Raw genomic sequence first — 72,089 nt, forward strand, 5'->3', positions numbered from 1 at the left:
GCCGGTCCCTCCGCCCTCTCAGGAAATCCCAAAAAACGGAGGTTGTTTCGGCGCGAGCGCCCTTCGGCGTCGTCCGCCCTGTCCTCCAGCCGGGCAGTATGGTCTTGGAGGGCCGTTACCGTCTCCCGCAGCTGCCTGACTTCCGACTGCAGCGTGGTCAGGTCTCCCTCTGTAGTGGTAACCCTGTCCGCCACCTTCCGGAGGTCCAGGCGGAGGTGATTGATGTCTAAGGCCATCCCGTCCATTTTGGTTTCTAGCGCCACCCTGGAGTCCCGGATCGCTGCCAGTATATCCGCTTTATCCTGCGCGGCCGCCTCCAGGTGGGCTCCCCGGTCCGGCTCCGCCCGAGGGCGATCCGTCGTCGCCTGCCCCGGGACCGTGTATTGGTCAATTTTTTTCGTCTGGGCGCCGCGCAAGGCCCGGTCCTTCCCCATCGTCCGCAGGGCCGTCCTCCGGAACACTATCGTGCCCCCTCCGTACAACCAATCCAGGGACCGGAATCCCTGAAGCAGGTCACCGTCGCAGCGGGGGGCTCCACCAACCTCCAGGCACTCCGGGCCAGCCCAGTGGGGGGTATCTCTGCGAGGGCAACTCCGTCACCCAATACTCGAGGGAAGGAGACCTCTCACCTCATCTCTCAGGGGCACCACCTCCAGGCGCACAGCACACCGCCATTCAGCCGTCTTCAAGCCACTCGCGGGCGTGGGGAGCGGCCGCACCACTCCTCCCGGTGTCTCCAGGAAGGCCCTGCCCCCCACCGCCGTCTCAAGGAGCAAAACACTGACTTCCCCGGAATGGGGGGCTCCCCAGCGGGCAATCCGGCTTTACTATGCCAAAGTCCGCCCTCGCGGGTCACGGCCCGTTGACCCCCAACTTTGCCGGAAGGAGTCCAGAGCAGGCCGGCCAACCTCGGCCCTCTCCAAGCCCCGGGGCCGCGTAGAAGGTGCCCCCGGGCACACCGGCACTCCGCGGCTGGCGGACGTCCACTGCACCGCCCCCCCCCCCCGGTCAGAGTCCTCTCCGATGCGGCAGGAGTCCCGGTGCTCCAGCGGCGGTCTCCGCAGCAGGGTCGGCCCCGAACAGGCTGTCCGTTAGGCAGTCGCGGTCCGCGCCGCCATTGTACGCGTGGGGAAGCTGCCACCACTCCGGGGGAGAAAAAAGTGGGATTCCTCGTCCGCCGTCAATCAGAACCGCACTCGGCCCGGTGTCTTGGGACCAGGGGGGGTTCCGACCCCCGCGTGTAGGAGAATGGGCACAATTCCGCCAGGATACAGGTAGGATGTTTTCATACGGGGCAGGAGCTGCAGCGATCAGCGACTAGCCCGCCATGCGACCAAGCCACGCCCCCCGACATCAAGATATTCTTGACACAATATTAATGTATCACAATATTTGTATTTGATATTTTGTCCAAATACCAGCATTAAGTCAACAGTTTGCCACTTGGCCAGAAGGAAGGAAAACTACTTAATCACCTGTGCTCACTTTCAGCCTAAAACCTTCTTGCAGGTGCAAGAGTATTTGCTTCTCCTCTATCCAAGTTTTCAACTTGTCTTAAACCAGCTTACAAAAAATGTTTTGTAAAATATCCAGGAACCTAATGGGATGGTAAAACCCTGAGATGGAAAATGAACCTTTTTGGGGAAAAAATCGGAATAACCTTGGTGCCCCACCATGTATCCACTGTTAAGGCTACGTATGCTATAGTGTTAACCAATTTATTTATGTAAGGGCCCCATATAATCACCCCAGAATGGAATACGTCTCTAGGCGTTCTATCTAATCCAGGGGCTTTCCCTGTTTTTTGGGCATTTATAGCCTAAAGTAAATTTCTCAATGAAATTTGTAATGACAAACTTTGATCATACTCATTGGGTTAGAAGAATACCTATTAGATGTAATAAAAATGGGAAGAATTCAACCATGTTTGCGCATAGAGATTGTTAAAACGCATGACTCATTTATGCATATGCTGTATGTGGGCCTCTGGTTACCTTAAATAACACCTTTCTCCATGGACAACAATATTCCAAAAACCCTTTCACATCTTTTTGTTTTAATGCATCTAAAAGGTTGTCCCAATATTTGTTTTCCCAATTTAGTTTTGCAATGCGTTGGTTCTTTTTGTAAACATTCCTTGCTACAAAAGTTTTGACTTTCTTCTTGCTCTTAACAGCAGAAATGAAGATTTTTTTTGCCATTTTGGAGTCTCTATTATACCAGTCCTTCTTGTTTGAGATTGCATGAGGCACCCTAGCTTCCCTTTTAAAAATCTGTTTTAATTGTTTTACCAATCTTTCAGGTGCTTCTATTACTGCAGAGTTAGATGATACAATGCAAGCAGATAAGGAAAATAAGAGTTGCACAGGAATCCTGAATTACCTTTTCTGAGGACATTATATTGATCCACTTAAAGTTTTTCTGGTTATTGGAAAATAGTATCTGATCTTCTTGGTTGCTTACCTCTACTGCCAAGTTAGCCATCATTCCAGAACCAGGACACCAGGGTATAAAAAAAGAACCGGAGACACCACCACTTCAGTGCACTTCTAGAACTGTGGATACTCTGCCAGCAAGGACTGCTGTGCTGCTTCAAGGACTGCCACTTTGCTGGACTGCGGCTCTGGAAGAACCGTTGTCCCGTTGTGCTGACCTGCTGCCTGCTGTCCTCTCACCTGGGGAAGAAAAACTGGACCTGCAACTCCATCTTGGATCCCAGAGTGACTCAAAGGGCTAGTCTGCTGGCCTCCTGATCTGAGCCTCAGGGACAGAACAGGCTTCTTCGAAGCTCCTGAACCCGTCTTCCATGAGTTCCTGGCCCCCAAATGGTGCCTCTCAGGTCCTGGACCCTTGGTGAGGTTCTTGAGCTCTCAAAATCAATTTTTTTGGCTCTTCGTGACCGTGAACTGGCCCATATGCACTGGAGCTGTGCCACTAGCACCGAAGTTCAGCATGAGCTGCCAGCAACCCGTCTCCTTTCCCAGCCAGCATCAGTGTCGTAGAGGACCGCCACAGCAAAACTCTAGACTACCTGTCCGTGAAACCAGGCCTGCTCTTCATGCCACACCAAGCAGCCGCCCGCGATGCTCTCCTTGCACCTGGTAATCTCCTTCCATTTGAACAGGACTCTTGACCCATAAACTTAGAAGCTACAACTTCAGCAAGACTAATCCGGGTCTGCATCCGACCCATGCTCCAATGTGGTTGGCGTGAACTTTTCAGTTTGACCCGGTTCAGTGTGATCGGATATCCCCGTTTGGCGCATTATGTTTTCTGGCGCTATTTTACAATTCTTTCTTTACAAGTTCATAACTCTGGTTCTTTTGGAGTTTTCACTGTTTTACTGGTCAAAGTGTTGCACAAACACTTTACACATTGCCTCTAAGTTAAGCCTGACTGCGCTATGCCAAGCTAGCAGGGGATTCAGCACAGGTTAATTTGTGGTTTGCTTTTGCCTTACCATGACTAGGATTCTGGTTGCTGCTTCACAAGAGCTCACATCCCAGTTAATCAGTTATACAATTTATTTTTTTCATTTTTTTTTATTTCAAGTTGCCAGAGCAAAGACATGTACAGCAATAACATGTCAACAGTGTAACATTGCAGCATAACCGCACAGATGCAACAGACAATTCCTGTGGACAGTAACCCAATTTCTAACAATAATCAAGGTAATAATTTTGGCCAGATAATCAAGCTCTTGACAGTCTTCCAGTTTTGGGAGGAAGGGCCTCAGTACTCAATGTTTTATGCTCAACCATGTGTATGGGTTTGATGGCTCAGGTTTCCTAAAGAAGTACATATCAAATTAGTCTGTAAATTTATCACAGTCTGGATTCCCTAATTTCGATCGATTTAAACCCTGCTATATTCCATCTACTAAGTGAAATAATAGAGGATTCAGTATGAACTTTCCTCTCATCATGATTGCTCTGTGACCTAGAAGAATCGTTAGGGAACAATTTCCTAATGTTTTGGTTAGGTGGTCTTCTATGTAAGCGGTCTGCAGCTTTGGAGTTCAGTACTATTCCATTAAAATCTGATCTAGAGATTATAGCAGCCAGATCATTCTCGGTGCTTTAGTTGTTTGAGAATAATTGTGTGCCCACAAAAACATTTGTAGGAGGGTAGAATCATAGGGTCAACCAACTGACTTAAAGATTAAACTCTCATGATTTGCCTGATAGTATCCATAAATAATTTTACCAGTTAATTTAGTTTTAGTAAGAATCTTATTATCTTATCTAATTGTAATGCAAATTTAAACTTTATTTTCATTGAAAAACACACACACACATATTTGCAGATTTCACAAAAATTTTGTTTCTAGCTCAAATAGATGAAAATACTGTCATAGAATGTGTTGAATAATTCACATTTTTGGTGCATATTTTAGATACCTTTCCAGTATAACTATGTCCTCTATGTCACATTACCTTAGTAGTCCTGACAATTGGAATACACTATGATTCATGCAGCCCAGCATGTGTTTCTCTTTGTGATCTGTTTTTTAGGTCGAGCTCCGGCAGTGCGCATGTGTTGGATGCAAGACCTGCTGTATTTGATAAAGGACTTTGTTCCCGCCTGCTGCCTTCCCATTTGTTTAGTGCAGTGTTGCTCTTCTTTGCTGCTTCCTAAATTGTTTCTGCAGCAATATGTAATTTCAGTTTTTTCCCACAGGAGCACTACTCCAGTACAGTTTCGTTCCATTTTCATTGTTTATGTGTCATATATGAGAACTCTTTTTATAATTGCTGTAGTGTGGCATGCCAAGCTGTATCTTCAACTATGGTGGCTGTGCCTTTATTTTGTATTGTGAAAATCAGAGGACCTCATGTGGCACACTAGTCTCACACCATCAGGAAATGTGTGGCGTGAGTCTGAAGTATCTTGACGTAGAGTGGGTCGCCAGGACACAGCAGCATCAGCTATGATACTGAAAACTGCCTTATCTCTCATTCCACTTTCTACTTTATTTTCCAATTTCATATTAAAAAAGCGTTATTGTGCTATAATTTTTCTCGCCTTCTGAGTGGTTGTTCTTCTCTGCACTAGAACGTGCACAAGGAGACATTTCATCAGGTCATCATTGCATGTTTGTGAAGCGGGCTCCAGAGGGGAGGGTCAGTGGTGTAAAGCATAGCCCCCTTCCCTCTGATGCAGCACGTTGGTATGGTGCAACGACGTCGGTGTCGCAGCCTCTCCTAAGGTTGTAGCTAAACTAGACATGTGCTACATCTGTTGCTGATATCGCTTCCGGGGCCGGGCTGCGCCCCTTCAAGCGGAGCACTTGCTTTCAAGTCAATCTCAGATTGCCTTGGTTGACTGCTGATTTGTCATTTTGTTTCTCATTGACGGACCTATATACTTTGTTTTTTATTTGGGGATGGATGTTTGACCCTCTAGAGTAGGACTGCGTGGAAAGCCTACTGTGCATAACTGGATTTTAAAAGGAGCAGCGCTTTTGAGGTAATGTTGTCATTGACTTTGTCCACTGTTCCTGAGAGGATTGTTTGTTTGAACAGTGGGGGCCACGAGGAGAGGAGAACCACGCTCCTGCATTTCCCTTTTTGCTGCTGTCCTGCGATCATCTTGTTGTTGCTGTCCCCACTCGCGTTTCCCGCTTCGCGGGAACCGCTCGCAGCTGGGGGGACCGCGGACCAGAGGAAGGCTCACTACATCGCCCACAATCCATCTGGGCCATGAAGCCGCCTCCCCGTCCCGCCCTCTACAGGTGGGATAAATTCAAACCCTGCACCGCGCATTGCGGGAGACTTTGTCCACTGTTCCTGAGAGGATTGTTTGTTTGAACAGTGGGGGCCACGAGGAGAGGAGAACCACGCTCCTGCATTTCCCTTTTTGCTGCTGTCCTGCGATCATCTTGTTGCTGTTCCCACTCGCGTTTCCCGCTTCGCGGGAACTGCTCGCAGCTGGGGGGACCGCGGACCAGAGGAAGGCTCACTACATCGCCCACAATCCATCTGGGCCTGAAGCCGCCTCCCCGTCCCGCCCTCTACAGGTGGGATAAATTCAAACCCTGCACCGCGCATTGCGGGAGACTTTGTCCACTGTTCCTGAGAGGATTGTTTGTTTGAACAGTGGGGGCCACGAGGAGAGGAGAACCACGCTCCTGCATTTACCTTTATGGTGCTGTCCTGCGATCATCTTGTTGTTGCTGTTCCCACTCGTGTTTCCCGCTTCGCGGGAACCGCTCGCAGCTGGGGGGACCGCGGACAAGAGGAAGGCTCACTACATCGCCCACAATCCATCTGGGCCTGAAGCCGCCACCCCGTCCCGCCCTCTACAGGTGGGATAAATTCAAACCCTGCACCGCGCATTTCGGGAGACTTTGTCCACTGTTCCTGAGAGGATTGTTTGTTTGAACAGTGGGGGCCACGGGTAGAGGAGAACCACGCTCCTGAATTTCCCTTTTTGCTGCTGTCCTGCGATCATCTTGTTGTTGCTGTTCCCACTCGCGTTTCCCGCTTCGCGGGAACCGCTCGCAGCTGGGGGGACCGTGGACCAGAGGAAGGCTCACTACATCGCCCACAATCCGTCTGGGCCTGAAGCCGCCTCCCCGTCCCGCCCTCTACAGGTGGGATAAATTCAAACCCTGCACCGCGCATTGTGGGAGACTTTGTCCACTGTTCCTGAGAGGATTGTTTGTTTGAACAGTGGGGGCCACGAGGAGAGGAGAACCACGCTCCTGCATTTCCCTTTTTGCTGCTGTCCTGCGATCATCTTGTTGTTGCTGTTCCCACTCGCGTTTCCCGCTTCGCGGGAACCGCTCGCAACTGGGGGGACCACGGACCAGAGGAAGGCTCACTACATCGCCCACAATCCATCTGGGCCTGAAGCCGCCTCCCAGTCCCGCCCTCTACAGGTGGGATAAATTCAAACCCTGCACCGCGCATCGCGGGACGCACGCGGGACGAGCCGGGCGAAGCCCGGGCAAAGGGCGGGCCGACTGTGGCCGTCCAGGGCTGGACAAGGCTGGGCTGGGCCTCCCCTCTGAAAAGTGTTCTAGGAGGTGCACGGGTAGCAAGTATTGTATTTTATGTGACTGTCAACTGGAAGAATTCCTTTACTAGGCACAGCTAGAGGTTCAATTAATTATCTTTGCTGAGGCGTTTATGCCAATGTGTACACGATCTGGTAGGGGCTCGAGGGGGGTAGTTGGGGCTGGTGCTGGTTGTGTTTCCGGGACTATGGACCAATTTATTACCCGGGTTGTCATGGTAATTGAAAAAGAAATTGCCATGACAGAACGGCGTCTTTCTCGGGAACCCCTGATTGGCAAACGCTCATCGTTGGGCTCTCTGGCACTAGCCCCCTCCCCAGTGCGCCCAACTGTCCCTCTAGTTAATGTCTCACCTGCTCATGCACCTGATCCTTTAGTTAACGACTTATTAGACCCTAACCATCCACGGGTTGTCGCGATCAGGGCTAGCCTGGACCGGCTAGAGAGCTTGTCTGCTGCGGCTCCGATGGGAGGTGAGAGCGTCCCGCTAGAGCCACGGCTGATTGAGACTTCTGCACTCTTGCTTCCTGTTGCTACCTTACCTCGCCAGGTGGATTCTTCCGCCCCTTCTGTGCCCTTACCACTGGCAGCAAAAGGCCTAGCTGCTAGTAAAAGGAAACGTCCGGCTAGTCCGCGTAAGTGCAGTTATCTAAAACCCTTTAAGAAACCTAGGAGAGTTGGAAGTAGGGTGGGTTGGTCTCATAAGGGTGCAGGGGTGGGTCCCGGTCATCCCCAGGGGCAAAAAGGGGGAGTAGCCACTGGTATTATTGTAGAGAAGACATGTGTGGACTTGACGTCTGACCCCCCTGTATCTACTGAAGGCCCCACTACCGAAATTCCATTAATCACCCAGCTTGAAAAAATCGTGAAATCATTGTTGATCCCGGTACTAGAGAGAGTGAAGGGGCTAACAGAACGACTGGACAGATTTGAGCAAGTCACCCTTGATAATTTCTTCTCCCTAAAATCTCTCATTAAACTTCATTCTAGGATTAGGGAGGATGGCTTAACTGGTAATCCTGCTCCGCGTGAACTACCTACTGCCCCAATAAGTCTATCTAATACCTGTGGGGCAGCCAAAGGGGAGGTTGAGGAAAATTGCCCTGTTGTACAAACTGCGGCCTCCTCTGGGGCTATCCCAAAGGTTGGGGCGGCCACAGTGGGGGTCTCAGCGAAATCTAACGCAGCACTGGGTAACATTGCCCATCCAGTGATGACTGCGGGGTTTGTGGGCCCAAGTACAAGCGGTACCGCTATGATAAATAAATTTAGCGATAATAACTGTACTGGTACTAGTAATACTAAATCTGGCAAAATAACTTCAATTCACACTTCTCAACCAAGAAATGCCCCAAGCATCGTGCCTGTCCCCATTCCAAATTTACCCCCTGACTGCCTACCATTTGTGGCAGTACTTACTGGGGTCCCTGTGCTGAAACCAGGCAAACAGGAGTCTTATGCCGAACTCAAGAATAACATCTTATTTTGGCTGAAAGAAAATAGACCTCTCCCTAGTTCACTGGGTGGTCGGGTTATCCATGTGAGGAGGGTTAGCTGGTTAGGCACCCGGCCCAAAGACATAATGGGGGACTGCATTATAGTCAATTTTGAAGACCCCAGGGTAGCCACCTATGTTTGCAGCTTTCATAATAGTGAGGGAAGTATGGGCTCCAATATAGGAATTGGTACACGTGACCTTAGTTTTTTTAATCACCATGCAGCCCCTGTACGGTCTGCTAGAGCGGCTAGTTGGGAGGGATGGAATGGCAGGCATACCTCTTATTATCCCCACCACTCCAGCCTGCTTCATCAAAATTCATGCCCATACCTCACTTGGCCCTGGCAGAATTGTTGACAAAAGAGTGACCGACCTCTCACGAAGTCACCTGCCGTATATGTTGAAAAAGAGAGTGTTGTTATAGATTGTAAAGGGGTAGTTTTGGACCCACCCTGTCATAACCCATTTCTTTTTGAGGGTAGTGCTCCGTCCCTTATCGTGGAGTTAACAGGTTATTCAAATCCCGATGAGTTTGCCTCTGATGCCCCAAACCAGGTGGAACTGGCGAACGATGTACCAACCATCTCTGCATTTCAGGATAGTCTACCTGTGCAGAGGCTACCCCCTGCACAGGCTGCAGTTGATGTCGAGGTTTTGAAGATTGTCAGCTGGAACATAGCGGGCATTTCTCGTAATTTGGACATACCGGAATGGAACTCTTTTATTGAGTCATTCGGGGTATGTTTATTCCAGGAAACCTGGTGTCTGGAACCCCGTTACAAGGTTGGCTATACTACCTACTTTGTACCTGCAATTCCTTCGTCCGCCGGGAGAGGTCGACCTTCAGGCTGTCTATTAATCTGGGTAAGCATCTTATTAGGGCATCACATAAGGTGCATAGAAATTAAGTCCCCAGACTTGCAGAGACTAGTGGTTAGAGGGTCTTCCGGGGGGCGGACTTTAGAGATCTTTAATATTTATGTTAGATCCCCGAAAGGGGGCACGCCCTCATTGACCCTACTGGGCTTAGAAGATGCACTCAGATCTTGTAGGACTGATTCGTATGTCATGTTAGCAGGGGACTTCAATTGCACTTTTGAACCCCTAGCTGAGGATGACATACTAGGCACCCAAGAAGAAGATGTTAGGAGAGGGATTCCATCCCTGTCAATTCCACCCATCAAGAGCTGGATCCAAACTGCTTTCCATTTAAATGCCCTAACCCTGGAATATGGTTTGAGGGCAGTAAATGGACGGTCAAAGTCGGACTCTTGTGGGGCCCATACCTTCAACAGGGTAGGACATTCATCTCGAATTGACTACATCCTGTTGAATTTCAAGCTCTGGAGTCATCTGTTGGATATGGCAGTCCTCCCCTCATCTGACAGCGATCACAATCCGCTGTCTTTGACACTGTCCCCTATGTGGACAGTTGTGGAGAAACTGCAAGCCCATCATGTGTGGAAGTCAACAAGTGACGTTTGCCCCTCGAATTGCGGGAGGCGCCTTAAATGGAAAAATGTGGCTCTTGACGAAGGTAAGATCGTGGAAATAAGATCAATCATGACCAATGCCTTGTTCAGACTAGATTCCTTTATGCCAAATGACCATGAGATCTCCACTCTTTTTAACCATACTACCAATGCACTAGGTGATCTCTTCACTATGCGAAACCCAGGTCATAGGGCCAACAAGACAGGGCACCCCAAGGGTAACCCTGGCTGGTATTCTGCTCCCTGCAGAAGTGCGAAAAGGGATTTAATTATCGCAGTTAAACTCAAGGATACCGTATTGATTAGTATAGCCAGGAAGTTGTACAAGGGTGCTATTAGCAAGGTGAAGAAAGAATGGGAGAACCAGTTCTGGAGTGACCTAAAATTGGCAAGTGCTGGGAGGGATTCGAAGGGTTTTTGGGATTTAATAAGAACCAGGGACAAACCCATGGATTCCCTTATAACATGTAATATCCCTGAGGCATCATGGTTTGACCATTTTCCAACCTTTATACTGTGACAACGGGGGTTGGAATAGATCCAGTCGAAACATTTTTGGTTGATTCTTCAGGGTTGAGTGAGGATCTCCTGTTTACAGGGAAGGAAGTAGAGGATGCGATTTACTGCCTTATCCCAAATAAAGCTGCGGGGCCGGATGGGCTACCCGGGGATTTGATTCGTATGAATTCATTAGAATGGGGAAAGCTCATAGCAGCATTGCTCAACGCAAGCTTCTATGATGCCCCTCTCCCAGATTCCTGGATGGGCGCTGAGGTCGTCCCGATTTTTAAAAAAGGGAGTCGGGACGATCCAGCTAACTATCGCCCTATAAGCTTATTGGATTCATCGCAAAAGGTGGCAGGAAAGGTGGTCTTAGGGAGGATACTCCAGTGGGCAGAGGAGAATAGGATACTTTCTGATTTTCAGGCGGGCTTTCGGTCAGGTACTGGGGCCATTGAGCAGTCATTTCGTCTGCTGTTGTTATATTGGAAGGTGGTTGTGCTGGGCAAAGGTAGTCTGTACCTTGCTTTCATAGATTTACGGACTGCCTTTGACCTAGTGCCCCGCAGCCGCCTATGGAGGGTGTTGGCAGATCTGGGTATGCCACCGTACCTATTATCTTTGATAATTAAGTTTCATGCAGATAATTTTGCCCAGGTTCGGTGGGGTAACCAGGGTCAAAAGACTGCCCGAATAACTGTAAATAGAGGTGTCCACCAGGGCTGTATTTTAGCCCCCACTCTGTTCTCATTATACGTCAATGGAGTGGTGGAGCATCTCTTACAAAATCCTTCTGATGCTCCATCCCTGGCGGGCAGGAGAATACCTACTCTATTATTTGCAGACGACACTCTCTTGATCTCCAAGACCCCAGTAGGGTTGCAGAGCCTTCTTGATAGGTTCCAAATGTTTTGCAATCTGAGGGGATTAGAAATTAACACGGGAAAGACCAAATATTTGGTCCTGAATCCGCCACCTGTACTGAACTCAGTGCCCCTAGAAAGGGTCAAGGAGTTTGACTATCTAGGAATTCGCCTCTCTGACACCATGAGGTGGAATTGTCACCTCCATAAAATGCTGTTAAACCACAAAAGGGTGGTGGGGGCTCTGCTAAAAGAACAACGGTCCTCCACCCTCAAACCAATTGCCCCAGTACTTGACATCTATAAGGCAAGAGGGGTGAGTGCGGCGCTTTATGGAGCAGAGCTTTGGGGGCGCAGAATGTGGATCAGTTGACCCGTTCAGAAAATAAATTTTTGAAAGATATAATGGGCCTTCCCTATAGTACCCCCACCCTTCCCCTATTCCTTGACATGGGCTGTTGCCCTATTAAAGACCAGGCAAGGTTGCGCCCTCTACTTCTTTGGGGTCGCTTATGGAGAGTTCCGGAGCTTGTTATTTATGCGGAGGGGCTGAATGAGGTTTTATCAATGCCTGGCTGGTACAAAATAGGATGGTTGAGGGATGTTAAACGACTGCTGGGCGAGTTGGGTCTTGGAGAGGCCTGGCAGTCCAGGACCGCACCGCCCAAGTCTGTCCTAAAAAAACTGTACTGGAAATGGTTAATAGATTCCAGAAATACTAATCCTAATCTATGTAGATGTGCTGCTGATTTCTTATTAGTAAAGGAGGTAGCACTACTCGAGCCCTATCTCGATATTATTTCAAAATCTAGAGATAGGGCCTTATATTTTAAATTCAGGATAGGTACACTGCCCGTGTGTGAGCTGACCGCTGGATGGAAGGTACCAGTTCAGACTATTCCTTTTTGCCCTTTCTGCGAGACCAGGATTGAGTCGGTCCCTCACCTTTTATTCGAATGCCCTACATATAAAGCCCCTCGCCTTAGGTGGTTGAAACCCCTCTGTAAAGAGCTAGGCACAAGACAATGTAGTGAGGCCTATCGTATTTTAAAATCTGACACTCGCCCTCTATTTGTCTGTGGTTTGGCAAAGTTTTTAAACTGGGCATGGTTGATCAGAACAAAAAGGCTTTTGTGTGTTGTTTAATCATGGTTTTAAAATTGGATTTTTATGTAATTTATTCTTGCCATTCGTATCTTGATCCTGTATAACTGTTTTCTTATGAATTGGCGTTTTAGTTTTTTAAAGAATGATGTAATGTATTGCTTTTAAAGATATGTTTTATATCGAAATAAAGCCAATTTGACTGACTGACTGACTGATTGTGTAAGTTTTTATTGTATTTTTCCTTTTTAATTACTACAGAGCGGCTCTTGGTACCAATGAAGAGAGTTGTTTCGATTATTTATAACGGGGTGATGAAAAAGTAGCTCTACGACGCCTCCTTTCACCTTCCTCTAGCCTCTCCTCCACTTATTACATTGTTCTAGAGCGATGTGTGTTTCTGCTTGTTCAAAACGCTAGATTTCTAGATCGATGCGTGACTAGGCGCTCCATTGTAGATTACTTATTTGCATTCTGGAACTTGATATACTCCTTTTATGACGTCATAGGAAAACTCTGAAGTCCAGAATTTAAAGACCTGTATCTGGACTGCTGAGCTCCTCTTACACAGACTTGTGAAATTTAGGAGCTTTGCTGGATTGAGTGTTTTATATTGGCTCAAATTAAGCACTGCTTGTCTGTGTCTGCTTCTATTCGTCCTCTCAGCGTGACATTTGTTATGTATTTTCTCCAAGCCCTCCGTGCCCAGACTGAGGAGTGTGTTCTTCCTCCTTTCTGTATGTCTCACCACCCACTTACATTTTTTTTCCGACATATCACTGACTATTGTACAGATTGCACCTTATGTCTAAACCAAGGGGGATTTAAAGATGACCTGGACACATTCATAATCATAATTCTCTATCTCTACAAAGTTTAGACATAATGCAATTGTGTGTGGACAGTGCTTGCCTTTCAATTTTCCAGTGGGTCCTGTGCACCCAGACCCATCCAGCACTCCCCTCCTAGGGCACAGTGCAAATGTTTCATTTACTTACTGGTAAATGCATTACTCAGACTGCTTCCTTTGCTTGAATTAATTACTAATTGAGAGATGTTGAGCCTCAGAGTCACACTCCCTCAACCAAAAAGTAATACATAAGACCCCCTCACACTCATTAATCAGGATGTCACTATTCAGCATAGATGACAAAACCTTGTATCCAAAGATAATATGGATCTCTGTCTCCTATAGCAATCTGTAGTGTTTCGCAAATGTGGAAGGGGCCACCCAAGTTACTTTACAACTGATATCCACCGAGGATGCCCCTTGTGCTTCGGGCCATAAAGTGAACATCACTCTCGTAGAATGGCCTTCCCCCAATCTGCAGGGGGCTTACCAGACTCCCCATAGGCTAGATTAATAGTGGACCTAAAAGATCTGCTTACCGTCTGAACTGATGGCTTGCAACCCTGTTTTGCCAGCCCAACATTTACAAATAGGCTATTTGTAACCCCAGATCGTATTGGTGTAATCCTTTTAAGATAAAGGAGAAGTGTATACTTAACATCCAAGAATTGCAAAGCTATTTCCTCCTATGTCTTGTGCTTCTTCCGCCCACAAAATGGACATCCCTCTCGTAGAATGGCCTTCCACCCCTTCTGCAGGGGGTTCACCAGACTCTCTATAGGCTAGACTAATTGCAGACTACAGCATCTGATTAGTGTCTGAACTGACGGTTTACAACCCTGTTTTGCTACCCCTAAATTAGCAAATAGGTTATTTGTGCCCCTAAACAACTAACATTCAAACCATATAAATCCAATACACTCAAACACACAGATTTACTAACCACATAATACCACTGCACATTATGCCACATAATCCCAAATCCATTTCACACAACTAAATTTCACGCCACACTATGCCACAACTAACAATTCCAGTCCGACCCATATAATTCCACTACACACCACGTACATCCACTCCCCTCCATAACACATAGGTAAGAAACATTTACGTTTACAACACCAATGAATCTAACTTTTTTGTAACAGCCAAACAGACGTGGATCTTAGCTCCTACCTATTTGTTCTTTTTATCACCAAAACGACAAAGCTATCCTCACAGTTCCATGCCACCCAATTCAACTCCACACATTTCCAATCCACACCACTTTTATTCAACACCAAGCCGCATAATACCACTCAACAACACAATTAAACAACACACCACATCCATCCAATCCACACCACACAATTCCACATCATTCCTCAAAATTCAACAGCACACCACATAATTAAACTCCACTACATACCACTCAACAATACAAAATACCATTCCATATAATTACACTCCATAACATACACTCCCATTCCACATAATTCCAGTACACTCAATACCACATAATTACAATCCACATAATTCCACAACACACCATGCCACAAAATTCCACTACACAAATCCACTCCACACCGCACTATCTCACGCCACACAATTGAACAACTAACTAATCCAATCCAACCCACATAATTCTACTACAAACCACATACATACACTCCCTAACACATAGGGGAGAGGAGTTGGCCTAACGGCTAGGGCGCTCGACCTCAGACCTGGGGAACTGGGTGCGAGTCTCGGTAATGACGCTGAACTTCCTGTGATTCTGGGCAAATCACTTAATCTCCCCGTGCCTAACAAAAAATGAATGTGTGTCCTGATGTAATGTAACTGGGGCTATGTAAAGCGCTCTGATACCTGATTGGATTCGGGTCAAGTTCGCGCTATTTAAAACTCTGCAAAAAAAAAATAATAAGTAAAAAACATTGCTAATTACAATTTCAATAGCTCTAACTCAAACAAATGAGAGACCTATTGCATTTCTAATGCTTATTTTAATGTGCCATTGGCAAAGGGTATATTGAGCATGGCGGGCCTCGTAAGTGGTGACTTCCACTGAGTGTGGTGTCCCTGAACCTTAACACACCTTTAAGTGTGAGTCTTTTAAGTGAATGTTTTTATTTATGAAGCACAGGTGACCTACACCTCACTACACTAGACCTATGGCTCAGAATACAAGCGCCAATGACGATAATGTCTTTGTTCACAGAAGATTGTGAAGCAAATCAATTTGTCACCACTCCTGAGAGGAGATACCAAGAAATTAGCACTCAGTTCTTCGCCGGCCAGCTAAGGAAGGGGATTCAGGATTCAGTTTAGATTGGTCAAACGTTCAGGCAGAAATTCAACCACCTTACAAAGACATTCTTGCAATGAGGCTAATAAAGGTCAAACTTGCCCATTGTATCTTTCTTAGTAACTTAAAAACTGCAGGAATGTAATTTCTGTCTATTACCTATCTAGTGAATTTAGCAAAAAATGGGTTTGAAGTAAATGCAGTGTTTTTTTAAAGTGCATATTGTAAACATTGAATTTAGCTCGTTTGCTGCTTGTTTGCTAAGGTCTAAACCCATAAGTCTGTCTCAAAGTGAAAAAGTGGCTTTGCTTTACCTTTGACACCCACGCTCGGGAATGTATTGCTGCCTGCCTGTATTAAGCCCATGTTGCAGGTTTTCCTCCAAATATTAGTGGAGTAACCTTTCCACGCTCCTTCACATCTGGAATGTTACCTTAAATTGGCCTTATCTATCTGTAGGCACATTACAGCTGACAAAAAATGCGGCAATTTTATTGGAAAAACTGTTTCTTTGTTCATAGAAGGATCAATGCAACTAGTGATTGTTTAGCAGGCTATCTCTGCACAGAGGTAAAAAAGAAATCCGGAACATTTCCAGGTAAAAATAATCTAGGTAAACCATGCAAATAGATGTGTTTCCTGTTTTATTCTGTTACTGTAGTAGAGACACACGGTAATAGCGTTATCATCATTCAGTTTATCTCTTTTAATGTCATGGTTTATTCTTCTATGATTTCTGTAGTATTGAATTTGTTATTTTGCCCCGGCCCTCTTGAATGTGCTTAATCCACACCTTATACTGGCAGGATGAATGAATCCGCACCAAAAATGTATTTAGGTACCACATGTGGGGGACCCTTCTGTGGTTAGTTCCCCATGCTAAGTACAACTTTGCTGGCTTTTACTGTTTAATCACGTGTTGCAACTAGGCCTGGCCTAAAATTCCGCTCCGCTCGCGGAAATTGCGATAATTTGACATTTTCGCGTTCTGTGGAGAGCGCGAAAATGTCAAAATTTCCGCAATCTGCATCTTACCGGCAATTTTTTTCTTGCTCACACTGTAAAAAAATACATTCTTGCGTGCTCGCGATCGCCTTCCCTGAATCCTCGCGTTCGCCGACAAGTTTTCCCAATCCGGTCGCCATCTCCACGAGATGTTGGATTGTTGGTAGCCATTTGCACTGTCTCGCAACAGTTCGCACCCGCATTAACATCATTTGTCACGCGATCACGTCATTCATCGCGTGATCACGTCTGTCTTCTCGCGATCATGCACCGCAAGACTATGAGATGATCGAGATGTCGTGCCCGTGAGCAACCGCATGGGTAAGTTGGCGAGCCGCGATCACGCAGAAAATACCGCGAACGGGCGGGAAAAATACTTCTGCGTCTTCGCGATATTTCAGCGTGTTTGCGGAGATTTTTAACATTTTCGCGATAGTTTGCGAAAGTGAATTTCGCAAATTCCGCCCACCCCTAGTTGCAACCTAAATTTGCCTTGATTCTTCAATTATAATGTGAAAATGTATTTTACAACAATGTATACCTTCTGGAGAAGTGGAAAAAATGCTGTGCCCTGGCCAAAAACGTTTTTAAGTCATAGGAAAATAATAATGGAAACTAGTCAGAAACTGAAACGTAACATGAAAGCAGTCTAAGAGTAATTTTAGGTTATGATAAAGTCTCCTCAAATGTATGCGTTAAACTTAAATGCGCGTTCTATTATCCTTAACTTTCTGTTTCTTAAAAACTGAAATATTACACAAACTTGCACCAGCAATAAGAAAAAGGAAACAGTTATCAAGGTCACCTTTAGCGAGTCTCTTAGCTGAAAATACCTGCAGGGAGCAAAGTCTAAATAACATTGCTCATATTTTGCAAACATAACAGAATTACATGTCTCTTGGGTGCATGCCCTCACATCTGTTTCTCCGAAATTGTAAAGGTTTTCGGTGTGTTTTTTATGTTGGAATTAGTGAAACGTTCCGTAGTTCATTTGATATTGCAATAGGGGATTCGAAAGGAAAGCATTTTACATTCGAGGCAGAAGTAACATTAAAGCATAGACCACAACATTAGGGCCCTGCCTTAGTTTCATTAGCGCTGCGTTTCTCGCCAACATGCATCCAAACAAAAAGTACTTAAGAAGACAGAACTGAAGGAATTCTAAAACGCAAGAGGACAAACGTGAAGACCAAAGGAAAAGGAATAGAAAAGGAAAACTGATAGTTTTAACAAAGTCTTTGATTTTAACCCTTTCGATGCGCATGACGCAGCGGTTCCGTCATGCGCATCGGTCGCGCTGTGCGTATGACGGAACCGCTCCGTCACGGCCCCGCCTGCGCAACGAACCTTCAGCACGGCGCGGTAATCCGCGCCGCGCTGAAGGGGTTAAGGAGATATCAATATACCCCAAGCTTTTGGCACTTTGATTATTTGGGCAAAGTGTTTATGAAAACTTTTCGAGCTGATTTCAGCTGCATCTTGGAACTGGTTATTGGTATTTAGTGTGGTTATTTGCTTCCAGTTGTGACATGTATTTACCCTGTAGAACTGTGTTTGTTTCGCTCTGGATGTGGTTAGAATCTAGGGGGCATATGTACAAGGGGGTATTGCTACTAGGACGTCACTTTTAGGCGTTCTGAGGGCGATATGCCCATCCCCACACAAAGCGGCGTTAAACCACTTTTTGTGGCTTATCGCTGCCTTGTAAGTACTGCCCATTTTCAAGCACAACTTAGGGCTTGATTATGAGTCTGGGAGTCCACTGTCCGCTTAACTTGCATGGGAGGTGGCGGTGGCAGTCTCCCGAACACATTATTACAATTAGGGCAGTCGGACCACCATTGCCCCACAGCAGCCGCCAGCGAACCACTATTCCCTGGCAGTGGTGTGGCTATGTAGAGGCCATAGTATGCTTGGTGGGACTGCCACCGTCCAGCCAGGCATATTACATGATTCCTCTCTGCCACAGTTTTCATGGTGGTTCAACCACCATGAAAACCATGGTGGAGAGGGAAAAAAAGGGGGCCCTAGAAGGTGCCTCATGCCATGTGGATACACTCAGGTGGGCACAACATGTGCCCTGTGTGCATGGACGCCAGATCCTGCACAGCATGGACTCTAAAGTCCATGCCATGCATGAACTGTTTTTGGCATTCCCATTGCGGTGCCCATTTTTTGAGGCACCGCATTGGGAATGTGAAAAAAAGCCTGTCAGATACAAGAAACACTCTGAATCTGGCGGGCAGCCAGACCAAAGGTTTGGCGGTGCGGTGGCAAGGCAGATCCAGCACCGCACCGCCAAACTCGTAACCAGGCCATGCAATGGGTGTTGCTGTGGCAGTTCCACCGCAACACCTATTACTTTTTGGTGCTGCCCCAGATTTACAAGGCTGTGGCAGGGCCAAAAACTAAGGCCTGGGAATAACTAGTCTCAAAATGACGATACGAGGAGAAACTATTAATTTCTCCTTGTTTTTGCTCTTTCTATGACCCGGCATTTTCTTGTACATATGCCCCCATTTTTGCTTTAATCAGATTTTATAAAAACCATTTGTAACTAAATTCCTTGTGAAATTTCCATCCGAGATTACAGCAGGGGTTAAAAAAAACACAGACATTGGGTAGGAGGGCAGAGGGGTAAAGAGAAACTGATGATTTTGGTATAAAGGCAAACATGCCAAACCATTTTTCCAGAGGTCTGAAGCTCCCTTTAATGCGTATTAGATCCCTTAAATGGATATTAGAACATTGGAATGTGGAGCACTCCATTGTAGACAATGGAGTGCTCCGTGCTTCTACGGGCCGGTAAAGGCCCGCAGAGCAACATTCCAATGTTTTACAAAAGCCTCTCGAAGCTCAAGGGGATTTAAATCCCCTTGAGCTTCGAGAAGCCTTTGTTTAATTTGTTAGAACATTCTGCTCTCTAGTGGCAGAATGTTCTAATAGCCTTATGGCCCTTCGCAGCAGGGCTATACCGCTATTAAAGTCCTGCTGCTTTTGTTAAAGTCCCTCGCCTTCGGCTCGGGCCTTTAACGCTGCAGCGGGCCTTTAATAGCCGGTATAGCCCGCTACGGCGGGCTATAAGGCTATATTATTTTCTGTTGTTTTATATGGTCGGAAAAGGGATGCCTGTTGACCAAAACAAGGTTCTACCTTTTAGGCAGAGTTTGCTGGCCTGCAATTTGCAAAGAAATGTTCTACCTTTCTGGGGTGAGAAGCTTGGATACACTATTGGTGCCAAGACAGAGTGAGAGACACAGGAGGTGAACATTGATGGGCCACTGAGAAGTTTGTAGATGATAGTCTGCTGAGGATCACAGATGGTTTATTTCATTTTACTTTATTTAAATTTATTTTGATGGTTGTATTTTGCGTGACTAAGACCCAAAAAGGGGTAGCAAGTTCTTTACATAAGTACACTTGAAATACATAAAAACAGCCATATTCATAAACACTTCAGGGACATCAAATTACATCAGGGAGAGTTTGAGGAACAAAAGATTTATTCACTATAGAGTGGCAGTTCACGTTTTAATTTTCTGGCCAACAGGCAGACCAGAAATTTGTGATAATGCCCATACATTGGTCTCACCCTTTCCTAGAAGATAATCGCCTGCTGTCAGTTCTGATTGGGTTCCTTCCTACTTGTGTGTAGGGAGGTAGTCCCAGCATAGATCCAGCTGTGCCACATCCCTCATTCAAGAAGATCTAGTCCAACTCCTCGGCAAGTAATGATTGTATTTTTCAGTATTGGACTAGTTGTATAATAAGCCTATAGAGCCAACAACAACCTGAGATCCTGATGATTGCCTCCAAGTAGCATCACAGAATCCTGGAGATCTCTCTCAAGAAGGATCTTGAAGGGAATAAACACTCATCCCCATTCAAGCGACTGCTGCTGTTTTTTCACTCCTTCAGTGGTCCCAGAGTGTCTTGCAGCCCACCTCCGTCCCTGTTGAGAACGAGGGGAGATGGCAACCCAATGCCCAATAGGGTAACATTAATCATAGGAACACTTTGTCGCCTGATGCAGGGTCCTAGCACTTCAACTGAACCTTCACCACATATGAGGACCATGGCTGAATTCCAAAGACCTTCTGTTGTCCCAATGCATCAGCGCACAGGAAAAACATTTCCATTAACAACACTGGCATCCCCCATCAGCCCATAGTCATCGCTGGCCTCAAGAACCGATGGTTTTAGAGGTGAGGTTTCTCCGTATTGCTAGTCAGAGGGGAAAACAAAGGATGGAGGAAGGGAAATTTGCCATTTTGACAAATTTCTACATTTTCAGCCTGAAAGAAACAGGCTAATGAAACATAATTTTAGAGAAAAGTTAAAATGACAAGATAACTTTTTAGCAAAAATATATTGTTTCTGTGGAAAGTTAAAGTTTATTTTAAAGTGGAGCCTGGTAAAGAGGTTAGAAGGGAAAATAGGGTGGATATACAGGATGGGGGCTTTTCTCCCGTTATAGGGTGGATATACAGGATGGGGACATTTCTCCCGTTATCCTGGGGAGGAACGCCCACTTTGCATCTCATTAGAGATGCAAAGATGGGCGTTAAGGGAAATGGAGATAAGACAAGGTTTCACGCGATAGCGTGATCTTGCAGATAAGGCGATAAAATTATCGACGCTTTTCGTCCGAAAACGGACGCAAAAGCGGCCATCATGTTTTAACGCCTGCTTGTTGATATGCCCCTTAAAGACTGGCTTATATTTTATAGATGAAGTCTGGATAACCTACAATATGTGCTTTTTATGACTAAAACATGGCGTTGTAGAATGTGCACACACGTGCTTGTTATCTTTTGAAAAGCACTTTTCACTGCTGTGGCATCCGTATATACACCACACATTCCATCAGATCTGGAGACTGTGGTTTGTGACTTTTTAAAATTTCGAAAAGGCTATGTGAGAAAAACGCAAAAGAAAAATTAGAACTAGGGGGCATATCAGCAACAACCGGCGATAATTATCGCTAAGCGCACTTAGCGCTAGGATAATTATCGCCGGCTAGCGTGGATTTTTATCGCTGAGATAGCGTGCTATTAGCAACGCTTATCTCAAAAGCGATAAAAATCCTAGCGCTAACTGCCTAACGTGAGATTATCGCTGGAGAACCAGCGATAATCTCACGAAATGTAGTGTTGGCTTGTTGATAGGGCTTCACAAACTTAGCCATGATATCCACCATCCATAGGATATCATGGCTAAGTCAGTCCTGAAGCAGGCATAAGGAAAGTAGCGATAAAAGGCGTTATCGCTACTTTTTTTGCCGGTATGCTTCATAGCGTGGGGCTTGATCATAGGAGAAATGTCGCTTAGCGACATTTCTCCTGTCATGTTAGGTCAGGAAAGCCCACTTTGCATCTCATTAGAGATGCAAAGCTGGGCGTTAAGATTTCGTGCGCTACTGCAAGGTTTCACGCGTTAGCGTGACCTTGCTAATTAGGCGATAAAATTATCACCGCTTTTCAGCCGAAAACCGCTGCAAAAGCGGCGATAATTTTCTAACGCCGCCTTGCTGATATGCCCCTAGATTTGCAAATTGAACCGGGCGAGTGGGAAGTTGAGAGAGAGGTCGGGGAGAAAAGTGAAGGGAGGGATATAGCAGGGAGTGTAAAACAATCATTGGTAAAGTCAATAGGTCGGGCTTTTTGTTATTGAAAGTGCTTGGCTATTGATGGGCGGGTTTGGGTGTATATTTGTATGGGATTGCATGGATGGGAGAGTCGGTGTATGCGGGCGTTGTGTTAACAGATTATTGTAGATGAGTGAATAGATCAGAGACTGGCTGGACGGATGAATGGATGAGTACATGGATAACTGCATCCAAAACTCACCTCAGAAAGCACTGGGATGTCGTGAGTCACAGGCCTTGCTTCCTGCTGAGGGATTATTGCACCAGACTGATTGTATTTCTCCAAAGCAACAAACGTGTACTTGGAAATGGACTGTTGGTTATCACAGGAGATTTTGTTAACGTTACTGTCACTTCTTTGAATTAATGAAGGGAAAAACACGTCACATAACAGAGGAGGCAGGTTTATAATTCAGCCTTTGCACCATACAAAGGCTGACTGCTGGATAATATTTCATGGGGGAACACATGCCCCTAAATACTGTGTGAAAGAAGTTTAATAGGGCAGAGACCAGTGCTGATACTGGGCTCAAGTGCAGGAGGGAATAATGTGGCGACCAGGGCCGGCTTTAGGGCGGTGCGACTGGTGCGGCGGCACAGGGCGCTGACATGTGGAGGGGGCGCTGACCTCAGGGGAGGTTTGGTGTCTAGCAATAACTTATTATTGGAGAGATGAGAGGCACTTTTGCCCTGTGGTAGTGAGAGAATCCAAGGAGGCAGTCAGAGGGTGTGAGGGCGCCCAAAAATGATTGTTGCACTGGGCGCCACCAGCACTAAAGCTGGACCTGGTGGCGATCATCAGTTCAGGAATGAGACAAACTCGATTACATGCATATTTTAGATACTGCAGGGTGGAGACCTTTATCCAGAGTGAGACATTCATGAAGTGCATTTGTGTTAGTGAGGTGCTGGGAAACAGACTCAATTGAAAGGTACGAGGCCAGACATGCGTAAGTGATGCTTTATTGTAGTGTAGGGTAGGGCCATGTAGGTGATAATCCAGTGATGAGTATGGTGCCTCGCTGTTTATTTATTTTACTTGTATGTTAATTTAGAGTTTAAAATGAACATATGATCTTTATTAATTAAAATCAATTGTTAAAATCATTAAAACATTTTTACTTGATATACAAACGCAGAGACGTTTTGGCAGAGAGTGGATGAGTGCAGCACACTTTGAGGGCCTTGACCCGCAGTGGGTGAGACTCCAGTGACGTGTACAATGGTATTAATTTGCTAAGTGTGACAGTGATACTCCAGTGAAGTGTATAAGGGTGACATTTCTTTTTTTAACACCACTGGGATTCTATGTCCTTTGATCCAGAGCAAATGGCGAAATCAAATTACAGCAAACTAGGAATTTAAATAAAACCTTTGCTTAAGAAAGTGCCTTTACTTGTTTTGGTTTAAATTCCTTCAGCAGTTCAGCAGTAGATGCTCAGAAGTCAAGGCACACATTTGGACAAGGGAGCATTATCTCCCATCGTGCATGGCAGAATCATGATCTAGTTGAGGAATCACAAGATGGATTTGCTCTGTTTGGCTGCCCATTACAGAATTTGTGAAATCTGTAACAAAAAGGAAAAAGGTATTCGGTGCACTACTACTGCGTTTTGGCACTGACCACCCATGGGGGATGGCTGCACATGGCAGAGTGTGAGCAGGGCATGGCCGCAATATGAACCCTCTGGACCACCCACTGTGCTGCATGACCAAAGGATGTGTGCTGCCGGGGTTGGCCACCTGCAGTGAGTTGGGAGCAGAATCTGCTAGGAGCCCAGTCCGTGCAACCAACCCCGCTGCCCATAACCAAAGGCTGTTTGCTGTGTGTGATAGCTTCCTGTGGAAAACTGGATACAGTGCCTGGGCCAAACCCACTGCTGATGGCTGAAGGTTGTGCACAGCAGGGATTGGAAGTCTATGGATAATTGGGCATAGGGTCTGGAAGCCGGGTCCTGTGGCCAACCCTGCTGCACAAACTCAAAATCTGTGTTCAGCCAGGGTTGGCCACCTATGGAGAGTTGGGCAGAGGGCCTAGTTGAAGGCAAAGCCACCAAGTTAATTACTCACTGTGCATAGCTGAAAGCTGTCTCCAATTGGGGTTGGCAACCTACAGAGGGTTGGGCACAGGGCAAGGAGGCCAGGTTTTGCAGCAAACCTGCTGCACACAGACCAAAGCCATTCGCAAAAGAGGTTATCTGCCCAGAAAGGGTTGGGTACAGGGCTAGCTTCTGGCCAGGACCTGTGGCCAACCTTTACTGCACATGGCTAAAAGTCTAGAGCAGCATGTGTTGTCCACCCATAGATGGTTGGGCAGAGGGCCTGTCCAGAGGCCAGGCCTTTCAACCAACCCCCAGCTTAACACAGCAGGATGCCTGGAGAGTGTTGAGTACAGGCCCTGACTAGAGGCCAGTCTCTATAGCCAATCACCACCATGCACAGACAAAGGCTGAGTGCTGCCAGTGCTGACTGTTCTTAGAGATTTGAGCACCAGGCCTAACCGTACCATTTGGGTAACCCCTGCTGCACACGGTCAAATGACAGGGGCTGCCTCTGATGGCTACTCTGAAATCCATGCTAAAGGCACCGAATCCACCATAGCATTCACGAGTCCTGAAAAAAAATATGAAAATAAAATATTTGGAGCATTAATGCTATGCTTGGCCAACAGTCACAAGTGGTGGATTGGACACACATGCAGGGGTGAAAGCGGGCCTGGTCACAGTCGAGGCCATATGGCCAACCGCACACAGTGCATGGCTGAAGGCTGTGCAGAGTGGAGTTTACCATTTGTAGATGGTGGGTACCCTGTGACCAACACTGCTGCACACCCATGAAGAGCTGAGCACAGTAGTGGGCTGCAGGCAAGACCCTGCAGTCAACCCCACTGCAGGCAGGAAAAGGCTGTGCACAGCAAGGTTTGGCTGCCGCTGGAGCATTAGGCGCAGGTCCTGGCTGGAGGCCACGCCATGATGCAAAACCCTACTACATATGGCTGAAGGCTGTACATTGCTCATGTTAGCTACCCACAAAGAGGTTGGCACAGTGTCTGAACAGAGGCAAGGGCTTGTAGTTTGGGTTGGCAGCTTGTGGTGAGTTGGGCACAGAGTAGAGCTGGAGGCTAGGCCATGATGTAAACCCTAACTGCATATGGCTGAAGGCTAAACGCTGAGGTCAACCAACTCTGCAGATGGCCGAAACCCATATGCTGTGGGTGTTCGCTGCTGGTACAAAAATTGGGTGCAGACGTTGTCCAGAGGCCAGGGCCTGCAGCAGACCCCTCTACTGTGCATCGCCAATTGCCATGAATAAATGGGTTTACTGACCAGTGGAATGTGGGGAGCAGGCCGTGACTGATGTACAGGTCCTGTGACCAACTCATTATTAACAGCCAAATGACTAGAGGAAACGCTTTCACCCCCAACATGGCACCGAGAGCCAAGAAGGAAGCTGTCCCTGTTAAAACCGAAGCAAAGTCCAAGACTTTGAAAGCTAAAAAGGCTGTTCTTAAGGAGGTACACAGTCACGAGAAGAAGAAAATTAGGACAGCCCCCACTTTCAGGAGGCCGAGGACCTTTAGGATAAGGATGCAACTGAAGTAACCCAGGAAGAGTGCTCCTCGTAGGAACAAACTTGACCATAATGCAATTATTAAGTTCCCTCTTAAAACGGAGTCTGCCATGAGGAATATTGAAGATAACAACACGCTGGTCTTCATTGTTGATATCAAGGCTAACAAGCACCAGATCAAACATGCTGTAAAGAAGCTTTATGATATTGATGTTGCCAAAGTCAACACACTGATAAGGCCAGATGGTGAGAAGAAGGCATATGTGCGTCTAGCTCCAGACTATGATGCACTGCATGTAGCCAACAAAATTGGCATCATCTAAGCCTGCTCTGTAGACGCCGGTACAGTTCAGGACTAGAGACCTTGCACGCAACCCTGCCTGTAGCCTTATGCAGTGGGTTGGCCTCCAACGGAGTATTGGGCACATGGTCTACTTTGCCTAGCCAAAGGTGTGTGATGTGAGTGCTGGCAACCCTTGGAGTGTTGACTGCAGATCCAGGCTGGCATCGAGGTGTTGTGCCCAACACTTTGCTGTGCACAGGTAATAGCTGGTTGCAGCTGGGGATGATCACCTGCCTGGTAGGATCGAGTGTAAGGCGCTCTTGAATATTGTATATCATAAAAAAAGGGTAAAGTGAATTTATTAACAGAGTTGGATATAATACCTCAGCAAACACCTGCTATCATTTATGAATGCTGCTTCTTTCAAATATTTCAACCTGCTTTTTTTCTAATGAATTATGTATGATACACAGTGTGTACCTATAGATACGCCAGAGGTCCAAAAAGCTCTGTTTGACGAATCTGCACACAATTCCCCAAAACAAAGTTTATCTTTGCTTAGGTTTTGCATGACAAGTTCCATGCAGATCCTGTTTGCAAAGCGGACAAAAGAAAAATTAGGACAAAAAAGAGGAATCCCAACAAACTCGACACGCAGCTAGAATTTTACTTGCTTAGTGCAAATTTGATCTTTAGTTTTCGAGAATTCAGTGTTGGGTTGGCTTCAAATGGTTAAACGTTAGAGATAGCTTAACAGGTGAAAATCTGTTTTTGATTTGTTTACAACTTTTTTGCTGTTTGACATGTTTACATGACATTTACTAGATGCTTAGCATGTTTACCTTATAGCATTTTCACATTTGTGCAGACCCATCAAAGGTGAGAAGACAGTTAACACTGGGTGAAACAAGTATTCGTTTTCTTATAACTGTGGCATCACTAATAAATCCACATAAAATATGGCAGACATTTATCATGCTTACTCTCTCGAAGTAATGGCATAATCTGTGTGCAGGCAAATTTAAATTGAGCAAACATTTGCTTATTCGCTAGAAACTTCATTGCTGTTTGTTTAATCTATTTGAAATTTGGCAGGTCATTAACAGTTATATCCAGTGCAGAAATCCATACCACATGCAGATTCAACTGGGGGCCATAGTTAAAGAAGGTCCAAAAATAATTAATTTGAAAATACCTTTGACACAGATTTTCACTGCCCTTACCAGGAACCTTTCATGTTTATTTTACTCCTGAAAGTTTGCGTTCTCTGCCATTAGATTATTAAGAGAATTTCTGAAGCTATTTTTAAACACGTTAAGGTGATTCTGAGCAGAGGAAATCATAATGAAAAATGTTCAGTCATTTTTGTTTGAGGTATGCTACATTCGTCCTGTATAAAAAAATTCTACTGTGTATGGCCCTTGGCCATGCAACGGGGTGTGGGGGAATCATAGCTTGACCTTTAACAGGGCACTACACACAACTGTCCGTGTGTGACCAATCACTTGTATTGCTTTTGACCAGGAGCAGGGGCCTAGACTAGATGGCCCATTGTAGGTCCAGTGTTAAGCTGAACCATCTGTGGGGGGCCAACCCCAATAGTGCACAGCACACCTACATTAATGCGTAATGGACTTTGGATGCAGAGCCTGTCCTTTGGCGAAGCCAAAGAGAAACAGTTCATGAGCGACCAACTCCTGCTATAGAACCGTATTTACCTATTGTCACGACCTGCACCTTACCTATGTGGCTACATGGCTTGGCCTCTGCAGTAGCTTGTTTTTTGGACAGAATCTGCAGCACCTCCAAGGTCTGCGAAACCAGCAAGAAAATATGCATTGTTTGAAATACTTTTAAGGCCCAAGGGCCCTACAGACATGCTGGAGCCACAGATGCCCTCTTTTCATTCTTTTTAATGACATGGATACCAGTTGCCGCTGGCATGTCTTGCGGGTGAGGGGTGCAGGGGGTTGCGCGGGGGGTTCGTGCAGAGAGGGGGGAGTTGCACGGGCCAATCATAATGCTCCAGTGGAGTGTTGTGATTGGTTGAAACGCCGCCCAGCCAGGGGCTTACGGAGAGGCCATGTTCTTCATGGAGGCTGCATTGACTGGTTTGGGCAGCCCCAGAGGCCGAGCAAACAGTCATTGCACCCTCAGGAGTGGGCACATAACTCCTCACCTGTCCTAGAGCAGTAACACCCACCCGCCCGCCCGCCCCCAACCAACCCCTTCTGCTTTCTGTCAGTGCGAGAAGCAGAAACATAAAATGGTAGTTATTATCATTTTATGTTTCTGTTTCTAGCACTGCCAGAAAGCAGTGGGGTGACACTCCTCCGCCCTAGTGAGGAGCCTCCCCTGATGGATACACGGTACTCCAGTGTGTAATGGCGACCACAACAGAAATTCATCTGTCTCAGCCAGCCAATCGGAGCCGTTGGGTTCACTGACTCGAGTCTTATTCAGTAAACGCTCATTGGTGGAAGATGGAGAAATGCTCCCTCACCAAATAGGATTTATTTATTTTTCAAAACATACTGTTCGGAAACACACATTTGTGAACTGCCCACAAATGAATAGGCAAGATATACAAACGTCTTTCCCAGATGAACTATTTGAATTCTGCCTTTCTCCTTTTTGTAAAGCACACTACTCAAAAATGATTGAATGGATTTGTATCAAATCAAGCAACGATTCATGCAAAGTGTTGTGCAATTATGCTCAATGTCTTTTGTTGGAGCAGACAGCAATTTTTCCTGTGGCAGCTAATGTTGAAAAATTTACTTTTCTGGGCTCTCTAGTATTCTCTGACGGATAGCTCCGTATTAACTTGACATGTCAAGAGCTAGACAATTATTCTACGTGAATAGAGAGCTTCGTCCAGATCCATCGAATAGAGAACAAGCATTGGCATAGCCAATTGGTCTAGCCATTGGGACCTTATAAGTGTTTGGCCATGCAGCACATTATCACCCACTGGGCAGATTTCTGTAATGGAACTAGTACTTATGTAAAGTGCTTTGATACCTTCATTCGCGCTACATAATGCAAAAAATATAAAGGAATGAAAGGAGAAGTGCTTGCAGATTTCTGAGGTGGGGGAGCGAAAAGATGCACTCTGTAGAGGTCCTCTTTGCCTACCTGCTGCAGATGTTTGGTTTTTATCCACAACAGCTAGGGTAAAATGCTGATTGCTAATATTCTTCTGTTTTGTTTAACCAGAAGCATGATCATCCGGTCAACAAATGGTTAAGCATCACAATGTAGCTATTTACTGAAACCCCACGAGGATCGTTCCCTTTCTCCCCAAGACATGAGTGGTCTTTAAGGAGCTTTAACTACTGTAGTAGCTGCTTGTTGCCTTCCAGGGTAGGCTTGTTGGCCAAAGCCCACTCATTAGACGGTGCTAACGAGTCCACTGAAAAGTAAGATGTCACTGTAATTGATTTAGTTTCTGTTCCTTTGTGTTTTAGAGAAAATGAAAACGCACTCTTGTGGAGGTGGGGTGGAGGGGACGCGCCTTCTAATGAAAGCGGCAAGGTCTGGAAATGAAACCTAACCCAAAACAGATGGCAGCCTGCGCGCTGCTGGCTTATATTATACAATGCCAGTACCAAATCAGTACCAAATCATAAAGCGAGCACAGTATAGAAAATCAGAAGCCGAATTGCAAGGAGGCGAAAGTGAGTTATCCCAGTGTGCAAGTGAAGGCGGGGCTGGAGTATGCTGCATTTTGGTGCCGAGTAACAGATGTTTATTGCCAACCAAAGGAATGTTAATTAGTCCGTCGGCCTCTAGTAGGATGAAAGGCTAAGCAGACGCGCTGGGATTCGAACCTGCAGTTGTGAGGTCAAACATAAGATTAATAGGGTGCTTGCCTTAAAGTTAAGATTGCATTTGATAATGCCAGTACCAAATCATAAAGCGAGCACAGTAGAGAAAATCAGGAGCCGAATTGAAAGGAGGCGAATGTGAGTTATCCCAGTGTGCAAGTGAAGGCGGGACTGGATTATGCTGCATCTTGGTGCAGAGTAACAGATGTTTATTGCCAACCAAATGATTGTTAATTAGTCCGTTGGCCTCTAGTAGGATGAAAGGCTGAGCAGACGCACTGGGGTTCGAACTTGCTGTTGTGAGGTCAAACATAAGATTAATAGGGTGCTTGCCTTAAAGTTAAGATTGCATTATATATTGCCAGTACCAAATCAGAAAGTAAGCACAGTAGAGAAAATCAGGAGCCGAATTGAAAGGAGGCGAAAGTGAGTTATCCCAGTGTGCAAGTGAAGGCGGGACTGGATTATGCTGCATCTTGGTGCAGAGTAACAGATGTTTATTGCCAACCAAATGATTGTTAATTAGTCCGTTGGCCTCTAGTAGGATGAAAGGCTGAGCAGAGGCACTGGGGTTCGAACTTGCGGTTGTGAGGTCAAACATAAGATTAATAGGGTGCTTGCCTTAAAGTTAAGATTGCATTATATATTGCCAGTACCAAATCAGAAAGTAAGCACAGTAGAGAAAATCAGGAGCCGAATTGAAAGGAGGCGAAAGTGAGCCATCCCCAGTGTGCAAGTGAAGGCAGGGCTGGAGTATGCTGCATCTTGGTGCAGAGTAACAGATGTTTATTGCCAACCAAATGAATGTTAATTAGTCCGTCGGCCTCTAGTAGGATGAATGGCTGAGCAGACGCGCTGGGGTACAAACTTGCGGTTGTGAGGTCAAACATAAGATTAATATGGTGCTTGCCTTAAAGTCAAGATTGCATTATATAATGCCAGTACCAAATCAAAAAGCGAGCACAGAAGAGAAAAGTAGGAGCCGTGTGTGTAAGCAGAGGCCTCGCTACCTGTGCTGCCACTGTCAAAACACGATTCTACTGCCTTCCTCCTTCTACAAGTCTACAGCAATGGGCCTAGCATGACAGCGAATGCACAAGTTTCTCATTGCAAACACAGCATTGGCAGATCTGTGCGTTTGCATGTGGCATGTGAAGGGAGGGTTGGTTAAAAAGAATGGCGCGAGAGAGAAGCAGGGGCGAGTGAGCACGGCAGCGGGGCGAACTCGCGAAATTAAAAACAGATGGTGGCACGATCCCGAACAGATGGCATCCCTGCTTGTAACCGCAAGCCATAGGCCATGGGTGGATACATTTACTGGAACGGTGCCCAGACCGCCCAATTGCGTGCTGTCTTTTTAGAAAGACACACGCAAAGACCAATTGAAATAATGCAGAAAAAACCCACATGCATGAGTGTGTGAAAAGTCCAGAGTGATTCCAAGAAGTCGTTTTCCTAGGGCAGCGCATGCGCGCTGCTCTAGGCTCGACCTAAAAACATTACTGTTCAGTAGCATCTGAATTAAGCCTGGGCAAAGCACTACGCTACGCTCGTGTAGTTTGCGAAGTTTGCGCTACTTCGCACTACGCAAATTGCACGTAGCACAGTGCAAACACGCGTAGCGTAGCATAGTGCAGCGGTCATTTTTTGGTTGCTCGCGGTCTTCAACGTCAAGTTGGCGACCGCGAGCAAGCAAAATGACATCCCGGCAAGACTTTTTCCTCGTTCGCGATTGATCGCGAGCGTGGAAAATAAACCTCCTGGCAAGCTTCTCAACGTGGGGAGGTCAGGTTTCTCATTGCGATTGGTCGCGTATGCTCGAGACCGCTGGTGATGAGAAACTAACAGTCCGCGTTGAGAAAGCTGCCGCTCGAGTAGAAATCTACTCGAGAGACAGAAAACTACCGCTTGCATTGTGCAAGATGCAGTTTGCACTGATTGCACAGTGCGGACAAGCATCCGGCACTGTGCAATCAGTGTGAACAGCATCTTGCACAGTGCACTACGCAGTTTGCAAAGCAACGCGTAGCTCGCATAGTGCGAAGTGCACTTCGCGTAGCTACGCGTAACGCTACTTCGCAAACTACGCCCAGGGTTAATCTGAATCAGATAGACAGTCAAACAGACAAACAGCCCTATGGTAGATAGATAGATAGATAGATAGATAGGTAGATAGATAGATAGATAGATAGATAGATAGATAGATAGATAGATAGATAGATAGATAGATAGATAGATAGATAGATAGATAGATAGATAGATAGATAGATAGATAGATCCTGCATTTATATATAAGTATATATATATATAATATATAAATATATATATAGCAGACATTTTGATTCTGCCAATTACAATAGAGTTTAGCAAATTATTAATACAATTGCTAGCTTGCATTTAAAGAACAACTTAGTGCACAATTAATTATCCAAGGGTTGGTGGCCACAATATCCAAGAGAAACATTAACGGAAAATGTAAGGGTCATTTAATCCCACATCTCTCTTTGGACTTCAGGTAAAAAGGCCCACTGGGAAAAGATTACAGTGCTTGCCGATACAGTCTCACAACCAGCAGAGGCATTTATGGAAAGGCCTTAATTGGAATCCCATATTTTCCTTGAGTCTGCAGATTTTTATTAAGCCTTTGTGTCTGAATGCTGCAGCAGCTCATAAATAACGTGTATTTAACAGCACCGTCACAACAACAATGTGTTTTCAGAGAGGATGCCATTTTGGGTCATGCTTGTTTGTCTTCATTATGCACTGAAACCTTTTTAAAATACAATAGAGTCACTAAGAGTGTAAGTCGGCAAAACACACATAGACAAATAACTTCCCATAAGGTTTGCGCAAGGGAATTTCTGAACTATTCATGAACTACCTTAACTAAATGAATTATAATTTCAAGGGCACCATAGAGATGAACATGGATTGTTTTATAGGAGTCAAAGAAGACAGATGGAACTTTTCAAGAGCGAAAGGAAATATCTGTGTAATTGAAATGTTTATCATTGCCAATGTATTATTTGAGTTTGAGATCATTCTTTAAATCACTCGGAAGCATTTCATTGGTCAACAAGTGTTGCATCTTGTGATAGACAAAATGCAAATTGTTGTTTATTTTTTGCTGGTTTACTGTATTATTCTTTTAGTTCATTGTACACTCTTTTCTTTTTTACATTTCAAAATATCAATTTAACAAATACTGTGCAAGAAATAGAATGCATATAGCTGTATGAAATAAGGGATGACGTATGCATTCCTAGCAAAGGTCATCGGAAATCAGTTGTTACTCTCCCAAAATAATCCGTAAAGCACATTCAAATTAATTGTGTACATGTTGGAGAAATAAACCTTACTACAAAAAGTGTAACATTAGGACCTTAGCTTAAATATGCTAAGCGAATAATCTTTTTTTAAGCTAGTTGGCAGGTGCCTGCACAGAGTGTATGTGGGTGGGGGGTGCAAGAAGGAACCATCCCTAAATCACACAGACAGATGGTCCTGTCTTCACAAATGTGTGTGTGTGTGGGGGGGGGTAACCAAAAAAACTCTGTAAGAAATTAGAGCATTAGTTGAGAGGGTCATAAACCACCTCCCATAATAATCACAATCCTTGCAAGGTAAACAACTAAATTGGCTTCATAAAACTGTGCTTAACCCTCTGGTAGCTTAGCAAAAAGCCATAAGGTTTACTAAGAGGCAATTTGTCAAGTATTTATAGAGCAAATAAACAGTAATAAAGTGAAAACACAACACAAGAAAAATTCCAATTCAAATTTTGGATTTAGACTAAATGGTAAAAAATAAAATGACACCACAACAAAAAATATTCAATAACTAGAACTTAAGATATGAATTTTAAACTTTGAATTAAAAATGGCACTGTAAAGCACAAACCACGGTTATCTGGTTGTGCTAGACCAGGACAAATTCAAACTTTAAGACCAACCCCAATGGTTATAGGTGCCAGGTTCATCCAAGAGAGAAGTTTGCCTTGTGACTTAGAAACCTTTATGAAGAAAAAGTAGTTGTTGATGAATTGTCAGGGGGAGAAGCTGAAAACTGTATCTGAAATGAGGCTAAAAGACAGCAGTTTGCTGAAGAGTAGAATGTGGTAGCTGTTGAAAAAAGGAATTCTACTAGCAGTCAAAGTCCCAATCTGTGGCTTGGAAGACCTTGACATGGATGTGTTGCTGCTCGATGCTGGTGCCAATAAAGCCCTCTCCGTTCGGACTCAGAAACCTTTCTAGAGGTTAGATCTTCTTCAAAAGTGTCTGCACGTGCATATGTGAGTAGGGCTGAGGGGCTACGGGGTACTACCTTAAAATCACATAGGCAGATGGAAATATGTTCACAATTGTGAGGGGAAAACAGGAAACCAAAATGAAATGGAACTCCATATGTAATATTTGGGGAATTTGCCCTAGGGGAGGAAGAAAGCACACTAGATAGAAGGGATTGATTTTTTTTTGTCTTTTACCAAATAATTCAGTGAGACCCAGCCCATTCTGACATCAGACCATGGAGTCCCCACCCCTAAAGTGTGCACATTCTGAGTGATTAACCCCCTATCTACCCTCCACAGAGGCATAAAGCACACTCAATAGCAGGGATTGATTGACTAAAACAAAAAATATGGAGTTGGGCGGGCCCATCCTGGCATTGTTCCAAAACTCCCAACCTTAAAATGCATATAGTTTGAGAGATTTCTTCAATTCTGCACTTCCTGGGGAGGATAGGGCTTGATAGTACATTATATACAAGGCATATATTTTTATTTTTAAAATGTAAGGTGTAGGCAATGGCCCATTCTGGCATCAAGCCACACCACTAATTCCTAAAGCACTAACTGTCTTGAGGAATTCACTTCCGGTCTACACTACCTGGGGGAAAAATGCAACCTAGGCACAAGAGATACATTTTTTATTGGAAAAATATGGGATGGGGTGCCAGATTTAGAGCAAAAGTTTCTTAGCTAGCATTACAACATTTATAATTGTAAGTTTAGGAAATGCAACAATATATTCAGCAAACTTGCTTTAAAAAAAGAAAAAATCCCCAGCTTCCATTACTGAACCCTCTCACTCTACAGTATACAGGTGATGCAGGTTGAGCGACCAGAGGCACTTCAGCATTATGGCCAGATCAGGAATGATAATCTACAGTTACAGCAATTTATTGTGAAGATTACGGGAAAAGACTCTACCTTTACAACGCAGGTTTCTGATCTTTAGTAGTAAGTGGTGGACGCAGAAGAGGTTGTGACAGTCTCATCTAAATCAATCCAAGATCACGAGGGTCATCTTTTCCACCTGCATGCCAAGATCGAAGATTTGAATAACTCCAGCAGCGTAATAACTTAAGAGTGATTGGAATACCTGAGGGTAAAGAAGGAGACGATCCCCGATAGTTTATTTTAAATTGTTTATCAAGGCCTTTCCGGATCTGTAAGATTGGGATATGGACTGTCAAACTCAACTGGCTCATTGCCTTCCACCTCAACGGGATATTACTAAATCTGATAAAGCAGGCACTTGGCTGCTACTTATATATATCGACAATTATTTACTTTGGCAGGTGATTTTTTTGAAGAACGACCCGTAGCTCCCATAACTGTTGGTCCGGTATCATTCTACATTTTTATAAATCTACAATGGATAGACGCTGCTGGCTCCGACAGATGATTGATCCACTGAAGGAAGTGGGTGCACAGGTTTTTCTACAGGAACTCGCCTGACAGAAGTTCCTTAGAGATGGCCAAGGTCAGTATTACTATACAGAAGCCAATACCACAAAAATAATTAAGAAGTGTCATGGTTAGAACTGATGATATATCTTTAGTGTCTGGTTGGTTGTTTTTCTTTATTATTTCATGTTTTTCTCTCTACTATTGGCACTTTTAGTATTTATATTTGTTTCCCTCTTTATTATTTGCTAAGATATATACATTTGTGATGTATTTAGAATATTGCTTGTCTAATGGGAGGTATTGGGGCATGGGGCAGGGATGAATTTGTGGAGAAATTGGCAGCTGTCTTAGTGTTTTGACAGCTTGGGGGTTGGATGATTTTTCCGCATGGTATGGGCAGGTTTGTGTGTCATTTAATTTTGTTTTTTATTTTAATCTCAGGGGTGGTTGGGTGGGTGGTTGAACAGGAGGATGGGGGTCGAGTAGGTGGGTTGGGAAGGGTTGATAATTAAAGTCAGCAGCTGTGATCACATATGTTCTAGATTGGCACATGTGCATCATGTTGGTATTACATGAATTGCTGGCTCATCGGTTACAAAGATTCTATGCCTCATTTAATGCTGATGTGTTGGAATGTAGCAGGCTTTAATCGCACTTTTAAGCAGTGGCTGGTTAGGGTAGAGATTCTTGGGTTATAAGCCACAGATAGTATGTTTACCTGAGACTCATTTGGAGTATAAGGCTCAGGCCCTTTATTAACAGCTTGGCTTGGATCTTGTCATTTATACCAGCCAGTTGACTGAGATACAGGGGGTCGCAATTCTTTGTACTAGACATCTGGAATACTTGATTCAGAGGCAGGCTTCGGATCCTAAGGATAGGTGGGTGATTGCTCAAATTGATGTCGAGTCTCGTAAAATTAGTATTGTCACAATCTATGGGCCAAATATTGATTATCCTGCCCTATTTGATTGGTTATACTTGGAACTGTTGGAGTGGTCTAGGGATATACTTTTCATTTGGGATTTCAACTGTATTATGAGTTATGAAGAGGACACCACTAATTTGGTGGCTTATCCTTGAATGATGAAAACTAGAGCTGCCCTTCGTGATTAGGCACAAGTTCATGGATTAGTCGATCTCTGGCATACTCTTTATCCCAAGAGTCCTGGTTTTACCTTTTTTCTGTACCACATAGTCATTACTCGCGGATTGACATTGATTTGTATACCCTAGTGGTTGACTCAGTCTGCAGGTATAGAAGTGTGACCCAAGATCACCGCAGATCATAACCCGGTCTTATTGGAGTTACAGCTCTCTGTCCTTAGTAAGGAAAGGCAGAGTTTTACATTTCTTAGATCTCTGTTCTCTAAACTGGGGTATTTTGATCAGAGGAATGATTCTCTGCGGGAATTTATCTTAGCTAATACTAACTCAACCGCACAACACATAGTCTGGGATTCAATGAAGGTTTACATATGTGACATTAAACTTCAGTGTATCTGGCAAGGTAATACATTGCAGAAAGAGGACGACATTTGATGCCGTACCAGGCTGCGTGAGGTTGAATACCAGCATTCCCCAGTGATTAAGAACAGCAATCAGGATGAGTGTTCTATCTATTCCACCTTACTGGAGCTTCGTTTCAAGCTGGATCGATGAGTGTGAGAAAAAAACACAACTGAGTATTTAAACCAGAGGGTGCTTCAATATGAGTATGGGATGAATATTGGTAGTGTTATGGCCCAACAAAGAATGTAACTAAAAGCATTAAGGGCAATGACGGTATTCACCATGGTACTCCTGCGATAGTTGACCAGTTTACTGAGTTTTATAAGGACATTTATGGCTATGCACTGCCTATGGTACAATCTAGAATTAATGTTTATATTCAGAGTGTGTGTCTCCCCTGTCTTAGCCCATCACAGACTGTGGGATTAGAGTGGGATATAACAACTCAGGAGATTGAATGGGCTATTAGGATGTTACCATCAGGAAAGGCAGCCAGGCAGGATGGTAATCCGCTGGAATTCTACAAGATGTTTTGTTATGTTTACTTCCTCTTTTCTTGAACTTGGTATCAAGTATTGAGAATGGTTCCCAAATTACGGCCTCTTGGAATCTTACTAACATTATCGTCCTTCTCAAAAAAGAGAAACCACCAGAGGAGAGAGGATTATACTGGATGATCTTGCTAATCAACTCTGATACTAAAATCTTTGCCAACATTTTGGAAGCCGGTCTGGCCACTCTGATCCAGTATTTAGTCTTGTCACAACAGCACGGTTTCATTCCAGGCAGGGATACTACCAGTCATACTAATTTGCCATTTTTGATGCGGCTAGGAACATCGTCAGCAGGCTGGATAAGATTTTGTTGGACGCTGAGAAGGTGTTTGACAGAGTTTCATGGTCATTTCTTTGGTCTGCCCTGTCTGCATATGGTATTGGTAGTTGATTTGCAACTCTTGTTAGGTCTCTTTATCAAATGACAATTGTTCGGCTGGTTCTGTATGGATATACTTCTCCCTCATCAAATAAGAACTGTGGCACCCGTCAGTGCTGCCCATTGACCCTTTTATTATTTGCACTTTATGTTGACCCCTATTAACAGCATCTCAGCATAAATCACTTGATTCCTCCTGCTATTTTTAATAGTATTGAACTGAAAATAAGCGCATATGCTGATGATGTTGCAACTTACTCTACTGATCCCCTGTCGGCCATGGAACAAATTACAATTGAGGCTGAAAGGTTCGAGACTGTTACTGGCTACAAACGTAACATGTCTAGAATGCAAATTGTTTTGAATTTTCAACCGGTCTCCTCAGTTCCAGGGATTGTTACTTCTGCTACTTACCCAGGGTTTAAGCTTTGTGCTATTGCAGATTTGATTGTTTCATTAAACTATGAACCCCTCTCAGAGTCAGTTATCGCAAAAATGCAATCCTGGAACAGCCTTCCAATCAGTATCATTGGACAATGTGATATTTTCAAAATTAACATGTTACCCACATTTCTTTATCTTTTCTGGACACTCCCTTTACGGGTTTCAGATTACTTCTTTAAAGTGCCTTGAGGGGGCAATTGGCATTTTTATCTGGGAGTATCTGGGGGTGTAATATGGCCAGAAGGGCTATTAGCCTTTTTAAACTCTGACTAGCCAAGGTGGTCTGTCTCTCCCAGAGTTGAAGCTGTGTTTTTGGGCCACTTTTGCCTTTTGCTTTAGAAATACTGGACTGCCTTGCTCAGGGGTATCAAATGGTCCTGGGGTTGGATTTTAAGTTTTCTTTGAGTATATTTACTGATCCAAACTATTTCAAGCGGATACGGTTTAAGATCATTCAGGGTGCTCTCTGAATTTGGTGAGAAATATGCACCCGGTATTCTCTACAGACTATTCACAAATTAACACAGATGACAAGGAATCATATTTTTCCATCTATTTTCCACAATTTGGTGTTAAAAAGCTGGGTCAACCAGGTTATCCAGACTGTGGGTCAGATTTTTTACTCTTAATGGGGTTTGTGCTTTTTCTACTCTGCAAACACTATATGGTCTTCCCCAGAAGTCCTTATTTCAATATTTACAAATTCGAGATATATTTCTACATATTCCAACTTTTATGACTGGAGATAAGGATGATGATATCCTGACTTACTTTTTCACTCTAAATCGCAAGCCTTTAATTAAATTTCTATTTGGAATCTTGTCCTGAGGTAGGTTGGATGATAGATCTACCCTGACTGCTAAATTGGGCCTTATTATGAGTGTGGCAGTCTTGGAGGCGCCACCAATCGAGCACCCCACTCCAAGACAGCCAAACCAATAATGAGACCGCCCACCGGATTCCGTCTGGAATCGAGGTTGAGTGGTCCTGCAGCAGCTGGTCCCAAGGGGGTGCCGTGCTAAGGGTCATATGTGAGCCTTAGCAAGGCATGGCAAAGGGAATGCCATTACACGTACCTGCAGGGCATGGATTGTTAAGTCCATGCCCAGCAGGAACTGGGGGTGCATGAAAACAAGGGGTCACACTATGTTCCCTCTACATGCATCCCCTGATGCACAGGCAACAGAGTTTCATCACCGCACACTTTTCATGGCAGTCACACCACCATGAAACTAGTAATATGCTTGGCGGTGCTGCAGCGTAGCTCGCGTAGTGCGAAGTGCACTTCGCGTAGCTACGTGTAGCGCTACTTCACAAACTACGCCCAGGGTTAGTAATGAGGCCCTTAGACCTGAAAGATTTGAAAAAAGCATATAAATTGTGTGGGTGCACAAGGAGACAAAGAGGTATGGGCAAGGAAGCAATCTAATGCCGAATTATGGAAAAAGCTCCTTCACAGTGATGCTCAAACAACCTGGATGTAAAAGGATTACATGATTTTTCCTCATATAAAATAAATACTACATTATAAAGATTCGCATCTTTATTTCTCCCTAAGCTATGCAACAGAAACCTACCGTGAGTGATTCTGCGCGCACTGACATTGTAATGCACGGAAAGATTTGTCTGACATTCACATAATCAGAAAGTACAATCGAGACCAAAAGTTAATACATCTTTTCCGCATTGGCTGCCATGAAAGGTGCGAGCTCCCATTAGCAATGATCAAAGTTATACGCGTTAAATCACTTGCATGCTCTGCTAATTAGTGCTAATTGGCGTGTCGCTTTATAGACAAGTAATTCGGAAATGTTTCTACTGAATATCGAAGGCACCAGTAAAATGGCGGCTCTGTTTGGACCTGAAAGGCTTTTTGGTCACCTCATTTATATTGCTTTTAAACAATAATAAAGACGGAGCAATTTACTACAAATTCCCCTCTTATAAAAAGGCTTCTGCTCAGCTATTTTTATTTTATTATTCTTTCTATTCCTACTCGCTTTTATGCTTATCATTTCCGAGGTGACTCATTTCTAGCCGCACAAGGAAACCATTAGGGAATCGAGAGAGGTTTTTTTTTTTCATCCTACTTCAACACTTGTTTAGATAATGCTACAAAGGTTATTAACAACACGCGCGTGGGCTGAGCCAAAGCTCCACAGCGCACACCGTGCACAAAGAAAATTAATTACATTTCATAAAGAAATATTTATTTTACATGCTGAATATTTCCTGCACTTCTTACAGCCGATCTCTGGTTGAGGATTAACCATTTAGCAGGTTTCCATGTCACTTAGTTTTGCAAACGTTGCTTTTCAAACCATTGGCATTATGTTTAGCAAGGGGGTGGGGGGTGGGGTTTAGAAAGCATCACTTGTGCCAGCCAATGTTTTATGAGCCCTGCAGTTAACACAGCGAGATGCACCCTTTAAAATTGTGGAATAGCGCATGGGAATGTGTGCATTGCTTTACTTTGAACTAGGAAAAAATAACAAAAGCCTGCTGCGAGTGTTTCAAGTGCATTTTAACAATGGGATGCCAGTGTTCTGTAAGTATTTCTTAGAAACGTTGGCAGAGGAACCTCTGAACAAAGTACTCTTTCATAAAAACAAGCACAGGCAAAGCCAATCGGTCTGGCTAGTATTAAGCAAACATTGCCAAAGCCCGAGGTTTGTATTGTGAATGAAAATGCAAGCAAGACCTCTCCCCTTTGGTAGTGCTTTTTATTTTTCACACTCAAACCACACTAATTATAACTATTGTGCTCAGTATCTTCCACGGATGGAATCCTCAAGCAAATGTGGCATTCACAGGCTGTCAAAGTTTTCTAATATTTGAATCAGTAGTTTCTTGAAGCTGGCAGCATACCTTAGGTCGCTAATAGGATTTACTCCAAACATGAAAAAAGACAGTATTTTATGTTGTTGCTATTCCTCTAAAAAGTACTCTATGATACGGTTCGCTTTGAAATAACTTTTCCTTCCAATGAACCCCACATTGAGACATTGTTGTTAGATATCATGTACCGCCCCAGTACTGTGGTTTATGGGCTACCTCCTGTGGTCTGATACTGTATTGCACAAAGGAAAGCATAAATATACACAGATCATTTGTGCAGTGTCACTGTGGAACCGCCTTCTTTTTCTGTCTCCTACTTAAAGCCAAGTGAGTTTGCAGAAGGGCCATGCAGCTGATCTGGACCAGTTATCGTCACTTATGACATTAGATGAGAGTGTGCTCCTTGAGCCGGGTCTATGCCACTTCTTTGCTTGCTTGTGTTCACACGCTCACAGTTCTACACGTGCCAGACCTGATGCCCACATAGCTGTCCATCCCCGCACTGCTGATGGTGGCAATGGCTGCAGAGCCATGAAGGTTGAGTGCTTGTCTTCAACAGCGAGTCGCAGAAAGTAAGAGAGTGCAGGGCAGTTAAAGGACTGGAAGCTCAGCAAAACCACTTTTAAATCCCACCGGCCCCCATACATTCTTCACACCTTCAGCAGAGGGTGCCTGGAGAGATGGTCTAGTCAACACGGTAAATTTACACATGTAGATTTACTCAAGTGTAAACATGCTATTGAACTTAGCAGTTACTTTACTCTCTTGCTATTCATCATTTCAGAATTTAAATCTACTGCAAGGTGTAGACTCACATGTCTCCTTTAAATTGGGGATCGAACCTGCCAGAACAGGATATAGGGGTGTAAAGTTACTGATAGTAACTTTTCACATGTAGGTGGCGGTTTCCCTCACCAAGCCAGAGATCTCCTTATGGCAAAGTATAGAAAAATAATCAAGCCTATTTGTTAAATAAATATTAAACATATTTCAATGTAAAATAAGCACATGAAAATCACCTTCTAGTAATTATTATTAATCAAAAACTAAAAAATAAAATTCAGTAATCAAAATCATTTTTATATTAGTAAATTAAAATAAATCATATAAACTTCACTTATAATTAATAATATTTTAATAATAGCACCTTCACAAACATTTTATATTTAATTACTATTCAATAAAGTAAAACGTATTTGAATAAATTCTTTGAATTGATTTTACATTTTTTTTAATAGTTTAAAATCTTTATTGAATTATTATAAATAATATTGTAAAATTATTTATTTGAAAAAATTACATTGAGTATTTTATTGACACTTATTGAAACTAATTGATTTTATTTAACATTATTTCCTGTGGAGTGTTTTTTAAGTACCTCCCTCCATTATTTATTTTCTATGACAGTGTTTTAGTAGCTGTGAGAAGCTAAGTGTGGTTTTGGATCTCCTCCAAGGATAGGCTGGCGTACATTTACTAGCATCAATGCAGAGATGCCAAGAACCCCAGGATTTGGTAGAGCAGGGGCTGTTGGCATATTAAATAATAAATGAGAAGGGCCAGACCTATTCCTGCACATTTAGGTGCCCATTACGATGGCGGGCGGACTGTGTCCACCCGCCACCGTAACAGAAAAGGGGACCGACTGCCAAAGGTGCGGCGGACCCGCGGGGTCAATTAGGGTGCGCCCGCCACCCTGGCGGTCGCATTCTTGCCATTAACATTGCGGTGGGTGGTGCTATTCGCAGCACCCGCCGCAATGTTAAAGGTAAATGTTGTGCATTACAATGCACAATGTGATAGGCACCGCGCGGTGCCTGCCACCTTGTGTATGGCAATTAAGGGGGGTACCATAGGTAACCCCCAGTGCAGCTACCCCCACCCTCCCGGGGCCCCAACGGTCATTCTCCGCATGCCTTTCCATAGCGGAGTCTCCGCCATGGAAAGGCATGCCCACCGCACTCATCATAATATGGATGGTGGTGCCTGCAAGGCACCGCCACCATATTGTGGGCCTTTTCCGCCCGGCAGGCAATCGTGACGATTGCCTGCCGGCGTAAAAGCGGAGGAAGGCCTTTCCGTCCACCGCGGTACCCCCGCCATGCTAATATGTTGGGGGTAAATGACGTTCGGGTGGGAAGTTATGGGGGGCGGATCGCCATCACCGGTTGGGCGGTGGCAATCCGCCCACCATCATAATAGGCCCATTAGTATTCAATATTCCAGAAACACCTTCTCTTTCCACCAGAGAGGGCCCATATGCCCCAAATGGTGATTCGTGCAGGAGATAGGAAAATAGGCAGGAACACTAACCAAGAGCGAAAGTGAGAACATGGAGAAGGAATGTGTGTGCATTGGGAGTGACTACGTGTCCAGGATGCCTTGTAGCTCTTCAGCGGTGACCCTTAGCCTCATACCGCCTGTGGCCTTTCACTGCAGTATAAAGCACCTCTACGAGCCCCTGAGTGTGAGATGCACCCGGGCAAAGCCTGGGCCAAGTTCGAGCCTGTCCTGCACCCATGAGTGCCAGGATGAGGTAGGGCAGAACCACCCTCCCTTGGTCTTGCGAATATGCTCTGTTTATGCTGACTACATTCATTTGGATTTTCTTGCTTGCTACTTTCAATCGTTGGTGTGTTGGGATCTCACCATCCCTGTAAACACTGTCAGTAAGTGTAGTTTTTAGGTGCCCGAGGTGCTCATCTTTGTCTAAGGAAGCAATAGTTCAGGGTCACGTAATCTCGGGTGGAGGTCGGCTCAACGGGGTGCACGTGGGCAAAAGGAAGCATACAAGTGCCACAGGGGGAGTTGACATATTGGAAACATTCCTGTCCAGTGCTATGGGAGCATTAAATAAGGAGATCAGTAGCACAGAGGCTAAACGTGAGGCGCTGGCTTTGCACCAATCCAAATCCCTGGATATTTCATCAATGGCAGAACCAGCGGAGGGTGATCTAGAGGCCCCTGGCCCCAGCTCAAGATGGGCAAGCAATAACAGCGCTGCAGATAAAACAATCCTGATCTACCCTTCTCAGGTTCCAGGCCCTCCCCCTAAAAAGAAAACAAAATCAAGGGTGGTATGTGTGCAGTAGTCCAAGCCACCCACCCCTTTTGGGGATGTCACCGGCAGTGTTTGGTCCACAGATAATTCTGTTTCACATGCCTCCAAGGACACAGCTTTGACACAGTGCAAGGATATTCTTTCTGCAATGGAACAACACATGATCACACTGCTAAAAGCAATTACCACTAGACTTTCTACAGTTGAGACACTTGTAGAGGCATCGCTTGGTTCTCTAGGTCAATTAGTTAAGACGGAGCACTGCATGATTTGTAATGACTTATACTCAGCTGTGGTGCAAACTACAGATGTGGTGAAAGGAGGGGTGCGTAACGCTGAAGAACACATGGCTCACATAGCTCCAATGGACGGAGGCATGGTTCCTCTGTGGGTGGGAAGCAATCAGGCATTATTAGATACGGTTGAATTTCCCCCCCAGCACCGGGCAGATGCTTTTACTGTCCCCACTTTGATCTATCTGGATCTCCCACCTGGGTCAGCTCTATATGTAGCAGTGATGGTAGGGGTTCCCACTCAGAAAATAAACATTGAGGGAAGTTAAAACAAATACATGCAATAGCTGGTCTCTAGGGTAGGTCTGACTAATACCCTGCTTCAAATTGCGATAATGATAAAGCGAGTCAACTGGGTGGGTAGAGGATTATAGTCAATTGCTGGGGACTCTATTGTGATTAAGTTTTTTCGAGCTCACATTGGTGAAAAGGATCCTACAGGCCCATTCCTCTATTGAAATCTTATCAATATCTATTACTCTTGTGCCTTTAGAGTTCTTCTATAGACTACCTAGGAGAACCGCCCCGAGACACTGCAAGCAGAAGTATGGACTTGCCGTAAAATGTCCAACAATCCATTTGGAGTAAAGGGGCATTCACATCCCGATCCCCATTGTTGCTGTGCTGCCAATTTGGTGTGTGACAACGGGGCTTTGAGAAAGGTGTAAATGTCAGAGAGAAGGAGCTTGTCTGTGTGCCGAGTGAGTAGCCAGTTTTCAAATAGCAGAAGATGTTGGCTAGCGTGTGGGCATATGGTCGGATGCGTAACCCAAAGGCGGATCACTACATATTGCCAGTCTGCTATAGGAGGGATCTGTGCAAAGTCCATTAGCCAATCCTGATTAAAAAAAATCCCATATTCTTTTACAGTTGGGATGCTGCCATTCTGCGTATGCAGGCCCCTGATATGCAGCTGAAAAGGCAGGGATCCCTTTATCGGGTTTTTGGGCAGAATGCGGGTGGATACTTATATGGATGTTTACACCCTGTCCCAAGTACCTATCGTCACCCTGACCACAGGGGAAATATATACCCTGGGTGGCCTATGAAGTTTGGGCACCCATGGCACCTTCCAGATATGAAACCCAGCTACTGCCTGATCTATAAAGCACCAATGCTTTTCCATGCGTGCCAAGATCACTCCACCAGATAGGAATACCCAGTCCACCCTCTGCAGGAGCCCGGTATGCATGTTTCTCCATCATACAAGCCTTCTTGCCCACCCAAATACAGTCTTCTATAAGGTGTTGCAATTTGCTAAGGATGTGTGGGGGGCTGCAATGGCAGGATCTGCATGACTTAGATTATCATGGGCAGCAGGCTCATTTTGACCGCCATGAGCCGTCCCAGCCAGGAGAGAGCATAGCCCTTCCAGGAAAGGTGATCTGACTGCACGGTAGATAGGAGTGTTGCATAGTTGCTCTAGGTGGTGCCCACAGGTGTAGAATGGATGTGTAAGCCCAGATATACAACCCCCTGCGTAGCCGATGTAAACGGGAAGCAGGGCTTGAGAAGAAGTTGGTCACTCATTGAAATGGTGAGATTAAGTGCATGCGATTTCTGAAGGTTGACTTTGAACTCTGATGCTTTCCCAAAAGCCTCCAACTCTCTCATCAGCTGGGATAAAGAATTGGTCAAGTGTGTGAGGGCTATCATTACATTGTCAGCATATAGTGCGAGTTTGTGCTCTCTCCCTTCATTGCTCTGCCTGTTATGGTAGGGTTTCTGCAAATTCATTATGCCAATGGCTCAATGTAAATTGCAAAGGGGAGCAGGGACAGGGGGCCGGCCTACTGGGTGCCTGGAGCAATGTCAAAGGGTGGTGACATCAGTGCATTGGCCCTAGCTGTTGCCATGGGGCCAGTGTAGCTGCACCAGATCCAGTGACGGAGCTGCTTCCTATAGCCGATCTTATTGAGGACTAACTGAAAGAATGGCCAGTGCACTTGGTCGAATGCAGATAGCAGAAGGGCATGTACAAGGGAGCGCTGGGTTTTGTTAAGAAGATGGTCTGGTATTGTCACTGCAGCCACTCTCACGCATAAACACAGGCAAGTCAGGGTCCACCAGACTCTGCATGTATGGAGAGAGGTAGCTGCCAGGATGGTAGTAAAGATCTTGCCATCAACATTTAATGGGGAAATTGGCCGGTATTATGAGCAGTGCGCCGGGTATTTACCTGTTTGGGAAACACTGTGAAGGTAGCCATTTTCATGGTATCTGTAGGGAAACCAGTAGTGCTGAAGTAGTTGTAAAGACGAGCAAGGAGAGGGGCTAGAGATGTCACAAACATTTTGTATAATTCAGACATGTCCCCGTCTTGGCCTGGTGCTTTGTCTGGTTGCAGTCGATTAATAGCCAAAAGCACTTCGTCAATGTGAATGTCCCTGTCTAATTGTGAAGCATTATCTTGAGGGATGCTGTTCAAAGGAACCTGCACCAAGCATGACTCAGCATCCTCTCTCTGGAGCACCTCAGCTGTGTATAGGGTAGTAAAGAAGTGTTTAAAGGCCTGAGAAATGCTCATCTTGGTGTACCTTGGTGTTTAAAGTCCCGGGCCCATAGGCGGTGAGCCAACAGGTGGCCCGCTTTGTTGCCCCATGTGTAATATCTCTGTTTAGTACACAGGAGGGTGTACTGCACCCTATCTCTATCCAGGGCCTTAAGTTGTTGATGCACAGTTGTGATTTGATGCCTTACTTTGAGTGAGCCTGATTATTTGTGCACCTCCTCCAACTCTTTTACCCGTCCCTCTAAGCAAGTCTGTTTGTCCAATCCATCCCTATTTAGTCGGGCAGCAATTGCTGTAGAGCGACCCAAACCACAGCCTTCAGAGTGTCCCATAACAAAACTTTTAAGGTGTCAGGAGTATCATTGATGTACAGAAAGGTATGAATGGTGTCCATGACTTCACTTCAGATATGGTGGAATTGTATGTTAGGAGTCTGCGGCTGAAGTGCCAAGTACAGTGTGTTATTGTGGAGCCCGGCAAATGTAACGCAATGCAGACAGAGGAGTGATCTGAAAGGGTGGTTACACTTACGTCCACAGTTGTGGTGGCTGCAGTGAGGGATGGGCACATGAGAAAGAAGTCTATCCTGGCATATGTTTGATGTGCCGCTGAGAAAAAATTGGAATCCCACACAGCAGCGTGTTGCGTGCATATACATCTATTAGCCCAAAGGGTGGCAACTTTCGGCTGCCTGTCATTGGGAGGACCCCCGTCTGCCATGTCTTCTGAACTCACCTGTGTGGAAATGCATCAGGAACCAGGTTATAGTCTCCTCTGATGAGGACATCAGCATCAGTTGTGGCCATCCCCCATCACGCTGTGTCCAGGATGAAGGCTTCCTGGTGTTCATTTGGGGCATATAAATTATCCAGTGTAAATGTGTAGACCTATATGACAATACACAGGGACAGAAGACTCCTGGGCAGTTCTGCTTGTGTGTGAATGACTTTCCCAGGTAAGTTGGGGCCAGGAGGACAGCTACCCCGCCTTCTTCCCCAGACGGGACAGAAAGTACTGGTGATTAAATCATCGGGATCGCAAACGCCTCCTTCTGCTTCAAGGAGGTGTGTTTTTTGAATAAGGCAGATATCACACTTGAATTCTCTTAGCATGAAGAGGAGTGCCAGGCAATTCACTGGTGCATTAAGACCCCTAACATTATAGCTGACTATTTTAGCCATTTATTAGAGCATAGAAGTGCGTGTGAGGGACAGACACGTAAGGGGTGCTGCTGCTGTGTCTTCGGTTGGCGAAGTTGTGTGACACAGACCAGTGTAGATGAGCCTGAGCGAGGGATGCCGGACATGGGAGAGCTACTTCATCTTCAGATGAGTGGAGCATCGTATGCCAGATGAGAGGTGAGATGGGCTCCATGGGGTTGCAGGGTTGTGTCAGCAACCCGCAGTTGTCCTTGTCTAGTATATCGCTGGCTTTTTCCAGAGTGCGCCTTCTCCGTGGCTCATTGTGCCATACAAACATAAGTCGGAAAGGGGTGCCCCCACCTGTTCTTGTACCTTGTTCTTGTTCTTGTCCCTTGTTCTTGTAGAAGTTCCATAATAAGCCGCAGCTTTCTATGGCATTGCAAAGTGATGAGCGATAAGTTCTGGTACAGCCAGACCTTTATGCTTTCAAAATTGATGGCCTATTGGTCCCGGAAAGTTGCCATTATAGGTTCTTTTTGCCAATAATAGTGGATGCAAGTCAAAATGTCTTAGGGCAAGCCAGGAAACTTGGCAGGGTTGCCTGCTCTGTGGGTGCACTCCAATGTAATGTCCTGCTCTGCAAGGTCCAGGGCCACATGGTGGCACAGCCGAACAACAAAATCTTTCTGTTTACCTGAGTCCATAGGAAGAGGGACTCCTTTAATCCTGATTTTGGAGTGCCAAGATCCATTTATTTTGAAAGTCTTCCAGCTGATAGCGTAGGTCACTGTTTTCGTCCTTAATTTCCAGCAACTCACCCCGATTGGTGTCAAGTTCCTCCTCGTGCAAATCACTGGCCTGCTTGAGAGTATTGACTCTCTACCCCAGTTCCCCTCTCTGCCCCAGTTCCCCCATGATGCTCTTGAGGCCCTTGACATTCTTCCTTTTTTATAGTCTTTTACCAGACACCAAATGTGAATTAGGGTCTGGGTCTTTGAAGTTTTATGTTGGGGTTCTGCTTCTTTTGAAGTGGGCACATCTTTTCATGAAAGATGTCTGTCACAGCAGACACGATTCTGAAGCGGATTGTACACAACATAATTTATTGGAGTGACCAGAAGTAACACCTGGATGTCAGCCACAGTAGTATGTGCATCAAAAGCTAATCCCAGCACCCCAGCCACACAGCCTCAGGAAATATATTTAGATTTTGGCCGATGAGATATCCGTCACCGTTGAAATCGAGCACCCATCCGCCGGGATCTAAATCAGGCCCTTTCTGTTCAGCACTAATCTAATACCTCTATGCATTGTACCCTCACAAGTACAAATTAATTCCGCCCACACTCTCAGTCTGTGTGCACTGGTCAGCTCTGATGCTTTTCTCTCTTTTTCCAGGGTAGGTTATTTCAAAACACAAGCACTGCCAGTACACACTCTCACTGTTCATATGTAATATATTTATCTCCAGCTTACATCCACCCAGTATGCGTACTAACCAATACATGCACTGCATAGTACTGCTCCATCCTTGTACTATACCCTTCCCAGGCAGACATACAATTAATGCAGAATGACTACTTCTGCACTATGCAGCACTCCACATCAACCCGATGTCGGCCAAGGGTGAGTCAAGACACAGCATTGAAACTTTTAAGAAGGTGAGTGAGCCTGTAGGCCTCATTTTAGTGACACAGAGTAAAAAGGCCCCATTCACTACTACACAGTATGCTGCCACCTACTTTTGCACCCCCAACAAATGCAAAATAATTTAACAAATCTAAAATAAAATAAATACATTTAAAATAGATGCACTTCCCTTTCTGCAACCCCTCAAAGTCCAATATTTTCCCTACTGTTGTTTAGATTGTAAAGTCCATTACTTTCCCTTCTTTTGCTTAAATTGGAGTGAGAATAGTAAATTTGACTCCTTCGAATTCCAACACCTTTGGTAGTTTTGTTTATTTTAGAATGTTGTTAGCTTTTGTTATTATATATTTTTTAATTATGTAAAAAAAAAAATTTTCTTTACTTTTTTTGCATTCATGTATTTTTTTTATTTAGGATGGATAAATGCTTCTTTTAATATCTGTTTGTTACATTTTAATTTTTATGTTATTTTTAATATATTATTACTTTGTAAGCTACCATTTTAAATAAAGTACGTATAATGCTATATATATTTTAATATTTCGATATGCTTACCATTTGTATGATATTCTATTCCACAATATTTTGTACACAATATTTTGAGAGTACATAGTATATAAACCCGAAATTCTGTTGATGATATTTTCAACAAGATATTCATGTGTCACGATATTGTGGTGAACAACATTTTGTCATGCAGCCATTTAAATTCTATCAGTTTGCACTTTATGTAAATTTAGACTGGTTCTAACATGGAAAATGATTGACATATTGGTTTTTATTGATGTATTTGTTTGATATATATTTGTGTATGTTGAGGTTTTATGAGTACTACTACCTGAAATAAACATTAGCACCAGAAATTCTGGCTGATCTCATCATACAGGCAGTACATGTATCCGGGTTTGCATCAATGTCAAAGATGATGTGAGGTGCATCCCAAACGATTTGTCGGTTTCAAGCCATGCAGTACCAAGATACGTAGAGATTCACTGCAATAGCGGTGATGCATCAGTTCCGAGTGAGGCTACTGCACCCGCAGCAGAAGATGCTTAGATTCTGAATGCGATGCACTGGTTCCGAGTGTGATGTGCCGGTTTCATTTCACATTTCGACGATGATACACCAGTTCTGACTCATGCAAAGGTGAATATGCACCAGTTCCTATGAGGATGCCCAGTTGTGCCATTCAAGCGGGGGAGACTTCAAAGAAAGCCTTGAAGTGCACAGATGTCCTCCCTTCCTGCCCTGGCTCCAGACTCATTACACAGTGGTATGCAGCCCTTTGTGTGTGGACAGGACACATCTATTCAGGTGTAAGTGTGAGGCTGTGCCTAGCTCATCCGTCCCATCTTTTAGAAAGGCCCACCAATACACACACAAATTCCCTTTGTATGTGGCCCTCTAGAGGGAATACACAAAGCCCAGCTGTCACTTAATCCAGACTGAACAAAGACAGGCCCCAAATGGCTAAAGTAAATAAATGCCGACTTTCTAAAAGTAATGAAAAAAATAGGACAACAAGTCGTAGACTCTGTGTGCACTACCAGTCTGCACTCAAGAGAGTATTCACCAATGTGACATGCAAGTAATCAGTTGTCACAAATCAAATTCTCAAAATTAACACTTTCTAAACGTGGCATTTGTCAAACTGTAATTTCTAATCCAACTTCACCATAAGTTGTGATTTTCACTTGTGAGTCCAGTGACACCAAACCTGAAAAGACTATCCCTTCACAATTCGGAATTACCCTTAAAACATGTAATAAGGTAATCGCAATGTTATCCATGGGAGAGATATGCCTCGCAGTAGTGAAAAACGAAATTGGGAGTTTTTCACTCCCAAGACATTTAAAACTTTGAATTACATGCCCTGCCTTTTAAACTCATTGCACCCTACCCAAGGGGGTCATACAGGACCCACCTTAGGGTTGCCTTATATGTATGAAAAGGGAAGGTTTAGGCTTGGCAAGAGGTTTATCTTGTTAGTTGGAAATGAAAATGTGAAACTGTATATACAGGCTCTGCCATGACAGGCCTGAGCCATGGTTAAAGGCATACTTAAGTGGATAGCACAATGAGTGCTGCAGGCCCACTAGTAGCATTTACTTTACAGGCCCTGGGCAGATGCAGTCCACTTTACTAGAGACTTATAAGTAAATTAAATATGCTGGTTGGGGTTAAGCCAATGTTAACATGTTTAGGGGAGAGAGCCCAAGCACATCAGTGGTTAAGTGTGCAGACTCCTTAAAGCCAGAAAAAGCTAGGTCAGAAAAATGGAGGGACACACGCAAAGTTGGGGTAAACCTCCCTAAGGCTGTCAGGTCTAACATTTGCCAACTGTATAAATCATTTGCAATTACTACCAGAGGATTATTCTGGAATGAATTAGAATTGATCTTGCCAGTGGACGTCTGCATAATAAGGCTCTCTCATGCAAGGTGCTTGGTAAAGAAGTCCAGATCACCGGCCACAGGTCTATGTCTCCAGGATAAAGCCCAGCTGACTGGAAGGGATGACCAAGGCTTGGACCATGTAGCCATCAAAGCATCAGTGAGGGCATGATTAAATTGTTGTAAGGGCTGAGAAGACGTTGCCTGGGTTGGATAATTTCTGTCAGAGCATTATTTTGTGCATCAATGAATGGCAACTGCAGATCTAGTACCTCAGCAGCCATCAGAACTGCCACGGCAAGAGTCACTTTCCTCCATTGGTGGCCCATGTGTTGAGTCAAGCTCCATTTCTTGGGAGGATCCTAGCCCACTGGCATTTTGCAAGTCTAAGTCTAGTGCATTATCAGTATAGTGGGGGAGAATAGCCCATTCCCCCCTCATCATCAGCAGTTGCAGTCTGCCGCCTGAGGATATTGTACAGGTAAGAAATCAGCCTTTAAATGTATTCATCTGAAGCAACAATTGCAAAAGCAATGTTTGCAGAACTATTATTTGCAAGTTTTCCTTTTTGCAGAGTTTTCCATTGAATAGTGTCATTGTACAGGAAATCAATAATAATACATTGTTCTGCCAAGGACACCTCAAGTAGAATAATTTTGCTAAATATATTTATCAGCATCATAAACTGATGTAAATGTACAATTTCCATGAGTAGGTGGTAACGATAAAAACTTTGCAGCCTTCACAAAGTTTAAACAGTTTTCATGGAACTTTGCGACGATTGGAAAAAACACACACTTAGCAATTTTGCACACCTGTAATTTGAAAAAGTGCCACTAGGCATAAACTTCCAAAAATACTTTGTGGCATAATTCCATAGTCACCCTATGAAGTAGTGATTAAATTCTAACATGTTTGAATTATATATTGGCACTAAAACCTTTAAATGTATCCCTTAAAAATACTGTTACCAACTGTTTCTTGGCACAGATTCCATAAACAGCTCTCTTCAGTGGGATTTATATTTTATTCAGCGATGACTCCAACATGCTTTAGAATTCACAAGCTGTCACTTATTTCTATAAAGCACATAATCTGCTATTATTTAAGCTAGGATTTCTAGTGAAGATTTCCCAAACTATCTTGTAAAATGCCGTTTTTTTGTGAGAAATATTACAGAAACACTAGCAGAGGCAAGTATGTTGAGGCAAATGACTGTAATTGGTGCAGACATTTTACTTGGTTCAATTAGGGTTCATGGAAACTATGCTATGGCACTGCTACAGATACATACCTGAGGGAGCTGTAAAACCTGGTTTACAATTAGTTCTCATTTCGAAACAGCAAACATATACAGGAGCACGTTGTTAGGTCTTGGCTACAGCTGTCTGATATTGGAAGACCTATTGTGTAGAGTACCAATACTTACAGTGGGATTTGGGTCAGTCCATTGCTTATCATAGGTTGGCTTTCTTGTAAATCTGCTTGCTTCTAATTCAATGGGTTTCATTCCTCTTCTTGTGTTTAGGCATCCCTTGGAATCTAGTCTCTTTGCCATCCTTTTGCTTGGATGATTTTTATCTTGCCACTGCTTACATTCAGGAAACTATGTTTCCCCCTTATTGGAGAGTATGTGTTTTTGCTCTCTCTTCTCTATGCTTCTTCATTCACAAGTCACCTGTACTGTTTGTTGTTTTTCCATCCCCCTAGCTCGCCAGTTTGTTACCCCCCCCAAATCCTGCTCGGCTTTATTGTCTGCTGCCTTTCAAGGCTCCTCTGATGATCCCCCAACCCCAGCGGGTGTCTGGCACCGATCGGAGGTGGGGGGGTAGAGGACGTGGGGGGTAGCAGTTATAAAAAAAATCAATTAAAATAAACACTTACCTTTTCGCCACTTCCTCGCCATGTCTCTCCTTTGCAGTCCTCCCTCGCTCAGCCTCAACAGGAAGCACACCCAGGCTTCCAGTCACCCAATTACAATGCTGCCTTAGCAGCGTTGTGATTGGCCTGAGCACGGAAACAAGGCACTCATACCCTGACTGGGAGCCTGGGCATGTTCTTCACACAGACTGTAATGCAGCCTGCATGGAGAACATGCAAAGTGGGCAAGACTGTTTTGTGCCGTCCGAAAGGGCCGGCCAAGCAGTCATTGCGCACTCCTCTGCTCCCACCCTCTCACGCAAAGCTGCCGCAGAAGGAGCAAAAAAATGTAATGCAAGTTATTAGCATTTTATTTTCCCTTTGTTTCACTGCAAAAAAGCAGAAGGGTGACGGCCCTCCGCCTTAGCAGAGGAGCCGCCACTGCCCACCCCTGCCTGCTCCTCAAGTCTTGTCAGCAGCATTGACTTGCTCCTCCCTCTGCTCCTCTGTTTCTTCTCCACTGCTGTGCATCCTTTTTGTTAATTCTTCTTTATAAAAAAAAACAACCTTTTAGGAGGTTCTAGCAGCTGCAATTTGTGACTAATATTCTTCTTTCCTGAAGCACACTTTCACACACCTTTTTGTTTTTTTAAGTTAACGCTCCAAGTTGCGAATCCACCATCTTGGAATGGTAAATTTAAATTAATTGGTCACCGTCTCATGATATATTGCTCGCGTTTTAAGTGGTGGCACATGTGCACGCTTCAGCGAGCTGGAGACGGGTTTCTTTTCTTTCTTTTTTTATTTTTTATTAGGCACCCGAAAATGCTGACTAACTTTTTCAGACCAGACCTATTGGCTTCATCAATGCTTGTTTCCTGCTTGTATTTATGCATTACAATCTGTAAGAATGAAAAACTTCGAGACTTAATCACAAATACTTCGAAAGACTGTTCTTTTCAAATGTGACACTTTACAGATTCTCTCATGGTTTAACTGCATACACACACGTTCACTATTCCAACTCAATGGCCATTTTAAGACTCTCCTAATCATGAATTAACTAACAAGGGGTCTGCAACAAAATGGTTCTCCTGAGGGCAGGTAAGTGTCTCACATATTCCATAGGATTAGCCTCTCTTCAGACATATCAAAGAGCATGAACTGCTCACCCCAGTTTTATCCTTCTATCAACTTAAAAATGGCCAGTCCCTGAGAGGTTTGCCGTAATACTCCATTTTGACTCTGCGTCTTTGGGTACGAAACCATGGCAGCCTTTGTATTTCGAAGAACATTGACATTTACATCACACTTAACCTTTGTCTTTTCTGTCAGGGATGTCATGCTATTCTCTGTGGAAAAGGTTGGAGATGCGTGTAGTTTTTGTATATGCCAGTCCTTAAAGATTTTCAACAGAAAGTTAATATAATTTCAATCAATACATTAACTATGAGCAGCTGGGATTTCTTCAGAGTAAACTGCATATTTTTCCAGAAGTAAAACTATACGAAATAGCACACTTCTACCGCCAATTAATTAAAAAATAGAACATTTCTAACAAAATGAGTAAAGAGTGCAATAAGTCACAAATATATTTGATTGCCTCTAATCTTGGGTCCTTTGACCCTGAAAACTTGCCAGTCTTTAGAACAACATCGTTCAAGAGATCTTGGACCTCATGTACTAAGTGTTTAGCATTCAGAAACCTTTGATTCTGTATATAAATCAGAGGGTTTGCAAATGGTAAAACCCTTTTTAAAATGTACCAAGCCAATTTATTGGTTCAGAAAAAGATTTTCTGAATGGTTAAATGGGTTTAGGAAACATTATCTATTGGTATTTGAAAGGAGCTTGTTAAGGTCGTACTACCAAATACCTACCTATTCCTTGTGGTATGTGTTAATGTTTTGCAACCCAAATTCGGTCAATCTCAAAACATTATTATTTTGCCACTGTCTCAAAGGAGGTGGTAACCCACTCACAAAAAGGGGGAGTCCCCAAGGAACCTCCTACCCCTTTGAGAATGTTTTAAAAAAATGTTTTAGGAGTAGACAGTTGTCCACAGGACCTCTGCTTACTAATAAAACATGTTTGTAAAACATTTAACTTTTCTTTTTAATGCGTCATATTTTCCAATTAGGAAAATGTGCTGCATTTGAAACATAAGATTACTTTATTGAAAAGCAATCACAGACATGGTGGTCTACTGACCCCACCGGGCCACCATGACTGTGATTGTAGCCATTTCTAGAGGGTTGCAATTTGCGACCTATCTCATTAATATTTAAAAATTAGGTTGAATTGCGACCAATTACGAGTCTGTATTTTGTGAACCGACCTCTTAACAAATAGGTCGGTTCGCAAAATACAAATCCATTTGGCGTGCAAATTACTACCACTTTCAAAGAATTTCTTTTAAGTCCATGATGCTCCTTTTCTTACATCAGATATACTTATAGTTTAACATTTCTTCCTAGTTTAACTAAAACTACTTCCTCTATGTCATTTTGTCCTTTAATGTAGTAGTTTCTGATGGACACTGGTTTACAACTCTCACTGCAGGACATTGCTTTGAAACCTGGCTTGGGTAACCAAATAAGGCAAATAATTGGAGTGTGTAAGTGAGGTTTTGCCATGCACCTGAGGGATCATCCACACTATTTACTGCTAGTATTTGGATACTTCTAATCACTTGAATTTGCCAGAGCTGCATTGTCATCGAAACCTATTTGAACATTTTAGGGTAAAGGCCAAATGTGCTGAATACAAAGGCTGCCAAATATTTACTCCAGGCCATTTCTCTTCCTTCCCCCAACCTTTGCTTTCTGTTTCTTCGTTACACTCTGGCAGGATCTTTTTCATCCCTTCTTTATATTTTTATCACTAGTTTTCTATCACTCTTTTGCCCCTGACTTCACCCTTCCTCTCTCCTGCTACGACCTACATTCTGCACATTTATATACATGGCCACTGCTGTCAAAGTGGTTCTTGAAAAGTTTTCCACATGCATTAGATATACACAAATGCATGAAACAACTTGTAGCTGGTCTAAACTGTAGATCTATGACAGTTGGATTGATTTTCAGGAACATATTGTCACACATGACCTAGCCTTGTAGGCAGTCGTATCATGCTATACCAGCCATTATAGGGCTGTTCCAGCGTTATAGTCCTGAGCCAAAACCAAGAGGCTATAACAAGGAAGCAAGCAATAAATGGCCAGTATAGCCAGCTACAGAGGGCTATTAGAACATTCTGTCCCATGAGGTTGATATGTCCTGATTAACAAAAACCCTTCTATGAGACAGAGGTTTCAACCCCCACACCTCAGCATTTTAAAAGCTACCAAACCTTTCATATCTTCTGGGTATGTCTAACAGTTAATTGATGTATGCATGGGCACAGCAGTTAAATGTTAAACATGTGTGCACATAGACATCAGCCAGTCCCTAATTCTACCACAACTTTGACAAAATGCTTCTCTACGCTTGGCAGAGGTGAGGGAGACAAAAGATGAGCAGAATTCCCACCCCCTTCTTCTTAGGCTCTTATAACACAGAGAGCTACAGAGGGAGGGATGGGTAAAAGTCAAGGGGTGCCCTTGTCTAGAGACCCTCCCTCTCTCATTCCCCTGTGCAATCCAAATATTCTTCTGAAGAGGCAGGGGAGTGGGAGAGACACAGACTGCAGATTGGGAGATGGTAGAGTTAACAGCAGTGGGATTGTACCATTGCTCATAGCCCATTGCTGCTCCATTGGCTTCCATTTGTCACCCTAAGTGGGAAGGGTATGCCCAGACGTGGGTCCCGTTCTCACTGCGACACTGAATTCAAGCTAGACTGGCTGATGAGGGGTGATGCCCAGAAGACAGTCCCAGGATGCTTGTTTCCGGTCCAGGGAGGACCTGGCTTGGCAGTTCGGGCTGGACTGTTCCCATAAGGAACAGGGTCCAGACTGATTTGCATATCCATAGGCACCTGAAAGTATGATGACAACATTTGATTCCCCTTAGTGCCAATTGATGGGGTGGGATAGCCTTACTCGCATCTACCAGGTTCCCTCCAAGTCTGCGCTGCCGTCATGGAGAAATATTAACATTAACAGCATACAAGGAGATAGAGTGCACCCCATCTTGCAGTCTTATGCCCTTGGCAGAATACTTCCAGTCTATAAACGCTTCAAAGTGTTCCATTGCCAGCACAAAAAGCATTGGGAATAGCGGCCATCTCTGTCTAGTCCCTCTATTGATCTCGTAGGGCGGGGAAATTATTTTACAAGGGTTAACCCTCACAGTGGGGTGTGATACAATAATTGAGTTCAGAGGGTCCACCTCACTCCCATTTGCATGCATCGTAGGACCTCTGAAAGGAATCCCCAGCTCAGGGTGTCAAACACCATTTCGAGATCTATGGACAGCATGAAACCTTTTGCTCTGTCCAAGTCAGGTGTCTCCTCTAGCACCCTAAATAAACGACTTATGATTTTGGATGTGTTCCTGCTTGGGATGAACCCGGAATGGTCTGGGTACGTCAGTCAGTCATCAAGGGCAGTAGCCGATTGGCCAGTACCTTTTTCAGAATTTTGTATTTGACAGGGACATCAGCCTATATAAGGATCTGTTTATGGGAACTATGTGTGGTTTTGGGATTGACACCAGTAGTGTCTCACACATGGATGGTGGCAGGGCGCCCCCATTCAGCACTGCAGTATAAAGCTTAATGAGGTGTGAGGTGTGGGGTCAAGATGCCTAGATAGGCTTGATAAAACTTAATCTGTACATCTTTTGGTCCCTACCCTTCCATTGCCTCATGTCCATCTGCTGTTTTCACGAGTTCATACTGTTTATTATTTTATGGATTTGTTTAGCTTCTCTGTTCTTGTTATGTTGCAAAGCACTCCTGCACTGCATGATTTATGAGTCCTAAAAATAAAACAAATATTAATTAAGTTTCATCAGGATGTTGATGGATGGCAATGTCTTGTTAGTTGAGATTAGCTTTCAGTGGCTTCTTGTATAGGCTGAACAGCATGTGAGTGAGAAACAACTCTTGTGGTACTCCACACAAGAATAGAAATGGTGGGTATCCAGAAGACTCCAGCATGGCAAATTGAATCATTGAATCTTCTTGGCAATAAAATTGTAGATTGATTTCTTAGAGGTTGTTGGGTGTCTTTGGTTAAGCAGTGACACCGTAAATTGTGCAACTCTCAGATGGCCCTCAATATACTGTGTGAGATGGTCTAATTTGTGTGCTCTACTCCGCCTCTTCTCACCCACGGCTTGGTTTAGAAATTAGACGGAGTGCCATAGTAGGAGGCTGAACAACATACAGTAAATTTAGGACTTTCTTTAACAGAGATGGCACTCTTCTTCCACTATAGTCTAGTCTGCAGCAGGTTTAGCACATATGGCCCCAAGTAGTTTCACAGTGGGAAACAAAGCATTATTGTCCACTAATATGCCCTAAATGCTCACATCACACCTTCAGACTCCTCTGACAATGCCTAATGTACATATGAGATCACTGCCCCTCTGTTTATCCTACTATTCTTTAAGCAGCCTGGCGCCTTCACACGCAGGCCCTTAGATTGCTTTACCATGCAACAGAAAAACATAATTCAGTAAAACTTGGATGGCTGGCCATCTAGTCTTTTGTCTCCGGTATCTCCTCCATTCAACAATCTGGGGAAATAAATACACCTCTCTCCACTCACAGCACATGCTGGCCTCAGGGTTATTGTACCTTTTTATATAAATAGTTATGTTCACTTGTGAGGTACTCATGACTTGGTAAATGTTAAAATCTCTTTTGTGAATTTTGCTAAACTCTGGTTTATGCATTCCAAACTTAGTTAAATAATCTTTGAAGTACGCATAATTCCATATTACACGTGGTGCAACTAGGAATCAGGTGAAAACTGCATCTCTGCTAATTTCGCCAACCTCTGTAGTAGCAATAATTAGAGAGTGCACTAATTGCACCCACAATTTGCACTCTAATGAAATCAGTCCCAGAGAGAAAGCCAACAGCACTTACAAATCCACCTGTTACCATTAAAGTCTGTTTGGAATTTGGTCAATTAGGCTGTTTTTTGGGCAAATTTTTGTTTACGTTGAAATTGGGCAAATTGCTTTTACAACGGAATTCGCCCGCTCTGATTAGCTACAAGTAAAACCAGAGGCAAAACGTGGATGCAAATTGCATGCATGGCCGGTTTTGCACCCCTCGGCGTAGTGAAAAATATGCTCAAATGGTGAATAATTTATTTCCCTTCCATGGGACTGGGGGTGCAACTTAGAATTCGCCTCAAATTACACGCTAGCTAATTATTAGACCCATGGTAGCTATAATAAAAGGAAATGGAATTTGCACCTGCAATATTAGTCGTATTTGAATTCAGGGACATAAATATTGTTTTGGCAAAGCTAATGCCCTAGCTCTTTGTCAGAGTGACTAAAAACGTGCAAAATAGCTGTCACTGAATATGCTACTGCAGTTAACGAATTCTGCTTGTTGACTCATTAAAGTCCTTGGTTACTGCTAAATTTGTCAAATCTAATCAAAATATCTTCATTCCAGTTCCAATAGCAATCATAAAAGTACAATAAAAACAAGGTAAAATCATAAATGAATTCATGTTCAGTCCAGAAACTACCGTTTTTAGAAACAAGTGTGAAACACCCCTGATAAGAACCTAGATAAATAGCAGCACACTATAGAATTATCCAAAATTTGCAAATAGAGTGAAGCTGGTCTAGCTTGATTAAAACGCAAAGGCAACAGAAGAGGGTAAACCAGCCCATTTAGGACAAAAAAGAACAATATGTAAAGTGTCAAGTCTGAAGATCATATCATATGTGCAAAGGTGTGTGGGGGGGGTGCTGGATGGCTTGTGTCACCCTGCTAATACCTGAGGGAACAAATTCAGATGAAAATACGTTAAAAACCTTCTGTGCAAAACTGGCATATCCAACGTTACTTACAGTTCCTTTTTGTATGCAGATTTCACCATGACAGTGGGTGTAACTTCTTTTAAGCGGAGAATTTAAGGTTCTTGGTTCTTGCGTATGTGCCAAAAACGCTCCCTTAAACTACACAATATCTGATTTAGAAATCAACTCTGGAGAATTATAGAGCTGGGGTTTGTTCAGGGAGGACCTGTCTTGGCAGTTCGGCCTGGACTGTTCCCATGAGGAGCAGGGTCAAGACTGATTTGCAAATGACTGATTCTAAACTGGGGTGGCATGGTGAGCAAAAGAACAATGGATTTAACCCAGATCTCTTGACTGGGGGTGAATGTTTTGATTTGTTCTGCATTCCGTCCATAAATTGTGTGTCTTTTGCTTTCTCGGCCAAAGTGCGCCAGGTATGCCCAGACGTGGATACTGGGCTCACTATGCCACTAGAATCAAGCTATCCTGGCTGAAGAGGGGTGAAGCCCCGAAACCGGTCCTAGGATGCTTGTTTCCGGTCCAAGGAGGACCTGGCTTGGCAGTTTGGGCTGGACTGTTCCCATAAGATACAGGGTCAAGACTGATTTGCATATGGCCAGGTCTAAACTGGGGTGGCATGGTGAGCAAAAGAACAATGGATTTATCCTAGATGTCGACTGCAGGTGAATGTTTGATTTCTTCTGCATTCCATCCATCATTTTGTGTTTTTTGCATAGCCCATGCTTGTATGTAATCTGCAATAAAGCCTGCTCCCAGCTCATCATGCACTATCCCTGCTGGAATACTCTGGGGAATCCGCAACATTCTTCTAAAGAATTTATTGTCTGCCAGTTGTATGGGAAGGCAAGATTTATATCCCCAAATCTCTGCCCCAAAAGCTACAGCTGGGAAACATTTCGCTTTATATAGATGTAATAAGGACTTTATGTGGCTATAACCTAGCCGCCTGCAAAAAGCATCAATGCTATGGGCTACCCTGTTAAAAGATTGACATGTGATTTCGCAAGGGGTCCTAATTCAATTTGTGATCCAGTAAAATAACTAAATAGCACAACTTGTCGGCATTTCCAATAAAATGGTGCTTAATTATATAAGTTTTAACATTCTTAGGTTCGAATATCATAGTATAAGACTTAGTATAATTCATTTTCAGACCCAAATTCTCCATAAAATCGGCCCAATACCAACTGTAAGCTATTGCCTGTACATGCAATGAGAACAGAGTCATCTGCATACAACAAAGCTGAGACCATTCTATTTCCTACCTTTGGTACTTCTTTGGAATAAACTCCTGAAAAATCTGATCTAATTGATTAATATATTGGATAAAAAGCATGGGGGCCAATATGCTGCTCTGCCGAAACCCCATCCCTAAATGAAAGCGCATAGTGCATTCCCTCGATGGACTATATCTTACAGAGGCTTCAAGTACCATGTGCAAATCATGCAAAAAAGCTACAAGGGCTTTGTCCACCCCCATGTCCCCCAGCAGAGTCCACAGTTTCTATCTAACCACTGTGTCAAACGCTGTATTAAGGTCCATGAAGGGTAGGAGTATGCTTTCCCTTTAGTATATATATTCACCAAAAGATAAAGAATCAGATTTTGTTCAATTGTTCCTCTACCTGGTCTGAAACTATATTGTATTTCTGACATAATTTACTTATTATTTGCCCAGTCCGATAATCGTTTCAGCAAGACCCTACCCAATACTTTTACTTTGGCATCTATCAAAGAAATTGCTTGATCTGCTTGATTCCCATTTTTAAAAATTGGGAAAATAACTGATTGTATCTGTAAAATAGGAATATGTCTCCAGGCTACAACATTTAAATGTGGGGTATTAATGGGGCCCATAGATCTATACGTGATTTAAAAAGGTTGCCAGGCACCCCATCAGGACCAGGTGCCTTCCCAGCTGTAAGTTCCACTATTCCTTCCTTCACTTCCTCCAATTCAAGTTGGAAGGAGTGTGGAATCACTGCTGCTCGCATATATATGTCCCAAATGAGCAACCCATTTTTGTGTTGGTATAATTTGACTCATATCCGGTACTACTACCTCATTGAGTAGTGGTTGATTTACGATTTTCCAGATAGCCGAACTTTCTCTAGAGCTACAGGCCTCCTTAAGCTCTTCAGATGCTTCTCTCTTTAGGGCGCACTTTCGACTCCTGTGCACTTGCACATATTTCCTTTAAGACTCTTTAACTACTTCTGTTGACCTTGGGTTTTACTCAAGATCCACCTTTAATTCTTTATTAGCCCTTGTACAGCTCTAATCGAACCATTTGGGACCAAGACTATTTACCCGGGGTCAACCCTAGAGAGCTAAATTTGTCATAGTGTTGCTACCTCTAATAGTTTTAAAATTGATCATTGATTAGGATATTTGTATCAACTATAGTCATAGTCATATGCTTTCCTTGCCTCAATGTAATCCAAATTGAGGCATCCAAGCTTGAAAGAGTATTTCATTTATATTTCCTATGTATGCCCAATATTTATGTGTATAATGATTCCTAACTTAGAATGCATTAATAGCTACTACCAAGTATGAAATTGGGAAAACAAGTTTTAATACTCCAGTTCTCATGGTAGCACAGAGAATCCCTTTGCTAAATCACAAGGCCTAGGAGTTGTAGGTTGACCGATCATTTTTTAATCCATTTTTAACATTTTCACTGTCAAAGTGTTTGCTACCTCTATGCCAGAGGGTTTTTAAAACTTCAAGCTTTTTAAGGCACATACTCTTTTGGTCTCTGTGTACACCCTTTCAAACTATGGGCCTCATTTAGAGTTTGGAAGATGGGTGTTACGTTACAAATGTGATGAATAATCCATGCTTTATTAGAAGCGCATTAGGATGTAATGACTCATATTGCTGATCTTTACTGCATCAGAACTGCAATTATTTCTAACTAACCTATCAACCTTCAGTGTACCTTCATTGACCTCCCCCCTCACCAGGACTTCTTCAAAGAGGTGAGAATTAAACTATGCCTGATTCACCCAAAACACTTCAGCTTCTGACTTGATTAGTTTTCTGCAGTCATCAAAACTGATAGAAGCATCACTTTCCTGGAGAACTGCTTTTGATCAAATCAAACATGCTATCAGTACCCCATCTTGAATCAAGTAGTCCCAAAGCGCCATAGGTCTGATTTTAATATCTTAAACGTATGAAAACATCTATTGGTATCCCTGTGTTTGCATACATTATCACAATGAAGTCAGATCTACTCACTTTGCTAAAGCTTTGTTCCTGAAAAGAAATGAGGACAAATTACAAAGAAAAAAGATTTATTCCTACTTCTCATCCAGAAACATGTAATTATTTTTAGGTACTGGTAATGCATGCATCCCTATTGATATAAAGCTAAAAAAAATAAAGAATCAGATACCTGAAAAACAGGGAATAGGCATATGGGATAGGATTACCGCTGAGGTCTTGCCGCGAGTGCTGTTGCCCGCACGGAGGGAGAGGACTACGCCTCCCACACTGCCTGGCTGATTCCTGTCGCGCCCGGGGGCGCATAACTAACAGCACGACTCCCGCTTCGCGGGACGCGGGTGCGCGCCGAGCAAAGCCCGGGCAAAGGGCGGGCCGTCTGTGGCCGTCCGGGGCCGGCCGAGGCTGGGCTGGGGCACTCCCCTTGGCTTTGTTGTACTGTTCCCCCTGGCTATTCATCTACGTGAAGATAAGGTACTGTATTATTGACCAGGAGCCTTTACTGTTATTTGTATCATGGGCAGAAAATCAATTGCGACGAAAAGAACTATTGAAAAACAGAACATTTGCACCATGGCTCCTCTGCCAAGCCTGAACGCGATTGATAGGATGTTACAGAAAACTATAGGTGTTGTTGTAACAGCTATAGAGAGCACTGAGAGACGCTTATCACTACCTCCAAACATGCGTCTTGCTACGTTACATCCTAATACTAATGATTCACAGTCAGACTCTCTTGGATCTACACTCTCGGACTCTTACGTAGAGCTCCCCAGGTCAGAGAAAAACCAAAATATCTCACCATTAAAAAACCCTTCCCCTGCTATGTTCCCTACTGCTATTAGTGCCCTACAGACATCAATTATGCAGTATCAAGACAGATCTGCTGAGACCTCTGCCCCAGCAATTGACATAGCGGTCTCAGAGGGCTCTGTCACTCCTTCGTTGGTGTCATTAAATCAGAGCAAGTACCCAAATGCTCCAGATAGGCTTCTATCCTTGTGAATCAATGAGGGAACAAGCCACTCAAACCATAATGATATGACGCTGTTTGAGGAGATTTCCCCAACTAATAATGTCCCGCCCTCCAAATTGACCAATCGACATCTCGTAACCCGAGCAAAAACTAGTGGGGCTGCAAAAAGGAAAATAATAGAAACTGTGCAAAAAGGGAGGAAACCAAAACTATTAAAAACCCTAGATCTGGCAATTCCTAAACAAGGGTTACCTATAGGTAGGGTACCTGTAAGGCTTGATGACAACTATGGGCGACTTACTCAAACCACTGCAGGTAGCGTTATTGAAACTACACCCCCTGTCCCCACTGAAGGTGTTTGTGTGTCACTGGCACATATAGAGCATATTGTTAGATCAATGATTTTGCCACTACTTGAAAGGATAAAATTGGTTAACGAAAAGTTGGAGAAACTGGAACAGTTAACTCTAGATAATTTTACCTCTCTAAAAAACCTGATAAAAGTTGAAGTCAGAGGGAGAATGGAGAATATTTTACCATCTCAGGTCGACTCGGTCACGACTACAAAGGCTGTAAGAGGGCCAGATGCCGTACAATTGACAAATACATCGAATCGTAAAGGCCTGAGTTGTAACAAACAGAAAAAAACCCTAACAAAAGTGGTCAAAGCCCAATACCCAGTGCAGGGGCAAATACGAATGAAAGAGATGCCCGACCTGGAAGTCCACAAAAACTAAAAGATAATTATGAAGTCAATATAAAAACCCCACTGGTTACGATTGACCTACCCCCAGAGTCATTGCCTTATGTAATCACACTTACTGGCGTCCCAGACCTAAAGGATGGGAAATCAGAATCCCATCAAGAGCTAAAAAATAAAGTGAAATTCTGGATGAATAGGAACAGGCCGATCCCTAGACACTTAAATGGTGAAATATTGTATGTCAGAAGGGTCAACTGGATAGGAAGAAGGCCAAAGGATATACAAGGTGACACAATCATTGTCAATTTTAGGGATAGCAATGTAGTAAGTTTAGTTTGTAATGACCTACAATACATTGATAAAGGCCCCATCAGAGTTAAAAATCTAAATTATTTTTATAGCGAGAAGGCTACGCGCGTATACAGACGCCAGCTAGCTACGGCACATGAAGCAATGCCGGAGGGGTTTAACAACTACTCTCAGATTCCCATAAATAACCACTTCCAAGAATTATATGGGTTAGACGAGGTAAACTGACTGGAAGAAAATCATGGTAAAGAAAAGAATCCCATAACTGCTAACTCCAGTCAGGTGATTAAGGACAGGTGTATCACTGGGGAAATAGCCAAACAGGGACATAACCCCACCTTGAAGGACCAAGTGGGAAATAATAATCCATCAGCAATGATAACTGATGAAGCAATAAACATATATTTTAACCAACCTGATAGCAATGAGAATGCTGTGGTTAAATTAATCTCTTGGAATATTGCCGGCATAAGGAAAAACATGTCTGATCCCGCATGGCATAACTATATTAATGATGGGGATCTTATTCTATTCCAAGAAACATGGGGAGTAGAATTTTTTTTTTAAATAGGCTATAGGTCCTTCTATATAGCGGCATCAAATCTAAACAAAGGCAGACCCTCAGGTGGTCTGATAATTTGGGCGAGAATCACGCTGGGCATTGACTTCAAACAAATTGACTCTAACAGCCCTGATATTTTGGCTATAAAATTTCTTGATACTAAAGGACGGGCAATATGTATCATTAACATCTGTAATAGACCCCAATCGTCAAAAAAAGAATCAGAGACAATTGCCCAGCTAGACAGCTTTATTCGTAGACTAGACCATAAAACTATGTTGATCATAGGGGGAGACCTTAACAGGAACTTTGAACCGGTTTTGGATTTAGAAGAGATCTATGTGGAAGAAGACAATGTTAATAACATACCTAGCATTGATGCAAACCATAAAGCACCCTCTACAAAAGGTTCACTGCAAGTGTTAAGAATGACTATGGAACACGGCCTACGCTCTTGCAATGGCCGACTTCCTTCTGATTGCCCAAGCAAACCAACCTTCAGAAGAGGTTGTTCTACTAGTCACTTAGATTATATACTGGTCTCTCTAAGTCTATGGCCAACGCTTATGGATCTGAACGTAGATTATCGCATAGAAAGTGACCACTTGCCCCTCTCCCTGACCATTTTTGGCTCACTGTTTGTGCCCCATAGGGTAATGGTCCCTAGTGACTATAACCTTACACATGACCCTTTAGAGTCAAATAATCGCAGGACTTTAAGATGGCCTGCTGTAATGGGCAATGCTGCTATTATTAGGGAAATCTATGATCTTTATGTAACACTTATGTCACCACTAGATCACACTAGTACTGAGGAATTCTCTATAACAGCAGTACATGGGAACTTGACGCAACAACTTAGAAAAATCCTTACAAAAGGGACTAATAAAGCTCTATTAGGTCGGAATAGCCGACCAAAGGAGGGACTCTGGTACAATAAAGCCTGTCGCCAGGCTAAACTAGAACTGATAAAAGCTGTAAAAGGGAAGCAAATAAACATTCTTAGAGATAAGAGAACATACTATAAAAAAAATATTTTATTAGCGAAAAGACAATGGGATGAAAAAGTATGGACAGATCTGCTCCAAGCTTGTAAATCAAAAGATCAAACACTATTTTGGAATCTCATAGCTAGGGGCACCAAAGATGGCGCCCCATCCAGGGATAGGTTCCTAGAAGAAAATGTTTGGATCAAACATTTTTCAACACTGTACTCATGTGGAGGGGTTGATGAAGAGAAAACACATGACTGCCTAGGGCAAAATGTATGTGACACACCGTTAACATTTAGTTTGACAGACACCATATTAGCCATTAACGCAGTTAAAAAGGGAAAAGCACCAGGGCCAGATAAAATCCCTGGGGATCTCTGGAAACATGAGAATTACTTGTGGGCCCCCTATATTAACTTGCTTAGCAATGATATTGCAAGAGGTGCTCCAATTCCAGAAACTTGGCTGGGCGCAGGAATTGTGACCATTTTTAAAAAGGGAGATAGATCTAATCCATCACACTATAGACCTATCAGTTTGATAGATGTTCTCCAAAAGATCTATGCCCGCCAACTCTTAATTAAGTTAAACACATGGATTGAGGATAACTCTATTTTTACAAAATATCAGGCAGGTTTTAGAGTCAGAATTAGCACGGTAGATCAAGTCTTTAGATTTTCATGCTTAATTTGGAAATATATTAACATAAGGAAATCCCATTTATATGTAGCTTTTGTGGACCTTAGAGCTGCCTTTGACCTGGTCTATGGAAACTATGGAAATTGCTAAGGGATATGGGTGCCCCTGGGGAAATCTGCCACCAATTGATCAGGCTACACGAGGGCAATTATGCAAGAGTGAGGTGGGGACCAAATGGAGAGTTATCAGAAAGAATAGATATTAAGAGAGGCGTCAGACAAGGTTGCGTCCTGGCGCCAACTCTCTTTTACCTTCATGTAAATGACATCCCTGACACCCTCTTGGGCTGCGAGAATGACTCTCCCAAGCTGTGAGGTCAAGCCGTTCCGGCCTTATTATTTGCGGATGACACGATTTTAATCTCCCAGACCCCCAAAGGATTACAAAATCTGCTGAATACATTTCTGGCCTACTGTTCGGACAAAAATCTTGAAATTAATGCTTCCAAAACGAAGGTCATGACGATTAATCCCCATAGAGGTTTTAATAAAGTTTTTGTTGTAAATAACGAAAGGATTGAACAAGTGAAAAACTTTAAATATCTGGGCATTACCCTCGATACTAAAATGAATTGGAAGCCACAAATAGAAAAATCAAGGTTAATACTAACACAGAACCAAGCCCCTATAATTAGGAAGTTTAAGAATAGCCTTATCAAAGCAATATCACCTGCTATTGAGCTTTTTAAGTATAAAGTCCAATCAGCCACCCTATATGGGGCAGAATTATGGGGTTATGTAGCACGAGATTCCTTTTCAGCCCAAGAAAATAGTTTTTTTAGACAACTGTTAGCGGTTCCAGGTCGTACCCCCCTTATCCCGTTATTTTGGGCCCTGAACGTACGTCGATTGGATGATCACGCTCATTTACGTCCATTATTATAATGGGTGGGCCTGTGGTCCACTGACGAGTTAGTGGACTACAGAGATGCACTAAAGGAAATAATCCAAATAAAGAATGCCACTCGGTTGGTTTGGTTAGTACACATTAAAAACTGTTTTTCAAAATTGGGCCTACGTAGTTTTTGGACAGATCCTGAGTCACTTACCAATTCTTCTAAAAAATTGTTGAAGGAAACATATTGGGAATATATCCATAATTGTGTACTACATAACCCTAAACTTGGGTCACTGACCCTTAAATTTTTAAATGATAAACTTGAAAGTAAATTTGAATATTTTATGGATGAAATTGAGCCCCCCTGGCTAAATCACTGTATCTACAATATCGCTACGGAATTTTACAACTTAAATCGAGAACATCGATGTGGGCGTGCAATAAAAATAAATCCGATCCATGCCAACTGTGTGACATGGATGTTAAAGAGGATGAGGCCCACGTCCTTTTTATATGTCCTGCATACATGCAGGCAAGGATAAAGTGGATCAAACCCATCTGTTTAATTCTGGGTCTTCGGCGTATCAAGATGGGGAAAGAGTGTTTAAGGGCGACACGTCACAGAGTATAGTTTTCAGCCTAAGCTGTTTTTTATTTGCTGTAGCGATAATCAGGAAAAGAAATGGTCTAAAAATGTAATGGTATTGTCATATACCTCTGGGTTTTTAACCTTCTATTCTTCTTTTAAAGGGTTGATAAATTTACACTGTGCTTAAATTAATATTTAAAGTTTTATATATTGTACTCATGTATGAATTATTTGCACCTATTACAAATGCTGTATCTTGTTATAATGATTGTTCTAAACATTGTACTGCACTCTTTTATGGTTACTCTTAACCGAAATAAAGAATTGAATTGATAGGATTACTTGGTGACAGGGTAAAACTATTCTGTCTTGAAATCAAAAAGTATTCTATTACAAGTGATACTTTTTGAAGATTCCAAAGTCATTGTTTTAAGACATAACGTTTAAAAATGTATCTTTACACATATAAAACTTTATTATATTGGTGAAACTTACTTGAATTGCCACCATTTTCCTAATGTAAACCATTTGTTGACTGAAGAACAATTAGGCTGAGTTAGGAGCAACCACCTTCCAAGATGGCTTCCACATTTGCCCACTACAAAGATCAGAGAAAGGAAAGTAAGTCCTTGTTATCATGTGTTTTTTGTGGCACTTGAATTAAATAGCATTATATAATCTTTGCTTGTTGTCTGAACATTAAATAATTGGTTCACCTTCACTTGGTGTTGCAGAATGAGTCTCACATGTAATAAGGAGCACAATTCTCCATTGTAGTGCTATCAACCAGTGTTTTATATCCAGAAATGGGTTGGATTGCATCTTCGGGGTGCAAGTTTCGACCATGCTACTGATGCATGCATTCAGGGCAATTTTATGAAAGCTGGAGTGAACCACTAGATCATTATCATAGAGAAAACATCAATCCATACATGCCAACAGACCTGATTCACACTGAAGATACCCATGTTTTGGCTTTGTTTTAGCTGTCTCCCTCCTGAAATTGCCTCTGCTTTAATAGAAACCAGTAAATACATTCTCCTGATTTATTTTTTTAATTTCCCACTTTCCTCTTTTAAAACGTTGGCATGAATGTCACTCAAATTATGTGTCTTATGGTCCTTGTCACATGAGTGAACGTTGTAGTCAACACCCAAGAAGTTGTAATACAAAATGTTTCTTTTTTATTATTGGAGAATTGTGATCCTGCATGAAAGAACACACATGGAGCAACCAGATGTTTTTTCAAGTCACAGATTTAGACAACTCAAAAATATGAAACAGGTAGTAATTTGGCAAAGCGAACAGACACAGAAAAAGTCCTTAACCTGTATGTAAAAAGTAACTACATTGATTGCATGGCACACTTTAGGTGACAATGATGGACACCATGCTGCAATTAAAACAAACAATTTATCCGGTAATAAGGACTTTGCAAAGGTCTCTAGTTGGAACCACCACCACATTAATAGTGTGGGCAGGGGTGTTGCACCAAATGGGACTTTGTGAGACAGATGGCCGTTTTGGGATTGGCTTCCTTGATATGTCCACATGAAAAAAATATTAGGGAGCTACCTAAGGCCAAGTTCACATTCAAACACTGACCAAAACAACAGGAAAAGTCTACTTCTTTAAAGCAAAAAGAAATGATCAATTTATGTATTCAATGTATGTCTAAGATGAAGAATAATAGGACTATATAATATTCAAGCGTAAAATAATCCCTTATTAAATGCAATACAAGCACTCCACAAGGACAGAATGATACACAACACAGCCAATAACTTGAAGAGAGAGTGATTTCTTACAAGGTTTTATGGAGTAAACCTTGGAGCCGAACACAAGACTTTCTGGCAAACATCCATGGTTACAAGATCTAACACCTGCACTGCTACAATCCCTGTGTACTACCCATGCAGTCCTCTAACCACCTACACACCTTTCATTCGCTCCT

The 72,089-nt window shown here is 43.6% G+C and overlaps 1 pseudogene; it reads left to right on the forward strand.

Annotated features, from left to right (window-relative positions):
- The first annotated feature begins 25,694 nt into the window (after positions 1-25,694).
- LOC146775992 (large ribosomal subunit protein uL23 pseudogene) lies at positions 25,695-26,162 on the forward strand (annotated as a pseudogene).
- The last annotated feature ends 45,927 nt before the right edge of the window (positions 26,163-72,089 follow it).

This window comes from Triturus cristatus, chromosome 12 (genome assembly GCF_964204655.1).
Source record: "Triturus cristatus chromosome 12, aTriCri1.1, whole genome shotgun sequence".
Lineage (NCBI taxonomy): Eukaryota > Metazoa > Chordata > Amphibia > Caudata > Salamandridae > Triturus > Triturus cristatus.